Source organism: Triticum urartu, chromosome 5A, assembly GCF_056163025.1.
Source record: "Triticum urartu cultivar PI428250 chromosome 5A, HENAU_Tu73, whole genome shotgun sequence".
Taxonomy (NCBI): Eukaryota; Viridiplantae; Streptophyta; class Magnoliopsida; order Poales; family Poaceae; genus Triticum; species Triticum urartu.
Window position 1 is genome coordinate 329,744,903 of NC_141877.1, and position 70,945 is coordinate 329,815,847.

A 70,945-nucleotide genomic window follows, 5' to 3' on the forward strand; every position below is an offset into this window, starting at 1 on the left:
GATTTCCAATACATAAGCAGCTTTACCGAGGTCTTTCATTGACAAATTCTTATTCAAGTATCCTTTTATGCTATCCAAAAATTCTATATCATTTCCAATCAACAATATGTCATCCACATATAATATTAGAAATGCTAGAGAGCTCCCACTCACTTTCTTGTAAATAAAGGCTTCTCCGAAAGTCTATATAAAACCATATGCTTTGATCACACTATCAAAGCATATAATCCAACTCCGAGATGCTTGCACTAGTCCATAAATGGATCGCTGGAGCTTGCACACTTTGTTAGAACCTTTAGGATCGATAAAACCTTCTGGTTGCATCATATACAACACTTCTTTAAGAAATCCATTAAGGAATGCAGTTTTAACGTCCATTTGCCAGATTTCATAATCATAAAATGCGGCAATTGCTAACATGATTCGGACAGACTTAAGCATCACTACGGGTGAGAAGGTTCCATCGTAGTCAACTCCTTGAACTTGTCGAAAACCTTTCGCAACAAGTCGAGCTTTGTAGACAGTAACATTACCATCAGCGTCAGTCTTCTTCTTGAAAATCCATTTATTTTCTATGGCTTGTCGATCATGGGCAAGTCAACCAAAATCCACACTTTGTTCTCATACATGGATCCCATCTCGGATTTCATGGTCTCAAGCCATTTCGCGGAATCTGGGCTCATCATCGCTTCCTCATAGTTCGTAGGTTCGTCATGGTCTAGTAACATGACTTCCAGAACAGGATTACCGTACCACTCTGGTGCGGAACATACTCTAGTTGACCTACGAGGTTCGGTAGTAACTTGATCTGAAGTTTCATTATCATCATCATTAGCTTCCTCACTAATTGGTGTAGGCATCACGTGAACAGTTTTCTGTCATGAACTACTTTCCAATTCAAGAGAAGGTACAATTACCTCATCAAGTTCTACTTTTCTCCCACTCACTTCTTTCGAGAGAAACTCCTTCTCTAGAAAGGATCCATTCTTAGCAACAAATATCTTGCCTTCGGAACTATGATAGAAGGTTTACCCAATAGTTTCTTTTGGGTATCCTATGAAGATGCACTTCTCCGATTTGGGTTCGAGCTTATCAGGCTGAAGTTTTTCACATAAGTATTGCAACCCCAAACTTTAAGAAATAATAGCTTAGGTTTCTTGCCAAACCATAGTTCATACGGTGTCGTCTCAACGGATTTAGATGGTGCCTATTTAACGTGAATGCAGTTGTCTCTAATGCATAACCCCAAAACGATAGTGGTAAATCGGTACGAGACATCATAGATCGCACCATATCTATAAAGTACGGTTATGGCGTTCGGACACACCATTACGCTGTGGTGTTCCAGGTGGCGTGAGTTGTGAAACTATTCCACATTGTTTTAAATGAAGACCAAACTCGTAACTCAAATATTCGCCTCCGCGATCAGATCATAGAAACTTTATTTTCTTGTTACGATGATTTTCCACTTCACTCTAAAATTATTTAAACTTTTCAAATGTTTCAGACTTGTGTTTCATTAAGTGGATATACCCATATCTTCTCAGATCATCTGTGAAGGTCAGAAAATAAGGATACCCGCCGCGAGCCTCAACACTCATCAGACCGCATACATCGGTATGTATTATTTCCAATAAGTCAGTGGCTCGCTCCATTGTTCCGGAGAACGGAGTTTTAGTCATCCTGCCCATGAGGCATGGTTCACAAGCAAAAAATGATTCATAATCAAGTGATTGCAAAAGTCCATTCGCATGGAGTTTCTTCATGCGCTTTACACCAATATGACCTAAACGACAGTGCCACAAATATCTTGCACTATCATCATCAACTTTGCATCTTTTGGCATCAATATTATGAATATGTGTATCACCACGATCGAGATTCAACAAAAATAGACCACTCATCAAGGGTGCATGACCATAAAAGATATTACTCATATAAATAGAACAACCATTATTCTCTGATTTAAATGAATAACCTTCTCGCACCAAACAAGATCCAGATATAATGTTCATGCTCAACGATGCCACCAAATAACAATTATTCAGGTCTAAAACTAATCCCAAAGGTAGATGTAGAGGTAGCATGCCGACGGCGATCAGATCGACCTTGGAACCATTTCCGACGCGCATCGTCACCTCGTCCTTAGCCAATCGTCGTTTAATCTGTAGCCCCTGTTGGGGAACGTAGCATGCAATTTCAAAAAAATTCCTACGAACACGCAAGATCTATCTAGGAGATGTATAGCAACGTGAGGGGGAGAGTGTGTCCACGTACCCTCGTAGACCGAAAGCGAAAGCATTAGTTTAACACGGTTCATGTAGTTGAACATCTTCTTGATTCAACCCATCAAGTACCGAACGTACGGCACCTCCGAGTTATGCACACGTTCAGCTCGATGACATCCCTCGAACTCTTGATCCAACAAAGTGTCGAGGGGGAGTTTCGTCAGCACGACGGGGCGGTGACGGTGATGGTGAAGTGATCCGCTCAGGGCTTCGCTTAAGCACTACGACAATATGACCGGAGGAGTAAACGGTGGAGGGGGCGCCGCGCACGGCTTGGAACAATTGTGTGTCTAGGAGGCGCCCCCCTCCCACGTATATAAAGGAGGGAGGGGAGAGGAGGCCGGCCAAGGCGCGCCTCCAAGGGGAGGAGTCCTACTAGGACTCCAAGTCCAATTCAGACCCCCTTCCTTTTACCGAAGAGGGAAAGGGGGAAGGAGAAGGAGAAGGAAAGGGGGGCGCCGCCCCCTTCCCCACTCCAATCCAGACCCCTTCCAAGTGGGGGCACACCAGCCCCTTGTGGGATGGTGTGCCTCCCTCCCAAGGCCCATGTGGCCCATTACTTCCCCCGGGGGGTTCCGGTAACACCCCGGTACTCCGATAACTACCCAAAACACTCTGAAACCATTCCGGTGTCTGAATACTATTGTACAATATATCATTCTTTACCTCTCGACCATTTTGAGACTCCTCGTCATGTCTGTGATCTCATCCAGGACTCCGAACAATCTTCGGTCACCAAAACACATAACTCATAATACAAATCGTCATCGAACGTTAAGCGTGCGGACCCTACGGGTTCGAGAACTATGTAGACATGACCGAGACACATCTCCGGTCAATAACCAACAGCGGAACATGGATGCTCATATTGGTTCCTACATATTCTATGAAGATCTTTATCGGTCAAACCGCAATGACAACATACGTCATTCCCTTTGTCGTCGGTATGTTACTTGCCCGAGATTCGATCGTTGGTATTTTCATACCTAGTTCAATCTCGTTACCGACAAGTCTCCTTACTCGTTCTGTAATGCATCATCTCATAACTAACTCATTAGTCACATTGCTTGCAAGGCTTATCATGATGTGCATACCGAGAGGGCCCAGAGATACCTCTCCGATATTCGGAGTGACAAATCCTGATCTCAATCTATGCCAACCGAACAAACACCTTCGGAGACACCTGTAGAGTATCTTTATGATCATCCAGTTACGTTGTGACATTTGATAACACACAAGGCATTCCTCCGGTATTCGGGAGTTGCATAATCTCATAGTCAAAGGAATATGTATAAGTCATGAAGAAAGCAATAGCAATAAAACTTAACGATCATAATGCTAAGCTAACGGATGGGTCTTATCCATCACATCATTCTCCTAATGATGTGATCTCGTTCATCAAATGACAACACATGACTATGGTTAGGAAACTTAATCATCTTTGATTAACGAGCTAGTCTAGTAGAGGCATACTAGGGACACTTTGTTTTGTCTATGTATTCACACATGTATCAAGTTTCCGCTTAATACAATTCTAGCATGAATAATAAACATTTACCATGATATAAGGAAATATAAATAACAACTTTATTATTGCCTCTAGGCATATTTCCTTCAGTCAGTTGGCCTCGACATAAGCATCATCTTGGATGGACTCCAGGATGGCCTATTGCTCCGCCATCTTCGTCACTTGTGTGACCGCGAACTCCGCCATGGCGTCCTCTATGCCTAAGCCCGCAACCGGCGCCAGATCGTCCCCCAGCTCCTCCGCCTCGTCCTTCTCTGGATCCGCCACCTCCTTCGAAACCGACTGTTGCTCCGGCTCCTCCTCCTTCGGCTCCGGCGAGTCCGGAGGCAGACCGGCTGCAGGTGGCGCGCCTCGCCCGGATCTCCTCCGCAATCTGGAACCGACGCTCCGGTGTGAGCATAGCATACGTCGTCTTCTTTTACGGGCCATGGAGAAGTCAGACGGCTTGGGAAGAGCGGGGAAGTGGGAGAGAGGTGGATTGGCTCGGGATGGCGGTGCGAGAGGGAGGAGGTGGATGTGGCTAGGGTTGGGGAACGCTGACCGACTTAAATATCTGGATTTGGCCTCAGGTGGTGAGCCGGAGCGGCGCCACGCGACGTTCACACCCCCACTGGAGGAGACGTCCGTCAGACAGTTGGGTTTCCGAGCGATTCTGTGTGGGACCCCACCATCGGTCCGACGTGGCGGGCGCGTCCGGGTCTCCCCATATTGCCCCATATTTTGGCCGAATATGAGGGGTGTCGGTCAGCCCGGGCATTTGAGACCCGTTTGAGCCGCCCGTCTGGGTCTGTTTTATTTTTTGACCGGCCATTGACTGAGTTGTCCGTCCAGGCGTTTGAGGGGGGTTTGGGGTGTCCGGCTGTAGATCTCTAAGATCAGATTTTTTTTCATATGAATTTAGAGGATTAGAATCCATAGAATTTTTGCTTCTGTGCATTTTTTATTTTTAAGATTAGATGTCAAATAGTTTTTGTACACGTGCGCGCACAGTTTTTATAATGTACTGGACCAATCCTCTTTAATTTGTGTGTGTGTGATGCAATCGAATAAGTTGTATTCTCTTTGTTCATTTTTGTAAGACGTTTTAGACATTTAAGGAAGTAACATAAACTCAGTTATGTAGGGATCATACCAATGTAATTATTTCTTTTCTTTTTGCGGGAAATGTAACCCTAATCATTTTTATTTTTTTTTGCGGGGGTAACCCTAATCATTCGATGGATGAGGATGTCCTGAAGTGAGCGTGCGAGAGAATATGTGTTTGCGGTAATGAACACGAGCTACATATCAATGTTTGGGATTCCAATGTTTGGTAGCCAGGGACACAGGCAGACAAGACAGAGAGAAGGACAGCCATCGAACCGCATGCAGGCCAGCCAGCCAGCCCGGTCGCGCGGCTTCGTGGAGCAGCAATCAGCAATCATACGGGACGTACACACTACCTTTTGAGATTGATTGAGATACGATGAGCAACACTTTTAGCCGTGTGTGTACACAAGCATGCAAAATAAATCACCATAGCATACTCCACATATATGTGCCAGCCAGCCAGCCTACCTAGACACGGTTCTGGCTTAACTCCAGTTGGCATTGGCATTGGCCAAGGAGGTTTTATTCCGGGTGGAGCGGAGCGGAGTGGGGTGGAGTGGAGTACAACTGCACGACGGTTCACGGCTCGGAAGCAACGGGTTCACCAACGGCTGCCAAGTTCACGCACGGTTCACAAGCAACCAAGCACATTTTGATTCCATCGCTTGTATATACTAGTATAGAAAGAACATCGGTTTAGCAAGAAAAACAAATCGTTGCCTCAAAATAAGTACTCTACTCAGATGCGTTTGTTGCATCTAATCTGCCGATTAAAGTAGTACCAGAGAGGTGGCCGTATTAAAAGTGTCACATGTTATGCGTCTCATTGGCGGATCCAGTCAATAAATGATGCATGCATGCATCACCCCATCCAACTCACTCTTTGGTTGCTTCTATCAAACCAAACCAAACCAGCTGCTAAAAAAACAAAGAAAAGAAAAAAGGAAATGCCCAAAGTCTTTGCTTGATCCAGCAAGGCCTTGGTAACGTTAATTAACACTACGTATTGTTTATGTTTTTTACATGACTTGCCTTCACGTCTTCTTTCTTCCTTTCTTTCACTCTACTACCAAATACCAATAGCTGTCTGTTTGAACCACCTCCTGAGTCCTCACCCACTCAATTCACTTGTTTGTCTAATCGTGCAAGTCTTCTCGGTCATTGTTTTTCTATACTTCGCCTGCCAAGTCGTACAAGTTTGCTTTGCAAATCACCCTCTAACTTGCCAGTATTTACATTTTTTTCTTCTCTTGACCATATAACTTCTCAAGACGTTGAATTTCTACCAGGTGGCGATGCTAGCCTTCGACGAGATCAAGCAAAGAGAGAGGGTGTTTTGTGTTGACGTGCCCATTGTAAGTGTGGGCTAAGACCGGGTCAGAATTTCTATCAGGGTTGGCCATGTTCCCTTCAAAACGCGTGCATCTCTGTAAATATGGGGTTTTCACCTCTTTCTTCTTTACGAAAAGGCAGTGTTCCTCGGGGAAAAGAAAAGACGTTGAATTTAATCCCGTGATTTTGGTATCTAAAGCTAGGAACTTGCCTGCATAGGACGTGTCCAGATTCCTCAAGGAAAGGCAGCCAGAGGAGACAACACGTTTGGTCTTAATGAAATAAGCTTAAAATTGCATAAGATACCGACCATGCAAAGGGGACCTAATTAAACCATCACCCTGGTGGCGCACTAACACAGCTGCAAAGCATTTTTCATGCGGAATAACTAGTAACCCAACTAAAAGTGGCAACCTAAGCTACCTAGCTCTAGCTTAGATTGTGGGTGTGCGAATATTGGATTAGTTCTTTTCATATCTAACCAAAGCTTTACTCTTCATCTCTCCGGATATATATGAACAAGTGAAAATAAATAAATAGATGCTCAGTTTTGTCGAGAATTCATGGGGAAAAAAATCCTAAACAATTTTAATTCACCCTTGCCCAATCCTAGCCGACCAAAGCAAAATACACTAATTTTTTGGGAGAGTAGGAATTTTATGAACACATTGGAGATATATTGTGGCTTGCACATCACTAGGCCAACACCCAATTCTGAATGCACGAATGTGAACATATAAATGTCATGCGGTATGAGAATCCCACACGAGTGAAAACCATGTATATGAAGAACGATGAAGTCGCTGACGAGGCATGGAAGATAAAAAAAGAAATGTGTTGGACCTTCCGAGGGAAAAATAACAAGGCTTGATTGAGCTAATCTATGTAATAAGTACTTCATATCTTACTGAGATAAATTCTTAAGTCGCCCGTAACTTTTTCTTTTTTGCACAAGTCCATAATTCTTTTAATATAAATCATTTAGTCTAGGCAGGAACCTACACTTTCCTACATGAATATTATGTTTTTTTTTTGCATTCTCGGTGAGATAATTGACTCCTTGCAACGTATTCAAAAGTTAACGGTAGTATATTTGGAGTCTAATTTAAATCCTACTAAATAATTGGCTAGTCATATGTTTGCACTCTAATTAAATCCCTTCTAAAAACTTGGCTACTCAATAATTTGATTAAATTTTTGCTTGTGAATGAGTTAGCTACTCATCAAACAGTATCACCGTGCCAAAAAAAATTACAACCATCCAAACAAACAGCAATGGCCAACTTTTTTGGGTATGGCGAGTTTTGGCCAGCATCCAAACACCTAAGTTTCGATTGTATTCTGAAAAATAAGCTGTACTAGGGCTGCGACAATTAATTTAGATCAGAATGAATAGTAAATGTATTCCGAAAAATAAGCTGTACTAAAGCTGCGACAATTAATTTAGATCAGAGTGAGTAGTACTCACGCCGTCCGGAAATACTTGTCATCAAAACGGATAAAAAGAATCTATCTAAACGTATTTTAGTTTTAGATACATCTTTTTTCGAATAGAGGGAGTAGATGGGTAAGGTAAGTCGGCACCAGATAAATTGTATGGAAGAAAGTGAGGAGCGTAGGCGAAAACATGACCCCGCCTTTTTGAAACTGCGTGGCGTCGCCTGGCATCTCGCTTCCCTTCTTCTCCCCCCGCTTCCATTTCCACTGTGACTCTCGCCATCAGGACAGGAGCCAGCCAGTCAGTCGGTCGCCCCCTCCCCTCCCCTGTGCCCTGCCCGTAAAAACAATCCTCTCGTCTCCTTCTCCCACACGCGCCCCACGCGTACGCGGACGAGGAAGCGGAGCGCACGCGGAGGCGACGAGCGAATGGCGGCGACCCCCACCCGCCATTAGAAGCCCAGTCCAAGTCCCAGTCCAGTCCAGGCAAAGCGCAAAGCGAGGGGCGGCCGGCAGGGGGCATCTCATTCTCCTCGTGCATCCTCTCCCTCTCTCTAGCCTCTAGTCTCTAGTAGCCCGGCAGGCCTGGTCCCGGCGGGAGGAGAAGATTCGGGCCATCTCCGTCGGGCGCACGAGAAGGGAATGGGCAGCTACGCCTACCGCTACTGCATGTGCTTCACCCGCAAGTTCCGATCCCCGGACGCGCACCCCCCGCCCGACGTCCGCGCGGCGCACGCCGCCGCCGGGGCCGCGCACGGCGACGACGGCCTCCGGCGCTTCCTCGCCGACGTGCAGCGCGAGGACCCCGCCGAGGCCGACCGCGTCCTCGCCGCGCTCTCCGCCGGCGGCGGCGCCGCCGGCGGGATCGCCCGCTTCGTCGGCCGCTCCCCCGCCGCCGCGCTGCCCACGCTCGACGACTTCTTCGGCTTCCTCTTCTCGCCGGACCTCAACCCGCCCATCTCCAACAAGGTTCGTTCGTTCGTTCGTCCGTCCGTCCGTCTGTTGCTTGATTCATTGCTGCTGCGGCTACGAGGAAACAGATTGCACGATCTAGTTGCGGTAAATTGCGGCCGATTTTGGCTGGCTTCGGCCTTCCATCTGCTGCCCTGTCTCGCCGTGCAATGCTAGCGGCGGTCAACGAGATTAATTCAACTCGCCCCTCGTTGGGATGTGAATGTGATCGTGATGCAAGGTGAATGGGCGATGTTGACTCCACATCCGCAGTGGGTGGGTTGACCATCGCTTTCCCATACCACTCGACCGAAAAGGGGGGCTATTTCTAGGTAGTGGAAAACCACCTCCTGCCACAGGAGAGGCCTGGTTTCGCTTCGTCCCCCGCACAACCAGCAAGATTGCTCCATCGTTTCGGGATTGTTCTTGTCGTCTCTTACCCCAAGCAGAAAACTCCAGCAATCGTTTTTTTAGATTTTTTTTTGTTTCATTTCCTTACCTTGTGCAATGTTCTGATCTGGCCCTGCATTTCGTACGATCATTTTGCTTCAATTGTCCTCGCCCACAAGTTGGACCTGAAGGCTCACAGAAATAGATTTTGTTCTAGTACGTACTACTTATGTTATGGTCTAGCCTATTGCAAAAAATGTTTCCAAAAACAAATAAATAGCCTGTTGTACAGAATGTGCGCCTGCTGGCTGCTGCTGCTCATTTGTACCTGCTTTTATTTTTCTGTTGCTCTTACCATACATTACGTCCCATTCTTATTTTAATTCTCTTCCCAGGTTCACCAGGACATGTCGGCCCCGATTTCTCATTACTATGTATTCACCGGTCACAATTCTTACCTCACCGGAAACCAGCTCAACAGTGACTCCAGTGACGTTCCAATCATAGCAGCATTGCAGAATGGCGTGCGAGTGATTGAACTCGACATGTGGCCAAACTCCGCAAAGAACTGTGTTGACATTCTGCATGGAGGGTATGCATTCTGCTTCCTCAACCCATAGATTTTATAAATACTTGCTGTATTTACATTGCAGCACGACACTCCATTATGGTAATTTTGGCGACAGAACAATTATTTTATATCATGATTTCCTTTTTAACAAAAAAATTAATCTGAGCTTAGCTTAGCTCTGTTTCTGGAGTGAATAAATCACACTAGTGAGTACCCTACCGAGAAAGGTCAAATACTACATGGTCCTGATCAGTGTTCAGAGGCACCCTGGTAGATGGTCCTGCTGTACTGCACAGCATTGATTACATCTTCACCTACGAGCCTGTGAGTGTATTTGTTATTCTTAGTGTTTAACAGTGTACATGTTCCACCCTTTCAGGGTACTCGAACTAACAGGGTTGTTGCAATATTAAATAAAAATACTCTGCCAGTGAATCATTTTTGGTACTGCATGGGTAAGATAGAATGTGAGATTACATGCTAGTACATGTTTTCCCATGGTACCAAAACAAAAACAAAAATGTGCTTAATCTTGAACAGTGACATATTTCAGGATATTTGGAACTGGTAGAGTTATGACATGATGTAAATTTTGGTTTCGCTAAATTTCAGTCACTTGTGAATTTCTTTGTTCTCAGTCGATGCCGAGGACCATCGATTGGAAGTTGTGATCCATCCAATATTTCTTTTTTTTAACTCTGAGATTAAACACTACAATCTTTTGTACTAGATGAACAAATTATTACAACAAGGTGAATATTTTTTTAGATCTATATGGATATATTAAAAATTAACTGAGAATAAGTTATAACCTGTTTATTAGCTTCTGAATTCTATCTTTTACTTTCTGCTAGTTAAGTCATAATCCGTTTCTTGAATTTGCAATCATCCTAATTTTTTCACTATGTTCCCTAAGTCTTCTTTTTCGTGTCATTTGAAAGGACATTGACTGCACCAGTAGAAATCATGAGATGTTTAAAGTCCATTAAAGAATACGCTTTCTGCGCTTCGACATATCCTCTTGTAATTACTCTTGAAGATCACCTCACAGCAGATCTCCAAGCCAAAGTAGCCGGGGTAAAGTTTACTTTATATATCTTTTCCTGCATGTATTTTGTTTAAATCCTCAGTTCTGACTCTAATTTATCTTAGATGATCACGGAAACATTTGGAGACCTCCTTTACATCCCTAGTTCAGACACACTAAATGAGTTCCCTTCTCCAGAAGCTCTAATGAGAAGGATAATCATCTCAACTAAACCACCACAAGAATACAGGGAGTTTCTTAAAGCTCAGGGTGATCAGAAAAACAGTGGCAATGCAGATAAATTAGCAGAGGAAGGAAACTTGAGAAGAATAGATTCAAATGCTGATGATTCTGATGGCAAGGTCTGCAATTTTGTCTGCCTTTTGGAGGCATGCACCCGTTAAAAATAAAAGGTTATTATGTACAGAAATTTATTTGTTGCCATAAACAGGATGAACCAGATGACGAAGATGACGAAGAATCTGAGGAAGAGGATCCTAAATTTCAGCCGGATACTGCCTGTGAGTATAGGAAACTAATAACAATCCATGCTGGCAAACCAAAAGGCCGTATGAGGGATGCGCTTAAGGTCGACCCTGACAAAGTCAGACGTCTTTCTTTGAGCGAGACACAGTTAGCTAAAGCAACAGCTTCTCATGGTGCTGATATCATAAGGTAATTGGAATATACAATAGTTGATTAAAGGAAGCTCAGTGCAGAAGAACTTTAGAATTTTTGGGCCGAACAACTGAAATACGACAGGTGTAGTTGGGTTTATGAACCCATATATGTCCAATTATTTTTATTATTGTTATAGTCTTTAGTTTTTAATGCGACAAATGAACTGGTGGCAACAAAAATGCAATGCTAGACTATGACTTGGAAAGATATTACATGAACAGTCATGCTGCTACTCTTACACCATATCATGAATCAAAATGTGCCTAAATCACTGGGGTACTAATGGTAGCAACTGTTACATTCTCACAGCTTAATTTGGTCATACCATACTAATCTCAAGGGGATTTATTGTGAAATACCCTGGTTAATATTTGGAAATGATTGACGTTCCTAGTTGTGGCATTTCAATCAATGTATCTGTGTGCAAACATTACTGTGTCAATTTATTGTTACCTTTTGTTACTCAATATACTTTTCACAAGGGAAGCTGATACATTGCTGGACCATGAACATTTTGAAAACTAATTTAGCTTTGATTCAGGTTTACTCAGAGGAATATATTAAGGATTTATCCGAAGGGTACAAGGATTAATTCTTCTAACTATGATCCAATGAAGGCCTGGACTCATGGTGCGCAGATGGTTGCATTTAACATGCAGGTTGGATTACAATTTCTTACTGTCATGACTCATAAATCATTGTTCGCTCATTTTTGCTTATATTTATTCCTCACATAGTTTAAGTTTGAGCATCTCGCGCATTTGGAGATAACATTTGGTGACCTGTCAAATATAATAATCTGGATCAACAATGACTTGAGAGAATGAGTACGGAGTTCTGACCAACTGTTGTAATACTACGTCTTTGCCAAACCTCACCTACTCTTGTTTCCCACCTATCCTCGGCAACCAACTATTATAAAAGAATGGAAGCACAATTGTTGTTGGACCTATAAACCCTATTATTTTTGCAATAACACCATTCAGACCTCTTTGATCTAAATTTTTAAATGTTTTTCGATTTTTCACAAATCTATCTTTGTTCACATAGCAAGGCAGCAGAACAACTTTACAAAAGCGGTCTGTAACACTTGAAAAGAGTATTATACAGATCGACTTAGTGTTGAAGGTGAAGTTAAGCTGTTTGGACACACTCTGAATCTGAATTGCTGCAATTGCATCAGTAATTGTCATGGACTTGTAATAGTTAATGACACTTAACCATTCAGCTTTCTTCCTTGTTTTGATTGGCCTTTGAAATTTCAGGGGCATGACAAATCGCTAAGATTAATGCAAGGATTTTTCAGAGCCAACGGTGGGTGCGGATACGTGAAAAAGCCCGACTTCTTGCTAAAGACAGGCCCAAATGGTGAAGTGTTTGATCCCAAAGCGAGCCTGCCGGTGAAGAAAACTCTCAAGGTCCTCCCACATATACGTATTTCTGAAAACTGAGAATCAGCCTTATGTAGAGAGCACAGAAGCTGCAGCCTAACTAACACATGTTGTAATGCCTGAGCAGGTCAAAGTATATATGGGGGACGGGTGGCGCATGGACTTCAGTAAGACTCATTTCGACGCCTTCTCCCCACCCGATTTCTACGCCAGGGTACGTATCTCATCTCGTCGTGCTCACCCAGCTGGACTGGCAATGTTGAAAGTGTGGTTATGATATGAATGAGACACGTATTACCATGCAAAAAAAAATGTTGAAAATGAGGTTGTTCAAAAAAATTTGTTGTGTTGAGAATGTATGTGGGTGGCAATGTTGAACAAACAGGTGGGGATCGCGGGGGTGCGGGCGGACTGCGTGATGAAGAAGACCCGGACGATCGAGGACCAGTGGGTGCCGGTGTGGGACGAGGAGTTCACGTTCCCGCTGACGGTGCCGGAGCTGGCCCTGCTGCGGGTGGAGGTCCAGGAGTATGACATGTCGGAGAAACACGACTTCGGCGGGCAGACGTGCCTGCCGGTGATGGAGCTGAAGCAGGGCATCCGCGCCGTGCCCCTCCATGACCGCAAGGGCAACAGGTACAAGTCCGTCAGGCTCCTCATGCGCTTCGAGCTCGTCTAGCCAAACGGTCGGCATCTCTTGTGGAGGTCATATTATGTGGTGGTAGGAGTAGTCATATTGTCGGAATGATGATAATAATAATGGTAATGTTCTTTGTGTAGTAGCAAGTCAGGGAGTTGTGTTAAAATGTTATCTGCTGTGCTAGTTACTGCTGCAGCGGGGAGGAAAAGTGCAGTGCAGTATATACTGGGGTGGGGCGAGTAAGATTTTTGTGACAGGAATAAATGTTTCATTTTGGAGCTGCTGATGAACTCTAGCTAGTCTCTCTGGCATGGTTTTGGTTTGGTTTGGTTTGGGAGAAGTTGGGCCGTTGGGGTGGCCGATCTCGGATGTGACACGTGGGATCGTCAGTCTTATCCATCTTTGCTGATAGAACCAAGGGCGGGGCCCGCTGAACAGGAGGAGCTGTTGGATCTTGGTTATCCTTTTCCTTTCCATCCATTGGTGGTATGGGAAAAGCCATGTGCATATTGCTGCAAAATCCTCAAGATCGAACAAGATCACTACTTGTGTGCACTTCCATGCGACCCCTAAACAAAAATGCTACTCCCTCCGTACAGAAATATAATTAGGTTTGCTAAAACACATCTGAATGTGCTCTAAGTATTTGCGTATCTAAGCCATACGTCATTGATTTTACTCTAAAATTCGTGCAAGCATTTTTTTCTTTTTTCATTCTAATTTAATTGAGTCACTTATTTAGATGTGCAATAATCAAGGCACATCTAGATGTGTCCTAAACAGACCCAAATATAATACCTTTTTGACACTGTCATGATGTTAAACAACGTCTTAGATTTTGATAGTCATGCACGGTAATTACTGTACCATGTCAAAAAACATGAGATGAAATATGCAGTGAATGTTCAGCGGCTGTGGCAGTGGCATGACACACAATTCAGAGTGGCCAGTGGCCACACGAGCACCAGCAGCACGAATAAAGCTGGGCAGCAAAAATAGGCCCAAAAATGGAGAGAAAAACAGGCCATCACATGTCATTTCCCAGGAAAAACTGGAATTTTTCTCTCTTAAAAAAAGGCCATTTTCCCTTCCCTGTCGTTTTGGGTTCCTGCTCGCGGCTCGCCGCTTCTCCACCTCCCGTGTCCCCCTCCTCCTCCCGGCCACCCCTCCCCTCCCCTCCTCCCCTCATCGAAACAAACAACGCAAGCTCAGGCCGTTCATCTCCTCCGCCGCAGCTCGCCGGAAGGGAACAGAAGGGGACCGCCATTCCTTCACCTCCGCGGGCGAGAGAGGCCCGCCTCCGGTTGACCAACATGCGGCCGCTCGCCGGGATCCACCGCGCCACCTAGTGCAGCCGCCGCCGCCCGCCCCGTCACGATGGCGTCCGACCAGCACCCCCTCGACTCCTTCCTCGCCGCCGCCCGCGGCGCCCTCGCCCACCTCCACCTCCCCGGATCCGATTCCAAGCAGCAGCATCAGCAGGAGGAGCAGCGCCAGCCTGACTGCCTCCTCCACCTCCACGTCGTCCTCGCCAACTTCCTCCACAAGCCCCTCCGGTCATTCTCGAGATGCTTCGGCAACGACCACAGCAAGCCCAGGAGAGGCCGGAGCAAACAGGCCCCGCCGCCGCTCCTCGGCGCCGGGAAAAGGCAGCCGCAGCCGCAGCAGCAGCTGGAGCTCCTGCTCTGCATTGCGTTCGACGCCCTGGCGCACAACCTGCAGGCGCTGGAGGGCGCGTGCAGGCAGAAGGGCGAGGAGTTGGGCAGCGCCGCTCTGCAAATCGACCAGTTTCAGGTCGTCAGGAAGGTCATCGTTGGTAAGAAGGCTGATTTCGACGGCTTCCTCTCCAACCTGGGGTTCGCCAGGCTGGGGGCGCCGGCGGCGAGCTATGCCGATGACTCCCAGGCCTCAGCGCCATCGGCTGCTGGCCAGGAGGTCCGTACAAGCGTAATTGGGGAGAGGGAAGGGGTTGACAGTGGTGGTGATGCTGCACAGCCGCCACAGAAGTTTGCCGGCCGGTTGCTCAACATCCCATTGTCGAATGTGGAGCGGCTCCGGTCAACTCTGTCCACGGTTTCACTGACGGAGCTGATTGAGTTGGTTCCACAGCTGGTTGGCAGATTGTCGACTTCAGTCGATAGCCATCCAGACAAGAAGAAACTTTTCTCCGTGCAAGACTTCTTCCGGTATGCAGAAATCGAAGGTATAGTAACACCGTTTTCCAACGCGAGGGATTCCTCGCATTATACTTTGCTTATTTGGTGTATATAGGCTGATGATTTGCAATTGTCAGAAACTCATCATGTTTCTTGTCAACTAAAGAAATATGTTATCTATAGGGTGCCAAACAGAGAATTGCCGAATGAAACAACTGTAGGATAACTGTTGAAATGTACTATACCTCCGTATCAAAATATAAAACGTTTTTGTAGGCTGGCTAAACTAGCCTACAAAAACGTCTGGTAATACATTGTTTATTTCTGTCAGTCTGAACTGCATAGTTGTCTTATTCACATAGATGACCTTCCAATATGCAGATTGAGGGTCTGTGCTAATAGTGTAGTGAGCTTTACTCGCGTATTACGTAGAAAAGTGTCTTTTAGGCCTGTGAGCTTTACTTGCGCCCTCGTTGAACACTGGCGAAGGTGATAGTTCCATCATATTGCTTTACAATTTTAATAAACGCTACTTGGACTATGCACTACAATCCTTTAGAACAAGACTTCTCCTGGGTAATCTAATGTCTGCGAGGGTATTGTATCATCTATGTCAATACATCTAGCTCCAGAGATTGGTTTGATGCTGTCACATATTGCTGAAATCTTTTAGAAAAATAATGCTGCTGAAATCTTACTAGTGGAAACGTTCATTTGTTATTCTTTTCAAAATGAATAGCGGTAACTCTTGCCATGTTTCACCTAAGTTATATTGTGCACCTATTGTTGCTGCAGGGAAGCGATTCTTTGAGGAATTGGATAGGGATGGTGATGGCCAAGTCACCCTAGAAGATCTTGAAGTTGCAATGAGAAAGAGGCGATTGCCGCGGAGGTACGCTCGGGATTTGTTACGGCGTACCAGAAATAACAGGTTTTCAAAGTCGATTGGGTGGAAACAATTTCTATCCTTGATGGAGCAGAAGGAGGCAACAATACTCCGGGCATACACCACATTGTGTTTGAGCAAGTCTGGGACGCTTCACAAGAATCAAATCGTTGAATCTTTAAAAGGGGCAGGCCTCCCGGCCAATGAAGATAATGCTGCTGCCATGCTGCGCTATCTAAATGCAGATTCAGAAGGATCAATCTCATACAGCCATTTTCGCAGTTTCATGCTTCTACTTCCTTCAGAGCGCCTTGAAGATGATCCTCGGTATGTCTAGCGTGATACTACATCCGAGTTGACTTGAGTGAACAACCAACTAGGCATGGCAATAGTTGCCCCTTCTTGACTACTCCCTCCGTCCCATAATATAAGATTGTTTTTGACACTACACTAGTGCCAAAAACGCTCTTATATTATGGGATGGAGGGAGTATCTTTTAGCAGTGTTCCTACTCAGATTGCCATTGACTTGTTTCTTCACTTACAAATGCATTCAGGAACATTTGGTTTGAAGCAGCTACATTGGTTGCTGTTCCCCCACCTGTAGAAATATCTGCCGGAAATGTTTTGAAGTCGGCTTTAGCTGGAGGTCTTGCTAGTGCCCTTTCTACCTCTATGTTGCACCCTATTGATACAATGAAGGTACAGCAACATGCTTCCATTCACCTTTCAGTTAAAACAAGTTTGATCTCCAAAGCATTCATTCAGCAATGCCTTCACTAGATATTTTTAGAGATGGATATCTTTATGACCAAAGTGACTGAAGCCAAATAAGTTAACATCAGATAATGTTGAACAACATATGCACCTTGTAGGCTCCATGTCAGAGAATTAACCATAAAGCTTTAAAGTCAAATCCTAGGACTCTTGACCATATGCAACTAAAAAGTTAAAGGAAGCACATCTAGCACAGCTAGGTCTATCGCGAGCTATCACTGCATAGTATGACAACTCATTATCTGCTACTCCCTCCGTCCGAAAATACTTGTCATCAAAATGGATAAAAAGGGATGTATCTAGAACTAAAATACGTGTAGATACATCCCATTTTATTCATTTTGATGACAAGTATTTTCGGACGGAGGGAGTATAAGCTTACTCACCATATCCTGTGTTAGCCTAGGCTGGCTGAAATTTAATGATCTCGTTGAGAGAATTTGCAGTCCCATGGAGGTTTCTCATTCAAGTTTGTCTTCTCATATTATCAGACACGTGTCCAAGCATCTACGCTCTCATTTCCAGAGCTAATTGCAAAGCTTCCACAAATTGGGATTCAAGGACTGTATCGAGGTTCTATCCCTGCAATTCTCGGACAGTTTTCAAGGTCAGTTCTTTTCTAAATTTTTGCAAGCTTTCTTGTGAAGGCTGCATATTCATACGATGCCATTTGCAGCCATGGTTTGAGGACAGGAATTTTTGAAGCAAGTAAGCTCATATTAGTAAGAGTGGCTCCAACACTTCCGGAGATTCAGGTACACTCTTTACTGTTCATGGTCCATATTTACCTTTTCTATTATCTATAATTCAAAGTGTTGAAATGTTGTATAATCGACTCACTGTCTCATTGGCATTGAGTCTGGACCTGCCTTGTCAGCGTCAGAACAGAAAGTTTTTAGCTGTAGCATTAATTCTTTGGCTTGTATCTTACCTCCCGTGCTAATTAGAAACCTGACCTGCCTAAGCCATCATGTATAGAACCACATTCTTTTTCCCTTGATAGCATTCTGATATAGTTACAGAAGTTATTCTGCTTGGCTTACACCTGAAGTATTGGCGAAAAGAAAGAGTACTTGAATAATTGTTTTGCCTTATATCTGCTCCTCTCGCAGGTGCAATCGTTGGCTTCCTTCTGCAGCACAATCCTGGGAACCGCAGTCCGTATTCCTTGTGAGGTTCTTAAGCAACGGTTGCAGGCTGGAATCTTCGACAATGTAGGGGAGGCCATTGTTGGTACCATGCAAAAAGATGGCCTAAAGGGTTTCTTCCGTGGCACTGGGGCCACTCTTTGTCGTGAGGTTCCTTTCTATGTTGCCGGAATGTGTCTTTACGGTGAAGCTAAAAAGGTAAATTGAATTCTTACATTCTTTTTTCTTTCACCATACCTTCAAATTTAGTCATATATGTTAGTTGTCCAAAGCTGAAATGTAATTTTACATCATGCTTAGTAACTTTTGCTATTAATGGTCTAAAATTTATCTGTTTCATTTGCAATCTCATGTTAGTTTTCCAAAATTAAATGTATCTAACCAATCATCATGCCCATGGATTTGTAGGCGGCACAGCATGTCTTGAGCAGAGAGTTGGAACCATGGGAAACTATAGCAGTTGGAGCATTGTCTGGAGGGCTTGCAGCAGTTGTCACCACTCCCTTCGACGTGATGAAGACCCGGATGATGACCGCCCCACCAGGCACGCCAGTCTCCATGCAGTTGATAGTCTTCTCCATCCTCCGAAACGAGGGACCCCTCGGGCTCTTCAAGGGTGCGATCCCACGCTTCTTCTGGATCGCTCCTCTCGGAGCAATGAACTTTGCAGGCTACGAGCTCGCCAAGAAGGCCATGATCGAAGCTGAGAAGGAGACCGCCGACTCTTTACAAGAGAAGAAGAACATGGTGGATTCGAGAGGATGACAGACACGCAAAACCTGGGTCGGGTTGGCTGGTTACCTCCTCTATCTATGATGTAAAGAGAGAACTGGAGACATGCAACAGAAGTTTTTGTGCCCTTGTTGCAAAGGAACAGGACAGATATTACACACAGCCTTCTTACCAAATGATGTTAGGTTGTATCCTTTCCCCTCTTGAGGAAAACTTTTTTTGATTTTCCATCTCCATAGGCCTTTACAACACTGTATGTATAGTACTCTAGACGGCAGGAACTACAGGAGTTGGCATGCTGCTCTTTCTTCCTGCGGAGCTTACTTTCACCTGTGCTTTTCTTGTCCCGGGCTATGATTTGTTTCTTGTTTGAGGATTAAGATGAAATAAAGAGAAGAAGAAACAACAAAAGATACTGGAGCAAGCTCTGTTCTGAGCATGTGCATACTATCCAAGAGTATGCATAAAAGAAAATATCACTGACGGGATAGTACCATCAGGTAGTTAGATACTAAACGCAAACGCAAATAGAATGGTAGGAGATTCTGCTTAACTAATAGTAACATCAGTTGTAGCTGCAGAAGTACTGGACTAGTTGTAGTTGTAGAAATTTCGAGCCCCTCCACCGCCAGGACGAGGAAGATGCCCAGGATTGTTGTTGTAGTCATAAAAATTCTGGGCTCCTCCACCACCATGGTGGTGACCAGCGTTCTGCCGGTCATAGTGTTGGCCTTCTCTAGCATAGTAATCATCCTCATCGTCATCGTAGTCATAGTCATCATCCTCATCGTCATCGTAGTCATCGTCATCGTCCTCTTCCATGCCATCACGGATAATATTATCTTCATCCCACAGCGGGCACGAGCAGGTCGCTTTCTTGTCTTTCCATTCTTTCCCACAGGTGTAGCAGAATTCATAGCCGCACCTGGAAGAATTAAGCAAGAACAAGATGCACAAAAAGGTCAAACATCTGAGGCTGTGAGCATTAGGGCATGAAAAACACATCAGCAGGGAATTGATTGACATGAAAAATCATAAGAATAGACCATTCATAGTAACATCGGTAAAGATAGATATGCAAACAGCACAACCAGAATTAGATACTTACACACAGGTCATATGGTAGCAGCCCTCTGAGAGTTCAATCATGTGCTTGCATTTGACACATTGGCGCCACAGCTGCTGCCGTGCAAGGTTCTGTAACTTCGCATCATCTGGACGAGCTTGGGGGTACCTACTCTTGTAGTCGTAACAAGACATCCTGTCATGCCATGGGACCTTACAGCTGATGCAGAATGAGCCTCTGCATTTGACACACTTTCTCAATGTGGCAGCATCAGCAATGGTGTATTTTGAGGAAGATTCTTGCAATGGGTGTTTGATTTCACTCAAGGACATCAAGGCTGAACACTTGGGGTACGGGCAGTAAATCTTTTGAGTAGCAGGGATCTGTCCTTCCCTGATGCGTTGCACCATGATATCTAACAGTCGAGGCGATAGGAATATCTTTGAGCCCTCCACGGTTAGCTTTGTAGTGCAACCATCTTGTGGGCAAGCTGGGAGAGTTCCATGGAGTAGCTTAACTTTCACATGCTCCTTCATGCAGCAGAAACAAAAGCGATGTGCACAGCCTTCGACCACATGAATTTTAGAAACATCGGTGTCTTCCAGGCAGATGGCGCAGGTCTCTCTTTTCTCCTTGCTAGCATTCACAGCAACAGCTTTGGCAATCTGAGAGAGTATCGAATCTGTTGCTAATTTCATCACGTAATCAAGTTTGCCTCGTTCCACAAGTGAAATTTCACATTGTTTGAATTTCTTTGCTACTGACAGAACCTGATCTATCATTTCTGCAAGCTTCGCCTGTTTCGGGCGCCAAATTCCACGCACCTACAATCCCAAAATTAGGAAATAAGCATAAGAGTACAGGACATCACAATAAGAGCACTGATAAAGAATTCAATCATGTGACCACTGAACTTACATGAAACACAATTCATGTCTAATATAATGTCTTAAAACTAACTAAGCTGCTCTGAACCAACTACACTCACCTTGGGGATGTTTGAATTAAAGAGTTCAAGAACATTTTCTGTATCAAACATGAACCCAGGACCAGAAAAATATTTTCAGCTGAAACCGATAACTTTAAATGAATAACTAATGCAGAAAATCCTCCTATGCTTTTCTAACATCATAATCAGAAAGCAGAGCAGATAGAGAAACACAAAACATGTACAGCAAATAATTAGGAATATCCAAACGGCACATAGCTGTAAGTTTGTGTTTAAGCTACATTTAGCTTAAGACAGTGATCTCATTTCACCGAAGAGATTCATTAACTGTATATCCCTGTTGTAAAAACACTATATATCCGATTTATGGTAAAATGGAAATGGATTATGACCCCTATTCAAACCAATTATCTAAAGATGTGATTATCCAGTTATGTGATGATAGAGCCATCAGTTTATGGATTGTCATAACTCTAGACTTTTCTTCTGTAACATATGTAACCTCCAAAATCTCGAGTTTGCAATCCGTTAGTTCCCAGTACGACCATACAATGAAACAGCCACTGAAACTGTCAAGCATTGTAAACATGAGGAAACAACATTAGAGTACCAAAATATATACTACAATGAGATCAATTCCGCGATGTGACAAGAAGATTTTCTATTAACCTGCATATGCAAATCTGAGGACTTCGAGTAACAACTAAGCAGTAATAAAACAGATGATAAAAGCGGAGTGATTTAGAGGTTGCATCATGGCATACATGGTTATGGAGTGCCTTGTAATCGTTGACAATCCTGATGCTCTGGATCCCTAACGCGAGCGCCGCCTGGAGGCCTTCGGTGAGCGCCATTGCCTCGAGCATCATGCGACCGCCCACAAACCCTTCCACCGGCTTCTGTATCCTGAGCACCACCTTTCCCTGGGAGTCGCACAGCGCCACGGCGAGCACCGCGACGCGGGGGTCCCAGTCCCGCGATCCCACCACCTCCTTGCTCGCCATGCCCTTGAACATGACGCGGAAGAGGGGCTTGGTCGAGTCCAGGGGCCGCTCGATGTTGTCCCCGTCGTGGGCCCACTGGTCCTCCGGCACGGCGGCGAGCTCGCGCGCGAAAATGGCGTCGTGGGCGGCGACGCAGGCGGATGCGGCGGCCCTGGCGTGGTAGGCGCGGCAGGCCTCGGCGTAGCGGTGGTCCTCCTCGGCGCGCGCGAGGTCGGCGGCGTGGACCGCCAGGGCGTATGAGGCGTCCGAGGGCTCCGGCGGCGCGGGGGCGGGCTGGGACCGGGACGAGGAGGAGGAGGCGGCGGCGGCGGCGAAGGGGGCTTTGCCTTTGGAAGAGGAGGGATTGCTGGAGAGGGCGTCGAGGCGGAGAGATGCCTGGATGGCCTCGGCGAGCTGGAGCTGGTACGCGAGGTCGAGGTCGGAGACGGAGACGGCGGCGGAGGAGGCGAGGGCGGTCTGCTCGCGGAGCGCGGCGAGGTCGTCGCGGGCGGCCATGATCGGCAGGCACCCGGTCGGCGGCGGTGCGACACAGACAAGAGGAAGGGGGGCCTTGGAGTTTGGAAACAGAACGGGAGTATTTTGCGCCGATATTTGCGACGTCTTCCGCTGGAAGACACCTGCCAACTCCACCGCGCGACCTTAAATCCATATGCGTTTTATCCGGATTCTGTTCGTTTGAATAGAAATTTAGGGTATCTCCAGCCACGCCCCAGGAAAGCCTTCCAAGATGTTATTTTGCGCCGGCATCGAAAAATCGGCTCAGTCGCATCCTCAGGAGCCCGATTTTCGTCGACTTGAGCCGAAAACAGCGCCGGCGGAACCAGGCTGAACCCGACGCGCTGGGGAGCGTCCGAGGGCGCCGGGGTGAACTGTTTTGGCGCGAAACAGCCGCGGGCCCGCCGCGTCAGCGATTCTACCCTCTTCTCGCCCCTTCGTCGTTCTCATCGCCTCGTTTCCCGCGGTGAAACAATGCCAAAGCTGCCGCGCCGGTCAGCCCGCGTCATTGATGCCTCACGGGCGGCGCAGTGAAAACCGGATGACGCACGTCCCTCGCCCTCCCTCGCCCGCCACGTGTACTCACGGCGGCTCGCGCACGGGCGACGCCTCGGCCTATATAAGACACGCCCCAGCGCACTCGGCGACTCGCACTCTCTCGCCGTCGTCGTTCCTCCCTCTCCTCTCTCTCGCCGTCTACAGTTCATCACACCCATGGCCGAGCGCTTCCCAGGCGACGGCGCGGCGGCGAACGGCTTCGGCCGCCGCCATCTTCACGAGAACGAGGCTCGCCTCCTTTTCGAGGCCGAGTACCCGGTCCCGCCGGACATGCGGGTGCCCGGGGCGTGGAGGATCAGCGCCGGCGGCGTGCCGGTGCCCCCGATACCCACCGGCGCGGCGCGACGTGCGGAGATCGCACGCATCCGCTCGTCCCTGCCGCGTGCGGCGAGGGAGGGGCCACGGTACGTCCCCGACAGCCGGCTCTGGGAGCCTTATTTCCGCCGCCGTCACGCTGAGCAGCTCGAGGCCACCAACGGCGTCGAGCCCTCCGGCAGGCTCAACGCCGTCGGCCGGCGTCGGTGGTGGGGCATGCCCGGGCGCACGTTGGAGGCCGTCCTCGAGTACATCGAGGGCGGCAACACGCCGCGCCTCGAGTACCCCGCTCCCCCGTCCTTCACACGCCGCCGGGGAAGCTCCTGGACCCCGAGGCGCATGGAGACCGGGGGGTCCTCCTCCTCGTCCGGCGGCTCCCCCTGCCTCCACCTCCGCCCCGTCAAGCCGGAGCCCCAGGGCACGCTTGTCAGCGCGCGCACCCGCCGCTCCGGCGTCCGCATCGGCGACAACGCCTCCCCCACCGGCCGCTTCATCCTCGTCGAGCCCAAGTAGGAGCCCGGCCTCCCCGTGGAGTACGAGGAGGTAGCCCGGCGTGGCTTCTCCGACGAAGACGCCCTGCGGTGGGCGCGTGACGACTACCTCCGCGACGAGATGGTCCGGCAGCGCCGGGCCCTGGAGGAGATCGCCGCCCGCAAGCGTGGGCGCGAGGACGAGCACGGCGTCGTGGTCCTCGACAGCGACGACGACGATAATGCCCCCGGACCGTCCAACCCGCCGCGCCAACCGGGGGAGGGATGCAGCAGGGACGGCGGAGGCGTCGGCGGGGGCGACGACGACGGCGGCGGCGGTGACTACACGCGGTTCTACCGCCTCCTCGGCATGTAGAACCGCGTGGGCGGGCGGCGAGGCGGGAGGCGAGGGAGACGGCGGGGGTACCCCGCGGTAGTTTCTCCTTTTTTTGTAAAATATGTTTAAATTTGAACGAACTCGAACGTGTTTGCGTTGTGTTTGCGCCGAATTTAAACATTTTAAAAACCCGTGGGGCCGCGACTGGGGGGCATCACGCCCCCAGTGCGCGGTTTAGCGCCGGTGCGCCCCCAGGGGGCGATTTTTTGCCCCTCCTGGGGGGCCAACGGCTGGAGATGCCCTTAGAATCATGTCCAGGCATGTTCTAGGATGCGGTGGCCGTGCGCCCAGTGCGCGGCCGCATCCATTTGCTCTATCATATCCGTGTCTATTTAAAAAAACCAAAAGCAACGTTTCAAATGCCAAGCCCTAGTTCAGGCCAGCGCCCCGGTTCATCACGCGGGCAACAGAGCCAGCGGCCGGCAACACAACCAGCCTCCAAAATAAATAGTTGTCCTCGCCACAACACAGCCGGCCATCAAATGAATGTTTTCTCGCCGGCACACAGCCAGCGGCCCAGCGGGCGGGCGGCACCCATGCCAGCCTAAAAAAAACGGCCACGGCCAATCGGACGGCCTAGTTCAGGCCTTCAACGTCGAGCATCTCCTTTTGCTTGGCCTCGAATCATGGACGGGGGAGAGAGGGGGTGGGCGGGAGGGACGTGGGAGGGTTTGTGGAAAATGGCGCCAAATGGGGCGTGAGGGGGTTTTGGTTTCTCCCACCGACAGGCGGGCCAGGGGAGAACAAGCGCGCGCGTCCCGCCCGTCCGTGCGCTGCCCGTTTCACCCCAAAACCGACGCAAACTTAGGCCGCGGATGGGTCAAAAGCGGACACAAAGCAGACAAATGTCCGTTTGCGGTCGCGCTCTGAGCCGTCTGGTTTGTCCGTTTTACCCCAAACGGACGAGGGCGGACAGGATAGGGTCTCACGTGGAGTTGGCCTCAGTGCTCGACTTTCAATTCACTCAGCTATTCACGCATGCCCCTTGTAACATTTGCATCTTGCCCCTCAAAAGAAGCATGTTCTCTCCATTTCTTACACCAGCATGTACTTTGTAAATATAAAAGTTCCCATCTGCAGAAACATCATGCCACCATACAACTTATCAAACCGCAAGCCACTTGTTTTTGCTTTTAATTCATTTACAAAGTACTACTCTCAAGCTAGTTGTTGTCATTCTTAAAACTGAACAAGCCACCTACATATCAAGTCCTCGTATTTTTTTTCACTCTTAATTACATCACTGCTAATTGGTGTCATTTGTTTACCATACTAGTATAATTTATTTTTCTTGCGGGGATTCTAAAACTAGAGAGTGGCACCGGTATGTACCGTTGTACACTTGGGAAAGTCCTATCCTTCCTCCAGTAGCAGCTCGAGTTGTGCCAAGGGGATGTGTGCGCCGCAGGCTCTACAAACGACGGTACGGTGAGGACCAGATGAACACGGGCGTGCGCATGGGGTGCTCGTCTAACTAATTGTTCTAAACTAAATTACCCTTACAAAAAATTTAAATACTACTCCTTCCGTTCCTAAATATAAGTCTTTTTAGAGATTTTAAATAAAGTACTACAAACGGATGTATATAGACATATTTTAAAGTGTAGATTCGCTCATTTTGCTTCGTATATAGTCATTTGTTGAAATCTTTAGAAAGACCTATATTTAGGAACGGAGGGTGTACTACGCACTCACCCATGCAACTAGTAAACTACTCCCTCTGTCTAGGTGTGTAAGTCATTTTAGGTTGCGCACCGCAACCAAGGTGAAGAGAAAAACAAGAAAACTTAATGTTTATTTGCTAATTAATACCATTGCATGCAACTAACTGACCACTGCATATCATGTTTGATAGTCTCAAGTCATTAAAAGCATACACACCCCACACCTTTTATTGGTTGATTCCTTTATTTATGTCAAAAAACAAGAAACAACGTGACAGTTAATGCAACACGTCTATGTGTTTTGAGACTATTTGATTTTTGTAAGGTGACTTATTCTCATGATCATCCTCTTGGTGAGGCTTTACACAATATGTGCTCCCTCCGTCTCATGATCATCCTTTTGGTGTTTTAACTGTGACATTAGGGGAATCGTTTGTGTTAGCAGTTGGCATGAGTAATGTAGTATTACAGGCAATATGTGCCTTAGATTTAGGAGTAACACCCTGTTGAGTTTAGCACATCAGAACTATAATTTTTGTTACATAAATGTGCAATTTCCTGGCCAGCGTTGCATTGTGTTTTGTCAATCTAAAAGATTGTACAGTTGTGGTTTGCTTTACTAGACAACAATATGCTTTCTAAAGGCGTTACTATTGTTGTGAATCTCCTTTGTTTTGCCAAGTTTTAGTCCTTATATTTGAGTTGAATAAAACCATCACGATCTATCTTTTATAAAAATATGATACACCTAGGTGTACTCTTAAAAAAATATTACGATTAGTTTTACTTGTACGATTTACTTAGCTTCACTTAATATCTATTGTTGCATCTTGATGTGCAGGGATGTATGTGGCAAAATAATCAAGGATGTCTGTTCCATTGTATAGCGAGTATTTGATGCATTTTGAGACTTCAATATTTAGTTGTAAGCACCTAGTCAGTCAACATGTAGGTGACTAGACTACTGTAGTCCATGCGGGTGTTTAGCAAGATCCATCATGCATGCTGGTGTGAGAAACCGATAACACATGCTTCTTCTGAGAGGCAAGATGCAAATGTTACAAGGGGCATGCGTGAATAGCTGAGTGAATTGATCAAGTCCATTCCCTATAGATCCAACGCACCATGCAGTCCAGTAGCACCGTATCACCCAATAGATGAGAGCATCGGATATTTTCTCATGTGTGAGCATTCAATTTTGAATGAGACCAAGACGAGCCTACTATATTTGCAGGTTCACACTTCATTCCAAGATATATACAAATGATTTTCTGTCAACAAAAAGAAACCAGTTCAATACCAATTCAGTATCATTAAATATATCATCTCCGTAAAAAACAAAATCTATCATAAAAGATATTTTTTATTCTCTCTAATTCGTATTAATTGTCGTTGCTTTAGTACATCGCCATCGGAGAAGTATTGTTTTTATTTCATATTGTGGTCAAACAACAACAAAATTTTACTTCTAAATACACCTTATATTTTTTAGCGGAGGAGCATGATAACCTTCTAGCCTCACGTGTTTTTTAAATCTCGTATTCACATGCTAAAATGACGAAGGTCAGAGATAGATCCATACATTATATTGGTGTATGTCCCTCTCTTCTATAATATATGATACTCACGTCTTATGTGTATTCTAGAAAAACTAATGTGTATGTAACTATGTATAAATATGAGTATCTCAATCTTCCTCAACTCCGCCGTCCCACCAAAAGATGGTTCTTGACTCTTATCTTGTTTATAATAAATATTCGTAAAAACAAAAGAAAGAAGTATTTGCCTATAGAATCGGGTTTGAAATTTGTAGAAACCACACGACTATATGGCAGGCAGGCAAGATTTTGTGCGTTGTATTGAATTAAACATTCTTAGCCGCTTGTGCATGCCATGTTATTTCTTTTGAGTTTAGGTCTTGCGACCTTACCCTCGGCGGAGTGTTTCACGCGTTAGCTGGGCCACTGATCCACGTAGACCCCCAACTCTTATGTCACCTTAGACGATTTTGTCGGGTAAACTGATTGGAGTGATGATTGAGAAGGAACTACACATTTGAAAACACTGTGTCTTTGCTGAAATAAATGTTCCATTTTGTTTGCTACATCAGTTCCATACGACAAGCTTAGGTTCAGTCGAGTTAGTGGTTAAATAGAGGAAGAAATATGGCAGCGAATGAAATAACGTTCATGGAAGGAGTTGAGGCAAAACCTTCAGGTCTTTTTCAGATCTTTATTGCCTACACTCATACCAGACAAACAATGGATTTAGACGCCTCCTCATTCAAGTGATACTCAACAAAAGTAAGAAATGTTTGACCATGATCCTCATCTCAATATAGAAAGAAAATCAGTCTTCCTCATACCCCCCCCCCCCTTCATTCACAAAGTTGTGTTAGGCATATAGCTAGTGCTTGTGGTGAACTTCACTTCAACCTAGTAAAACTCTGACTGAAAAGAGAAAAACTTGACACGCCATAGTGACAAGCGGGATGAGCGTCGAAAAAGTGTTGCTTAGCTCAGTGAAACGAAACAAGAAAAGAGACCAGACCTTCAAAGTGCCCCACCACCAGGTTTGGTGTTGTGTCGATGCCCCCGACACCTTCCTCCAGCTCGGGGCTAGAGGTAATTTGGTTGATCCATGCAATGTTTGTTGAATCTGTTAAAATTGCACTTCCACTGATGCAGTGGTTAAATGGAGTTAGCAAAAAGATGAGACAAAGCCACACAAGTTTTTGTTGGAAATATGCCCTAGAGGCAATAATAAAATGGTTATTATTATATTTCCTTGTTCATGATAATTGTCTATTGTTCATGCTATAATTGTATTATCCAGAAATCGTAATACATGTGTGAATACATAGACCACAACATGTCCCTAGTGAGCCTCTAGTTGACTAGCTCGTTGATCAATAGATGGTTACGGTTTCCTGACCATGGACATTGGATGTCATTGATAACGAGATCACATCATTAGGAGAATGATGTGATGGACAAGACCCAATCCTAAGCATAGCGCAAGATCGTGTAGTTCGTCTGCTAAAGCTTTTCTAATGTCAAGTATCTTTTCCTTAGACCATGAGATTGTGCAACTCCCGGATACTGTAGGAATACTTTGGGTGTGCCAAACGTCACAACGTAACTGGGTGACTATAAAGGTGCACTACGGGTATCTCTGAAAGTGTCTGTTGGGTTGGCACGAATCGAGACTGGGATTTGTCACTCCATATGACGGAGAGGTATCTCGGGGCCCACTCGGTAAGACATCATCGTAATGAGCTCAATGTGACTAAGGGTTGGTCACGGGATGATGTGTTACGCAACGAGTAAAGTGACTTGCCGGTAACGAGATTGAATGAGGTATTGGGATACTGACGATCGAATTTCGGACAAGTAACGTACCGATTGACAAAGGGAATTGTATACGGGATTGCTTGAATCCTGACATCGTGGTTCATCCGATGAGATCATCGTGGAACATGTGGGAGCCAACATGGGTATCCAGATCCCGTTGTTGGTTATTGGCCGGAGAGTTGTCTCGATCATGTCTGCATGGTTCCCGATCCCGTAGGGTCTACACACTTAAGGTTCGATGACGCTAGGGTTATTAGGAAGATTTGTATGTGATTACCGAATGTTGTTCAGAGTCCCGGATGAGATCCTGGACGTCACGAGGAGTTCCGGAATAGTCCGGAGGTGAAGATTTATATATGGGAAGTCATCATACGGTCACCGGAAATATTCAGGGGTATACCGGTATTGTACCGGGACCACCGGAGGGGTTCCGGGGGTCCACCTGCCCCGGAGGGCCTTATGGGCTATAGGTGGAAGGGAACCAACCCCTAGTGGGCTGGGCGCCATTCCCCCGTAGGGCCCATGCGCCTAGGGTTTGGGGGGAACCCTAAAGGGGGGCGCCCCCCTTGCTTGGGGGGCAAGCCCCCTCCGCCTTGGCCGCCGCCCCCCTCTAGATCTCATCTAGAGGGGCCGACCCCTTCCCCCTTCTCCCTATAAATAGAGGGGCGAGGGGAGGGCTGCAACACCACATCCAAGGCGCAACCCCTCCCCTCCCCAACACCTCTCCTCCTTCGCGTGAGCTTGGCGAAGCCCTGCCGGAGAACTGCCACTCCATCACCACCACGCTGTCGTGCTGCTGTTGGATCCTTCTTCCTCAACCTCTCCCTCCTCCTTGCTGGTTCAAGGCGCGGGAGACGTCACCGGGCTGCACGTGTGTTGAACGCGGAGGCACCGTTGTTCGGTGCTTAGATCGGATTCGGCCGCGATCTGAACCGCTACGTGTATGACTCCTCCAACCGTGTTCTTGCAATGCTTCCGACTCGCGATTTTCAAGGGTATGAAGATGCACTCCCCTCTCGTTGCTAGTTACTCCATAGATTGATCTTGGTGATGCGTAGAAATTTTTTAATTTCTGCAACGATCCCCAACAGTTTTCTTTTCCATGTATACAACAACAAAGCATTTAGTCTCAAACAAGCTGAGGTAGGCTAGAGCTGAAACCCATCAGATCTTGCAACCAACTCATGGTTCAGGCACATGAATAGCTAGCTTCCACGCATCATTGTCCATGGCTAGTTCTTTGGTGATATTCCAGCCCTTCAGATCTCTCGTTATAGACTCTTCCCATGTCAAGTTTGATCTACCCCAACTTCTCTTGACATTATCAGAATGCTTTAGCTGTCCACTATGCACTGGAGCTTCTGGAGGCTTGCATTGAATATGTGTAACGCCCTCGATGCGGCTATAGCTCCCACGTGTTGAGGCACGACTTAGAGACATAACCGCATTGAAAGCAATGTCGCAAGTCAGGCAATCATTACAACATCCCATGTAATATATAATAAAAGGGGGAGATACATAGTTGGCTTACACTCGCCACGTCACATCAAAGTACATAAATAACATACATCATCCAAACACTCATGGCCCGACTACGGCGCCAAAATAGAAAAGAACCCAACATGCGACAAGGCCCTGAATCGAACCCCAACTAGGCACCACTACTGATCATCGGGAAAGGAAACATAATAACGCTGAGAGTCCTCGTCGAACTCCCACTTGAGCTCGTACTCGTCGCCTGGAGTGGAATCACCTGGACCTGCATCTGGAGTTATAGTATCTGTGAGCCACAGGGACTCAGCAATCTCGCACCCTCGCGATCAAGATTATTTAAGCTTATAGGAAGGGGTGAGGCAAAAATATGTGGAGCTGCAGCAAGCGACTAGCATATATGGTGGCTAACTTATACGCAAAAGAGAGCGAGAAGAGGAGGCAAAGCACGAGCGAGAATCTAGAGGAACAACCTGCGCAAGCATAACTCCAACACCGTGTCCACTTCCCGGACTCCGCCGAGAAGAGGCCATCTCGGTAACACACTCAGTTGATTCATTTTAATTAATTAAGGTTCAAGTTATCTACAACCGGACATTAACAAATTCCCATCTGCCCATAACCGCGGGCACGGCTTTCGAAAGTTCAATCCCTGCAGGGGAGTCCCAACTTAGCCCATGACAAGCTCTCACGGTCAACGAAGGAATAGACCTCCTCCCAAGACGTTTCGATCAGACTCGGTATCTCGGTAACTCAAGACACTTCGACAGGTTAAAACAAGACCAGCAACACTGCCCGAATGTGCCGACAAATCCCGATAGGAGCTGCACATATCTCTTTCTCAGGGCACACTCAGATGAGCAAGACGACGGGTAGGCCAGCCCAGAGTTGCCCCTGGTAGCCCCGGACATCGCTCGGTTGGACCAACACTCAGAGGAGCACTGGCCCGGGGGGGGGGGGGGTAAAATAAGATGACCCTTGAGTCTGCAGAACCCAAGGGAAAGAAAAGGCTAGGTGGCAAATGGTAAAACCAAGGTTGGGCATTGCTGGACAAGCTTTAATCAAGGCGAAATATCAAGGGGTTCCCATTATAACCCAACCGCGTAAGGAACGCAACAATCCGGGAACATAACACCGATATGACGGAAACTATGACGGCAAGAGTGGAACAAAACACTAGGCGAGAGGCCGAGCCTTCCACCCTTTACCAAGTATATAGTTGCATTAAGATAACATAGCAATATAGTGATATCCCAACAAGTAAATAAATGTCCCAACAAGGAACGACTCCAATCTTCACCTGCAACTAGCAACGCTATAAGAGGGGCTGAGCAAAGCGGTAGCATAGCCAAACAATGGTTTGCTAGGACAAGGTGGGTTAGAGGTTTGACATGGCAATTGGGAGGCTGACAAGCAAAAGGTATACATCATAGCATTGGCATAGCAAGAGCGAGCAAACTAGCATAGCAAAGATAGTAGTGATTTCGAGGGTATGATCATCTTGCCTGCACAGTTGTCAGAGTTGACTGGATCCTCACAAGCGAACTCAACGGGCTCCTCGGTAGCGAACTCGTCTCCCGGCTCTACCCAAACAAGACAAACAAACAACAAGGATACAATCAACCACATGCAAGACTAAGCAATATGATGAAATGAAGATATGCTATGCGGGATGCGATGCGGGATGCAAAATGCAAGATATGACAGGAAATGCATGAACCTGGCCTCAAATTGGAATTCCAAGGGTGCCACTGGAAATATGAGATGAAATCGCTTGAAAACGATATAAAGAACGCCGGAATCGGAGTTACGGTTTGGAAATGGCAAGTGTTTTAAGATATGACACCGGTCTGCAATTTACAGCAAGTAGGCATCTAAATGCAATGAGATGAATATGCTACAGCCACCAAACATGAAAACAAAATACATGGCAGGGATGCACACAAGATGCTTAACAAAAGACTAGCACTGAGCTACGGCCAATTCATCCATTATGAGGTTCAAACAAGCATGGCAAAAACGCAAATGCAAAACAGATTCCAGACTTAGTGAAATTAACACTTGTCTGAAATTTCAGATCACGAAGCCCTCTTCGGAGCAGCAAAACAACATGATACATGACCTGATTAGGGTAATTAAGAACATGGAATGGAGCTACTCAACAAGCTTAACAAAAGTCCCAAAGTGACCTGGGGCCAAAAGGGATCACAAAATATACCAACGGGCACACGAACATGGCTAAAACACAATCAGTTTTCAGACTTGGTGAAAACTGAGACATGCTGAAATATAACTCACGAAGGCATGTAAACGAGCTCGATGCACTCACTACGGTGCAAGTCATGGAAAGACAAGCATACATCCATTAATAAGGCACAAAATGCTAGCTAGACATGGCAAGAACAATGGCATAGCATACACGGATCAACTACAACAACGCCGGCAAAATCGCAAACGAGTTGACGATCTGCCCAGATTCACCACGAAGCAAAAGTAGAGCTCGATTGACTCAAGCTAGGGTGCTTCATAATTGCAAAAAAAGACATGGATGGATAGAGCACAATATGATTAACAAAACTCCTTTACTGATCATTCTCAAAAGAGGCACGGATCACTAGAAAACAAGCTGAACATATGACATCATGAACTAAAATAATCCCAGACTTAGTGAAAACTACTAAGTCCCTGAAAACAGATTTCCCGGGTGCCTCACTTTGCAAGCTTGCACAAGTCACCACACACATCCTAAAAATGCATGGGTTTCACCTCTAGAAAGAAGACAAAATCCTTAACAAAACATATGAAGGACTCACAGGCATAGCATGCACACAATAATCATGGCAAAAATGACAAAAGTCTAAGACGAACTAGCAGATCTGACAATTAACTCACGAAGCCCTCTTCTAACAGCATTTTGGGCATCAAGATGAGCTCAAATGAAAATGGTGCAATGAAATGAAATGATGTACTCGTCGAGACGAACATTTTGATATATTATATGCCCAAATCGGAGCTACGGATGCAGGATACGGACGGTCAAAGTAGGCATAAAAATCAGGGGAGAGGGAGAAAAAGTCAACCGTGCGAGATCTAGGGTTTACTGTAGCAGCCGGGTGCACGCGAACCGAGGCGGCAGATCTCGCCGGAATCGCTGCCGGAGAGGAGGGAGGTGGCCGGATCCGGAGCGGGGCTCGCCGGAGGGGACCTCGGGGCCGCGGGAGGCGCCGGCGACGAGGAGTTGGGGTGGCGCCGTGGTGCGGCGGGGCGGCGGCGATCTTCGAGGTGGCCGGCGTCGGCTCTCCTCTCGCCGGCGACGAGGAACGGGGCGGCCGGCGCCGGACTCGGCTGCGGGCGGCGGCCGGTCGCGGAGGGGGCGAAGGCGGCGCGGGCGGCGGCGATCTTCGGGCCTCAGGGGCCGGGAACGGGCCTTCAGGCCCGGCGGCACCCGGCTGGTGGCGGCGCCACGTGTCGATGCGTGGGAGGCTGGAGGCGGCGGGGCGGACACGTCCGGCCCGAATCGGACGTGCCCGTCGGCGGGAGGAGCGGCGGATCTGGAGATTAGGGTTTCGGAGAGGGAGAGAGATCCGAATTTCGGGGGGGCGGGGGGGTCTATTTATAGACATAGGAGGAGCTAGGAGAGTCCAAATGAGGTGCGGTTTTCGGCCACGCGATCGTGATCGAACGCTTTAGGACATGGAGCAGGGTTTGGTGGGTTTTGGGCCAAATTGGAGGGGTGTTGGGCTGCAACACACACGAGGCCTTTTCGGTCCCTCGGTTAACCGTTGGAGTATCAAACGAAGTCCAAATGATACGAAACTTGACAGGCGGTCTACCGGTAGTAAACTAAGGCCGCTTGGCAAGTCTCGGTCCAATCCGGAAATGTTTAATCCCCAAACACGAAAGAAAGCTAGAAATGACCACCGGAGGAGAATGAAGCGCCGGAATGCAAAACGGACAACGGGGAAAATGCTCGAATGCATGAGACGAACAAGTATGCAAATGTAATGCACATGATGACATGATATGAGATGCATGAAAAACGAAAACAACACACGGAGACAAAACCCGAACCCAAGGAAATAAATATAACTTAACGCCGGAAACGGCAAGAGTTGGAGTACAAATTGGGAAAGTTACATCCGGGGTGTTACAATATGCCAAAATCATCTCAGGCGATGTTGGATAACCTTCTCTTCAATCAATGCTACCCAAACTCTATCCCGTATATCATCATTTCGGACCCTATCCTTACTTGTATGGCCACACATCCATCTCAACATGTGCATCTCTGCTACACCTAACTGTTGAACATGTCGTCTTTTAGTCGGCCAATACTCAGCGCCATACAACATTATGAGTCGAATCGCCGTCCTATAGAAGCTGCCTTTTAGGCTCACATCTTTATCGATATCACCATCAGTCTACAACATTGACCCTAAATATCGAGAGGTGTCCTTCTGAGCTACCACCCGCCCATCAAGGCTTATCTCACCTTAGAGGTCCGCAAAACTGCGTATTAGCAATGGGGCCGCTTTGAGCTCGGGTGAGGAGGTGATCCGTCATTCTTTTTTCCTTTCGTGGCTGTTGTGGTGGTGCCAGAGGCAGGTAACTGGCGTTGGTGTCAAGCTCAGAGGATTCTTCGGTCTTGATTGTAATTTTCTTTCTTGGCTGGTGTTTCTTTGTGCAAAGACTAGTGTTCTCTTGTGTTTTTTAGGTTTGCCAGGTCGGTGTTTACATGGTTTGTACCAAGATCTTTATGATATAAATGAGACACATATTACCATGAAAAAGAATGTCTACAGTACTATTGTTAGCAGTAGGCGGCGATCTGGTGCCATATGGAAAAATATGATCAAACAATGCTATCTGTTGTAGAGGTGACTACTGCCAGGGTCTCTTTTATACAGTTTCTGACAAAGAAATATATTCATCAAGCTTAACTGGGACAATATTCACAGGCTCGGACATAAATTAGGCCTTAAACCGAACATAATATTCATCAAGTTCTGCTAAGTGGATACATTCATACGATAGCAAGCAATATCAGTCGGTTCATACTAACAGCAAAGGAGACCCTGCTCATCTATATAGCTGACAAGGTACTCCAATTATATATGCATAGCTGCAAAATAACTTGATACTGGAATTCTGGACCGTGGACAAGTGATGTTAATGGTAGAACAGGTCATGGTGATGGCCCATCCATCACCGAAACCCCTGGTTATAGTGAGCATCTTCTTGAACATAGTAATCGTCCTCATCATCATCGTATTCATCTTCATCTTCCTGAATGTTTTCACGGACAACATTGCCCCTAATATCATTACGAATTAGATTGTGTTCATCCCACAGCGGGCAGGAACAGGTCGGTTTCTTGTCCCTCCATTCTTTCCCACAGGTGTAGCAGAATTCATAGCCGCACCTGCAAGCAATCAAGAACAAGATGCATGGAAGAACGTACAGATTGACATATTATTAGTAACAAAATAATATGAGAACGGCGTAAATACTTACACACAAGTCATATGGTAGCAACCCTCCGCGAGTTCAATCATGTGCTGGCATTTGACACACTTCTGCCATAGCCGGTGCTCTGCAAGGTTCTCTAACTTCGCATCTTCTGAATTAGCATGGGGGTGCATCATCTTATAGTCATGGCAAGTCATCCTGTCATGCCACGGAACCTTACAGCTGATGCAGAATGAGCCTCTGCATTTGACACACTTTCTCAATGTGGCCGCATCAGCAACAGTGTACTTTGAGCAAGATGCTTGCATCGGGTGTATCACTTCACTCAACGACATTAAGGCTGAGCACTTGGGGTATGGACAGTAAATCTTTTGAGTGGGAGGGATTTGTGCTTCCCTGATACGTTGCACCATGATCCCTAAGAGTCGCGGTGATAGGAATACCTTTGAACCCTCGACAGTCAGCTGTTTAGTGCAACCATCTTGGGGGCAAGCTGGGAGCATTCCATGGAGTAGCTTAACTTTCACATGCTCCTTCATGCAGGAGAAGCAAAAGCGATGTGCACAACCTTCGACTGCATGAATTTTAGAAACATCAGTGTCTTCAAGGCAGATTGCGCAATTCTCTCTCATCTCCATGCCAGCATGCACAGTGATAGCTTTGGCAAGCTGAGACTCTACAGATTCTTTGGCTAGTTTCATCACATATTCAAGTTGCCTTCGTTCGACAAATAATACTTCACATTGCTTAAATTTCTTTCGCACTGACAGGACCTGATCTATCATATCTGCAAGCTTCTTCTGTGTTGGCCGCCAAATTCCAAGCAACTGCAATCCCAATGATAAGAAAATAAACATAGGTCTAGTTCCCAGCCGTGTATAGTATGTACCATCATAAGATAAGACCAATGCTAAAGAATTCAATCACTTACCATCGAATCTACACTCACTGCCATACAACAAGTAACTCGACATGTATGCAAATTGTGAAAATGCACATATGTCTACATTGAACTAGAGAAAAGGCTGACACTGAAGGAGACATACCACTATACTGAAATAAAGTTCCCTTTGCTACAGATGTTCCATTTTAACTTGACTGGACACTATTGGGATACTACACTCTACACCGGAATCTTACTTGGTTAGTAAAATACAATGAGATCAACCAGAAGTCTAAACTTTGCTCGAAGAGTTAAAATAATACTTCTGCATTGAGCATGAACCCTACAGTAGCCACTATCAAATATTGAATGAGGACAATCGATGCAGAAAATCTCCACTAGCAATCTGAAGCATTACGGAAAAAACTGATGGATTATTTGATCATACTCCTGTTTTTCCTCACAATACAGTAAGCCAGTACAGCACATAGCGAATTAGTACAATAAATAACGAGGAACATTGAAATGGTACATTTAGCTAGAGATGGGATTATGTGGCAATAAAATCATCAGTACATAATACATCTAGCAGTCAAGCGTTTGTTCAACATTGTATCTAAACTCCAAAATCTCACCATCCACAATCATGTATTCTATTCCCCTCCTCTCACATGATAATCCCAATAAAGATACCGCAATTAAACAGAAACTAACGATGTCAAGCATCCTAAGCATGAACAACAACGCCAAATACATATAACCAGATCAATTTAAGAAGATTCTCTATTGACCTGCTCATGCATCTCCCAGCCCTCCAATTCAGCATCTACTAATTTACTAAGCATTTGAAAAATACACGACTAAATACGCAAAGATTTAGAAGTTGTATCATGACATACATGGTTGTACAGCACCCTGTAATCGGTGACAATCTTGATGCTTTGGATCCCCAATCCAAGAGCCGCCTCGAGGCCTTCGGTGAGCGCCATTACCTCGAGCGTCATGTGCCCACCCACAGATGCTTCCACCGGCTTCTGTATCCTGAGCACCACATTTCCCTGGTGGTCGCAGACGGCCACGGCGAGCACCGCGACGCCCGGGTCCCGGTCCCGCGGCCCCACCACCCCCTTGCTCGACAAGCCCTTGAAGAAGACGCGGAAGAGGGGTTTGGTCGGGTCGAGGGGGCGCTCGATGTTGTCGCCATCACGAGCCCATTGGTCCTCTGGGACGGAGGCGAGCTCGCGCGCGAAGAGGGCGTCGTGGGCGGCGATGCGGACGGTGGCGGCCGCTTGGGCGTGGGCCTCGCGGAGGCGCTGGGCGTCGAGGCGGTCCTCCTCGGCGCGAGCGAGGTCAGCGGCGTGGACCTCTAGGGCGTATGCAACGTCCGATGACTCGAGCACAGGGGCGGACTGAAATGGGGAGGATGCGGCGGACGCTGCGGCGGCAGAGCTGGAAGAGGAGGGGTTACTGTTGGCGCGAAGAGATGCTTGGATCGCCTCGGCGACCTGGAGTTGGAAGGCGAAGTCGAGGTCGGAGGCCGAGACGGCGGCGGAGGAGGCCAGGGCTGCCTGCTCGTGGAGGGCCGCCAGGTCATCGTCGCCGGCCATGGTCGGTCGGAACCCTGGACCCTGGTCAGTTGCGGGGGGAGAAAGCGAGGGTTTAGGGGTTTGCCGAGAAGCGTTGAGACGATTTTCTTCTTTGCTAAATTTCAGTCGACTGATTTTCAACCGGCAATCATCTATCTGTATTGAAAAAGGCCAATAATAGACGCTGGCATGCCAGTTGAAATTTTGGCCGGTCATACTGTAGCCACTCGATTAACAATGTAAGATGATAGCCATTGGATAGGTGGTCCACCTGAAAAAAAAGTCAAACACGCATTCCCAACATTTCCTTTCCGCTTGCAAATAAATCATTGCCCAGCGCGCTCATGGCCGGCGACACCCTTCCTCGCTGAAAACTGCCACCGCTCGTCACTCGCTGAGCCGCCGCATCAGTAGCTTGCCCCCGCCGCCTTTGGTTGCAGCACCGACGCCTTGGTTCCAGCTCGTCGTCATGACGGTTGCAACATCGACTGCTCCGGTTTCAGCTCATCGTGTGTCGATGGTAGCATCTGCTGCCTTCGGTTCCAGCTTGCCACTGTGCCGGTTCCAGCACCGGGCGCTCCTCCCAGATGCAACTCGCCGCCATCCTCGTAGCATTCATCCTTGCCGGTCCATCAAGAAAGCGGCGGTCCATCAAGAAAGCGGCTGCCCTTGTAGCAAAATGTCGTCGTCTTGTAGCACGCCGATGCCTCTATCGTTGCAGCACCTAGCAGCCACCATCGTAGCACATCCGTCGCTACACCATCGTGTCGCGGGCCGCAACTCTCAACGTCGCCGCTTGCACCATTGGCCTGCCAATTCAAGCTTTTTCTCACAGCGGTTGAACAGGTTGAAGCATTTCACCGTGCCGATTGAAGCTTTTTTCATCTACGATCGAAGCTTGATTTGTAAATGGCATCAACTTTTTTTGTCTTGCAGTGCCCGGCTAAAACTTTGTATATCTTTCAGCTGTAGCTTTTTTTCACCTAGGGTTGAAGCCTTTTTCATAGTGGTTGCAGCTTTTCAGTTTGATATTGGCTGGTTGAAGCTTCCCTGTTGATGGTTGAAGCTTTTTCGATCTAGGCTTGAAGGTTTTTTTTGTCAATGGTTGCAACACTCGTATCAGTGGTTTCAACATCTCCGATGCCCCTCTATTTTCATTCATCAGTTCCAACTTTTGGATTCATCGATTGCAGCTCTGCTCATTCAGATGCAGCATTTTTGTAGCAGGAGTAGTACTCAATGCAGAGGGGAGGTAGAAGGAAGGCTAGAGATAAGGCGAAAGATAATTAAGGGGAGAAAAAAGGAGAGCCGTCGTGCAGGGCCCACCACGTACGCAAGTCTCGATGGGAGCAATCTTGCATGGGCCTGCGAAGTCAGTGTGGCACCCGACACGTGTGGTGCGCTTGCGTGTGCATGTACTCACTGTGCGCTTGAGAGTTGTTGGAAATATGAGCAATTTATCATAAGATTTTATTAATAGAAATAGTAGAAAAACATGACTATCATAGTAGAGATGAAACAAGTCATTGAACATATAAACCCAGCTACGTTACCCGCCATTCTAGCGCCCCTGAGCGATTTTCACCACGCGAGCCGTTCGATCGTGTTACTATCGTACGATTTTTGCTGCTGGCGATCGCTGGACCGTCAATTCTTTTGCACCTTTGTGCTCGTTTCAAAGGTGGATGACTGATGGGCCTCGTTAAGTGTAGGTCCAGAGAATGATGTGAATTTGCTCTGGTTTTACGTAGCTGAATTATGAGATGTCCGGGCTGCGCGGTGAAAACCTAATCCCCAATCCCAGCCCGTCCTCGAGCCCCACATTCCCTCCCCTCCCCTTTCGCGTCGTCGCCGCCGCCTTTCCCTGCTCTCCAGTCTCCGCCACCACCACGCCCCTTGCTTCCCCTTCGCTTTTATCCTCCTCTCGATCCGGCGCTGGCACACACGGTGGTTATGGACGGGCCGTTGGTTGCCTTCATGGGAGAGTGCAGCGTTGAGGTCTTCAGCGTGGGTGTGGAGGAGCGGGAAGAGGTGAGGAGGATGACAACGTGGGAAAAAAGCAGCCAGATCAAAGCTCCCGTCGCCGCTCGCGTTGCCAAGGAGTGGAGGGCCGCAGTTGGCCGCATCACAGACAAGCGAGGACAAGGACAACGCCTAGATTCGGCGATGGCATCATCCATCATGAGAGGCCTGGGCCTCCTCCACGGACAAGGCGGCGGCGGACAACGCCTGGATTCGGCGATGGCATCATCCATCATGAGAGGCCTGGGCCTCCTCCACGGACAAGGCGGCGGCGGACAACGCCTGGATTCGGCGATGGCATCATCCATCATGAGAGGCCTGGGCCTCCTCCACGGACAAGGCGGCGGACAACGCATGGATTCGGCGATGGCATCATCCATCATGAGAGGCCTGGGCCTCCTCCACGGACAAGGCGGCGGCGGACAACGCCTGGTTTCAGCGATGGCATCATCCATCATGAGAGGCCTGGGCCTCCTCCACGGACAAGGCGGCGGCGATCTGAGCACCAGTTCAAGGTGAGGCACCTCCTCTAGCCACATCCAGTTTCTCCTGTGAGTTTGTTTTAAAATAATGAGTTCTTGTTATGGATTTGAGTTTTTTCTTTGTAGTACTCTGTCGGCTGTGGCTGGAACACCTGACATCACTGGCATCAAAACGCCATTGCCAAATGCCTCTGAAATTAATTATAAGCAAGAGTGGTACGGCTTGCACAATGTGGCATTTTAGCCGATAAAAGTTATTCGTGTTTTAGACACAAAAGAAAAAGATTGAGGCTGAAGCACCAACCACAAGCGGTGCCACAAAAACATGGACAGGGTAACACTCGAGCGCATGCCGCGCCCAACTAGAGAAGAGCGGCAAAAGAGACAAACAAACTTGAGGGCAAAATCCATTAACTACTATATATACCGGAATCATCACAAACGGTCAGCACAATATTATATATACTGTTTTCCCCTAAGGAAGAACTTGTTCATATCTGTAGCAGCAGCAAACACGGAGTGGTTAATGGAGAAGAGTAGCTTCGCCACTAATAATTTTGATTTTTCAGAAGAATGAGGAGAAGCTAAACTTTCAGTGAATGCGTGTTAACACTTTCAGTTTTCTGAAGAAAAGCTTCAGGCTTCTGCAGTTTTCATTCTTCACGGCGCAGAGATTACAGAGGTATTGAAATATGATGCTTATATGAAATGTTTGGGGGTTTATAGTTATCACTGCTGGTTTAGGATTTCCATAGTTGAGATTTTTAGCTAATTGCTCTGCTGTTTGGTAGCGGGGAGAGCCGCCTGAGAGTATAAATAATATTATGCTTATACTTGTGGTGTGCTGCTTTTTGGATGATGATAGTAACATGAGTGTTATCTTAATTATTTGCAGGTCAGATGATGTGTGCAAGGAAGGAAAGATGCAGACAAGCAACGCCGAAGACGTCTTCAAAGCGCTTGATGAGATTGAGTTCGCAGAGTTGGTAGAGCCCCTGAGGACTGCATTGGATGGTCTGTGTTGTTGTCTACTTGTCTCCTCAATTCTTTCACAGTCCGATGTTCTTTGAGTTTAGATGTTGCATGAATAAATAATCTATGTGGCAATGCAAGTGAATGGTGCAGTGGCTCAATGCTTTAGATTGTTGGTGAGAATCTGGGAGCATACATAAATAGATGTTGTTAACAACAATGGAATTTATAAAATGGGAGTATAAATAAATAGAAGTTGTTAAATCAATTGATTTTTATTGACTCTATCTCTATATCCTTATGTACGAGGGATTGCATGAATTTGGGATTCCTTTGTATGTAGTGGGTAGCTTTTGTATTTAGGAAAAATCGTTACAGAAATATATTCAGCTTTATTCAATTGCACTTAGCCCTTTCTGCAATCTTCAGAAGCAAAGGCAGCCTGGAGCAAAACAGAGGAAACTAGATACAGAGCCAATGCTGCAGAGCAAAATGATCGAGCAAACGAAGCCAACGCGGATGACGATTAACTGCTCTAACCTTGTGGTAAGTTAAATCTGAGTCACATTAATGGGTGAACTTTCTCGTAATTCTTTTTCCTGGAACTATAAGACATGGCTGAAGATGCCATTTGGTAATTTTTTATGCTGAACCATGATGCTAGGCTGAATAATTTACTATCTTTTGTTCGCATGAGCTCACATTTTGGTAGTTGCAAAACCTAAACCACAATGCTTTCTTGCCGCTGTTGTAGTCTCTAATTAATGGAATTGTGAGAGACTGTAGTTAATTTAAGTTTATTCTGTTTCATTAAAACAGGCGTTGATAGCTGCATAAGTTTAACCATGATGCTTTATTTTTTTAGGGAAAACCATAATACTTTCTTGCTGCTGCTGTAGTCTCTATGCGATTCTGAGACAATTTAGTTAAGCTAATCTCATCGGTTTGCACTCTCAAAAATCACAGGAGCCATACAGAAAAAAGTAGGGTACTATTAGAAATTGGCCGTGTGATTTTCATATTCAGAGAATAACACATGTGTTGATTAAACTGAAAATGTATGTTGATGCATGGAAAATGTATATGGTGCATTTCATTTCTGCTCATCCTGATCTAACCAAACTGACCCCATGGATTTGAGATTGCCGTGCCTATCAGGTTTGGACATGTTCTTATTTGTACTGCTACTAAATCACAAAACTAATAAACTGTATAAATAAAATAGCTCCCCACCTTTCCAACAACTTATTTTATTTTTAGAGTGAGCAAGGACATGTTATCATACTCCGTTTCTTGTGAGCAGTACGTCAGTTTAGATTGACGTATACTCTTTGGTGCCGTGCCTATCAGGTTTGGACATGTTCTTATTTGCACTAAATCACAAAACTAAACTGTATAAATAAAATAGCCCCCCTCCTTTCCAACAACTTATTTTATTTTTAGAGTGAGCAACGACGTGTTATCATACTCTGTTTCTTGTGAGCAGTACGTCAGTTTAGATTGACGTATACTCTTTGGTATATAGCATTTTTGCCTACCTCTTACCTATTTCACATAGAATAGATGATTTGCTTTGGCGAGGGATTAGATAAGGCCTATGAGTCCTAGGTAAGCGTGATGAGCATGTCCTGCACTTTTATTTACTATTAAGCACCAACTGAATTTCTGATAATGACGTTTCAGGAATGACACAATCAATCCAACTGTTACCTTTGGGGTGCTTTTTGGATGGACTAATCTGAAGATGTTGGCTAGCTTGTACCGCCATCATATAATCTAGAAGCAGGGGCAAGGATTATAGGGAAAATAAAGGTACAATGCTCCCAGTATATTTTACTTTTTGGCAAAGTTTTGGTGCTTGCGCAAGAAAGTAACACCATCATTATAGGCTCATTTTATTTTATCTTAGTTCATGCACTAATGCATAAATCTTTTGGTATTGCCCTTATTATTTAGTCTAGAGCTATGCAATGACAACCATGGCTTTAGTGTTCAGGTGAGTTCCATTTATAGAGTGAAGAACCCTTGGCATCTTATCTAAATTCGTTGATCCTAGATATTGTGTATACCCAGTTAAGTACCTTATACCAGTACCTTAATTAGCCTCTTCTGACTATTGATTGTTTGAACTGTTGTAGTAGGACTCAGACTTTCAATGTTATTAGGCTTGTGGACATGTTTTTATTTTAGATTGTACAGTATTGGGTTCATTTGGCTTCTGGTTGCTGCTGCACAAAAAGTACACTAAACTCAGATGATGCATGAAAAAAACTACAGACCTAACATAGTTTTTGTATTCTGATTTTTTTGTGATGCCCTTATGTTAAAATGCTTATTTGTTCTCCAAGTAGGCCAACGACGGCTGCTAGCAATGATGCATACATATCAACAATTCCAAGGAAGTGCATATGTCAGGATGCATAGCATAATATATATGTTCATTGGAAAATACTCTTCAGCATCTGAAACATCTAAAGGCGATCACTCAACTACGTATTATATACAATATACCCCGCTCGATGGTTGGAGCAGTCCCAGCCACTAATTAGTACTCCAACGTTGCATCACTCATCTAAGTATCAACACTACTCTTGAGACTTGCCTATTAACATAGTAGTGCTAGGTCCTCGTTGTTCGTTCTTACTCTCTGTTTTACGAGTCTTTGGTTTCTCTTTATTCACATTTCGTTTTCTATTTTCATTATCACTCTGTATTAATTCGGTATCTTGGTTTATCTTTATTTAGTCTCCACCCTCTTTCTCCCATACTCCCTCTGTACGAAAAAGCTTGTCCCTCAAATGAATGTATCTAGCATCAAATTAGTGCTAGATACATCCATTTGAGAGACAAGCTTGAGACAAACTTTTTCGAACGGAGGGAGTACCTCTTTTTTCATTTGTATGTCTAAGGTAAGAATGAGAGGCTAGATAAACAAACAGGAAAATGCCCACTTCATTCAGGGGATGCATTCCGTCATTGTCCATCAACAAGTTCAACTCCGACGTTGGTTCACCGATGTGGGCCGATGCACCACATCAGCAACGTCAATGACGAAACCATGAGGATGTAATCAATAATGTTGCTTCTGGTATAGTTATTTAGTGAAGTTATAAGCTTCTCCTTTTGGAGTTTACTTCTACGAGTGATCAGTCCCTGCATCTTGTTCTATTTTTCAGAAAATGAAGATGTACTTTGCCATGCCACTACTCTCGGCAAAATAGTAGATCATGGTGCCCCTTGTGCTACAGTGGAATTGAATCACAACAATTCTACAGATTCATCAAACACCGAAGGAGGTTAGTTTTTACCTGAGCAGCAACGACGACCGCCGTGGGTTTGCTGGAGCCTCCCTTGCCGTGGAAAGTAACTAGCTTCAGGGAGTGCCAGGCTGCCACACAGCCAGAACAAATGCCACCTTCGGCAGGGAGCGACAACAACAACTATGAGGATTTGGCTCACCGATACGAGTGGCAGCGGCGCCATCTGCCGATTTCGCAACTTCAAGCTATAGCGGGAGTTGCCGAACCGCCGAGATGCAGTTGGAGCTGTCGGACCACCAGATGCAGTTGGAGCTGCTGCGCCTCCGAGCTGCCGAACCACCGAGATGCAGTTGGAGCTACCGGACCACCAGATGTAGTTGGAGCTGCTGCGCCTCTGAGCTGCCGAACCACCGAGATGCAGTTGGAGCTGCCGGACCACCAGATGCAGTTGGAGTTGCTGCGCCTCTGAGCTGCCGAACCACCGAGATGCAGTTGGAGATGCCGGACCACCAAATGCAGTTGGAGCTGCTGCGCCTCCGAGCTGCCGAACCACCGAGATGCAGTTGGAGCCGCAGCGCCTCTAAGCTGCAGCCGAAGCCACTCCCCCGCCAAGCTGCAGCATGATCCGCCGCGAAGAAGGAGCCCAGCGTGAGCCGCCTCTAGCAGGTGCTTTCTCGAGTACAGTGGGGAGAGGAAGAGGATGAACTGGTCGATGGAAAAGGACAACAATCTACCACATGGTTATCTCTGGCGTTATATGTCATATGTGCAACCCGTGTATATAGGTGTCCAGACTCCAGAGTGTGTGGCTCTTGTCACAATGGCACGGTTGTAATATTATCTTTGATGCTAACTTGTACTTTATGTAATTGGTATAATCTGTATTGTTTTGTCAGATTTATTCCCACTTATCTTAATATAAGAGAATCTACAACCATAAGTATCAAAATCCTTTCCCAAACGTGCGGATGTCTCCAGATGTGTCTGCAGATAGTGAACAAACAAAAAAATGTTTCCGCAATCCAATATCTCATTTGCAAATCATCAAATTCATACGATTACATGTAAGATAAAACTATTCTAAATTTCCACCGGTGACCATCCTTAATGTTTCGGCAGTGTCCATGTCCGACGGTTGGTTGTGCCCCTCGAAGTGGAAGTACGGTAAACGGCGAGGTAGAGCAGGACATCAGACACACAATAGCTCAGGGGACTTGAGGCGCTGACGTATCCCATGAACTACTCTTGTCAAAGCGTGGAGTCTGCATGTTGCCGATGGATGTGAGATCGACGATGGATCCGCCGTGGTGTCCCGCGCCCGCTGCCTCGCATGGTCGGCACACAACGCCATGTTTGCATTGGATGTGAGGCATATGTGCACCTCGGGCCATGAAGAATAGTAGCTATGAAGACTTGCCTCGAAGAAATCGTTCTAAACATCCCGTGATACATTTGTCTAATGTAGCTCTGTCTATCTACATGCCTTGCTCATAACATTGTAAATGATAGTTCGTAAACTTCTTAGAAAACATGTACCATCAGCAACCATCTATCTATCATCAATCAGTATTTATTTCCATATGGTTTCTTATGTGTCTACATATTTTGATGCACATTCTTTCAATAATTGGCTTGCTCTCGGCCTTTGTGCCATGGGCGCAATGGGTCATCTAGTGTAATCTAAAGATGAGACAGCAAATGGCATGTGCACATATGAACTAGAAGAGAACATGTGTAGAACAGAGGCTAGAACCAGAAACGCTAGAGCAAGAAACCGAGGCAAGATATTAAACAAAGAGAACATGAAGACATACGGAACAACGGCAGAAGCACTGGTCTTGGGGTCGGTGTCCACGCCAGCCATGTCGTCGAAGAGGTTGTCGACGTCGGGGAAGAAGGTGTCGTCGAGGAAGTAGTCGTCGGAGTCCGGGGCGTCCGTGATGAAGAAGTCAGTAGTCGCGCAGAGCACTCCCCAAGAACCTTATCACCCTTCTCCCGTACAGGACTCAAAGCGGTGGGGTTTCGGAGGCCTACTGTCCCGACCTGCGGTGAATACCGCAAGCCAGGATGGGGAAGATCGTAGCAGTAGCTCAGTGCTCAGGAACGGTGGCGAGAGGAAGATGATGTTCTGATATGTCTCTATGGAGAGGAGCGACCTCCCTTTTATAGGCATAGAAGAAGCAAGCGAACAGGCAGCGACGGGAGATGAAATGAAGAGAGGAAGACGAAGTGAACAGCCAGCAGCCGAAGGGGTGCGTTGTTCACATTCAGTCTCCACTATAGCAAAAATATATTCACCTTCCGTGTGACCTTTCGTATACCAGTCATGCGTGACAAAAATTTAGACATCGGCTCGGCTCATTCCCAAAACCCACTGTGCGGCGTGGCGTGGCGAGGCGGGCGGCGGCGGAGGAGCGCGTGTGGATATTTCTCTTGTTCTCATGCTCATTCATGTGGGGAAACAACCTCCCTTATAAGGAGGTATGAAAGGATCGAGAATAGGGGTCTAGAGGAGGGCGATTAGACCCTTCAACAAGTAAAATTGGCAATTTTTAAGTTCTTCAAGTTTAGATGGATTTTTAGCACAAGTTTAAGCATTCATAATACATTTCAAGCAAGCATGACAAAAGTATAAGCATCGAAAAGAGTAAAGCATGCTAATTGCAAGAAAGTAAAAGGGATGTGATTGGAGTGTGCAATCGCAATGAAGACACATAGATTTTTGGCGTGGTTCCGATAGGTCGTGCTATCGTACATCCACGTTGATGGAGACTTCAACCCACGAAGGGTAACGGTTGCGCGAGTCCACGGAGGGCTCCACCCACGAAGGGTCCACGAAGAAGCAACCTTGTCTATCCCACCATGGCCATCGCCCATGAAGGGCTTGCCTCACTCGGGTAGTGTCGGTGTCAAAACCGGCGGATCTCGGGTAGGGGGTCCCGAACTGTGCGTCTAGGATCGATGGTAATAGGAGACGGGGGACACGATGTTTACCCAGGTTCGGTCCCTCTCTATGGAGGTAATACCCCACCTCATGCTTGATTGATCTTGATGAATATGAGTATTACAAGAGTTGATCTACCACGAGATCGTAATGGCTAAACCCTAGAAGTCTAGCCTATGTGGGTATGGTAATGAGTGTATGTATCCGGCCTTTCTGGACTATCCCCTTCGGTTTATATAGACACCGAGGGGATCTAGGGTTTACATGGAGTCAGTTACATAAAAAGGAATCTTTGGTCACCAAGCTTGCCTTCCATGCCAAGTATAGTCCAATCCAGACATGGTGTAGCCTTCGGCCTTCTTGTCTTCACAGCCCATCAGTCCGGCCCATGGATAACAGGCTGGACGCCCAAGGACCCCTTAGTCCAAGACTCCTTCAGTAGCCCCTGAACCTGGCTTTCAATGACGAGGAGTCCGGCGTGCTGATTGTCTTCGGCATTGTGAGGCGGGTTTCCCTTTCTCCGAACTCCAAGATAGTCTTCGGATGCAATGATCGTATCCTGACCTGTTACGCACACCATATGATGAAGCTATGTACCTAGGGTAGGGGCATGGACCCGTCCTAAGTACCCTACCCAAGGACATCCCTAGAAGAAGTCATCTTTCAATCGACTTGGAGGTATCCCACTTGACGGAATCAAGACACTCGACCACGAAGCAATCACTCGACCAAGATCCAACCACTCGACTGCCAAGAGATCTAAAGTCACCCTGCACGCAAACGATCGGTCATTAAGTAGCTTTTATGGTCATCATAGCACTTTATTAGGGGCGTTACCAGTAACCCCCAGTCTTAATGTACTTTAAACCTTGCATTACTGAGGGCTGGAGGGGCCTGGCGAACTCTATATAAGCCACCCCCTCATTAGTATCAAGGGTTGGCACCCCTGTTATTCATACACACATAATTCAGTCGACCGCCTCCGGGCACCGAGACGTAGGGCTGTTACTTCCTCCGAGAAGGGCCTGAACTCGTAATCCTCGTGTGCTTACAACTCCTCCATAGCTAAGATCTAGCCTCTCCATACATACCCCCCTACATCACTGTCAGAGTTAGAACCACGACAGTTGGCGCCCACCGTGGGGCTAGGAGTCTTAGCGCCTAGTTTGAGAAGTTGCGATTTTTTCCGATCTCCTTGATCATGGTTTCGAGCGGAGCTTTGGTGGAGGGCCGCGAGATCCGTCTCGGTGCGCTCACGTTCATCGCCGACGACTCCGCTTGGCTTCAGGAGGCTCCACTCGACGTTGACGCGCTCCCCGTCCGCGGGGCGACGCACTTTCGCGCATGCGTCCGTGGTGTCCTCCTGCGGCAGCCGTCGACCCAGTATCGGTCGGCTCCCGTGGCATCTCCCCGCCCTGTTTCTCACCGGCGCAAGCGCTCCGGTCGGTCGAGGCTTCAGAGGTGGGTGAGGCATGCGGTGGCCCGCCAGTCGGCCACCCCACAAGTCGCGGCAATCGAGCCCGACGAATCCCTCTACGGCCTGTTCGACCTATCGATTGGCTCCGCAGAGACCGCATCCGAATGCGACAGCAGTGACCCAGCTGCAGAGGTTCTGGTGATCGATGGGCCACACAGTCCTCCCGGTTTCCCCCGCGCTGACGGAGGCGCGGATGGGGGCGACCCGTCGCGTCCTCACGAGGAGTATCTCCCCGAGCCTCTCACGTCGTTGCAGCGGGAGGAACTTCGCTGCCGGAACATGGATGCACTCCACACTCCTATCGTTGGAGAAACCCCCGAGGCCCGAGCCTTGGAGGACGTGCGCTTGGCTAACTTGGCCGAGCGCACTCGACTGGAGAATCTCCAACGAATACTTGACGGGCGAGCGCGTCAACGGGCTCCAGAATCCAGTCGACGTCAACTCTTTCTGCCCCCGCAGGTATATCATACTCCGATTCAGAATTTGGCGGCTGCGGCCCGTATAGCAGAGTCGATTCAGCCCTCCCAGTCAGAGGCTGGCAGAGGCTTGTTGCAAATCAGAGCGTTGCTCCGGGCAGCGGGAGACCAGAATTCCGCTGTTTCTCAGTCGCGGAACAGGATCCATAGTCGATCCGTTGTAGCGGATACAGTCCAGTCGGCTCTCAGCCCAAGATCGCCTCCGAGGCGTGAGGGACGTGGAGACCGGCGTGATCAGTACAGAAGGAATGAGCAGTATGATCACCGATTCGATCGTGATGATCGACGTCGAGTGCCAACCCCTCCCTCGAGGAGTGGATCATATGTGCCTCGACAGCAGGTGGACAGACGCCCTCATAGTGTTGGGCGGAGAATTCCAGTCGACCCCAGGGAACCAGGCTTTGATGCGAGATCCATTCTCGTTCAAGGTTTGGTTGAGAGGAATAGAGCTCACCGAGAAGGCCACGACAGAGATGCGCCTACCAGTAGCAGAGTGCATGTTTCAGGGCCGGAGTGTTTCATTCGAGCCATCAGAGCCGCTGTAATTCCTCCCAACTTCAGGTTGGCGACTGGAGTTAGTAAGTTCACTGGTGAGTCTAAGCCCGATACTTGGCTCGAAGATTACCGAGTGGCTGTCCAGATTGGCGGTGGGAACGATGAGGTAGCCCATGAATCACCTGCCTCTCATGTTAGAAGGCTCGGCCAGAGCGTGGCTGAATCAGTTAGCACCCAACAGCATTTACACTTGGGAGGATCTTGTTGGAAATATGCCCTAGAGGCAATAATAAAAGCATTATTATTATATTCCCTTGTTCATGATAATTGTCTTTATTCATGCTATAATTGTGTTATCCGGAAATCGTAATACATGTGTGAATAACAGACACCAACATGTCTAGTAAGCCTCTAGTTGACTAGCTCGTTGATCAACAGATAGTCATGGTTTCCTGACTATGGACATTAGATGTCATTGAAAACGAGATCACATCATTAGGAGAATGATGTGATGGACAAGACCCAATCCTAAACATAGCACAAGATCGTATAGTTCGTTTGCTAGAGTTTTCCAATGTCAAGTATCTTTTCCTTAGACCATGAGATCGTGTAACTCCCGGATACCGTAGGAGTGCTTTGGGTATACCAAACGTCACAACGTAACTGGGTGACTATAAAGGTCTACTACGGGTATCTCCGAAAGTGTCTGTTGGGTTGACATGGATCAAGACTGGGATTTGTCACTCCGTATGACAGAGAGGTATCACTGGGCCCACTCGGTAATGCATCATCATAATGAGCTCAAAGTGACCAAGTGTCTGGTCACGGGATCATGCATTACGGTACGAGTAAAGTGACTTGCCGGTAACGAGATTGAACGAGGTATTGGGATACCGACGATCGAATATCGGGTAAGTAACATATCGATTGACAAAGGGAATTGCATACGGGGTTGATTGAATCCTCGACATCGTGGTTCATCTGATGAGATCATCGTGGAGCATGTGGGAGCCAACATGGGTATCCAGATCCCGCTGTTGGTTATTGACCGGAGAGTCGTCTCGGTCATGTCTGCTTGTCTCCCGAACCCGTAGGGTCTACACACTTAAGGTTCGGTGACGCTAGGGTTGTGAAGATATGTATATGCAGTAACCCGAATGTTGATCGGAGTCCCGGATGAGATCCCGGACGTCACGAGGAGTTCCGGAATGGTCCGGAGGTAAAGAATTATATATAGGAAGTGCTGTTTCGGCCATCGGGACAAGTTTCGGGGTCACCGGTATTGTACCGGGACCACCGGAAGGGTCCCGGGGGTCCACCGGGTGGGGCCACCTATCCCGGGGGGCCCCATGGGCTGAAGTGGGAGGGAACCCAGCCCATAGAGGGCTGGGGTGCCACCCCCTAGGGCCCATGCGGCTAGGGTTGAGGGGAAACCCTAGAGGGGGCGCCCCCCTTGCTTGGGGGGCAAGCCCCCCACCCTAGGCCGCCGCCCCCCCTAGTAGATGCCATCTACCAGGGCCGGCGCCCCCCTTGGCACCCCTATATATAGTTGAGGAGAGGGGAGGACTTCATACCTCAGCCTTGGCGCCTCCCTCTCTCCCCGTTACGTCTCTCTCTCGTAGTATAGGCGAAGCCCTGCTACTGTGACGCCCTGCATCCACCACCACGCCGTCGTGCTGCTGGATCTTCATCAACCTCTCCTCCCCCTTGCTGGATCAAGAAGGAGGAGACGTCTCCCGTCCCGTACGTGTGTTGAACGCGGAGGTGCCGTCCGTTCGGCGCTTGGTCATCGGTGATTTGGATCACGTCGTGTACGACTACATCATCACCGTTCTTTGAACGCTTCCGCAAGCGATCTACAAAGGTATGTAGATGCATATGATGACTCGTTGCTAGATGAACTCCTAGATGATCTTGGTGAAACGAGTAGGAAAAATTTTGTTTTCTGCAACGTTCCCCAACAGTGGCATCATGAGCTAGGTCTATGCGTAGTTCTTCTTGCGCGAGTAGAACACAATTTGTTGTGGGCGTAGATTTGTCAACTTTCTTGCCGCCACTAGTCTTATCTTGCTTCAGCGGTATTGTGGGATGAAGCGGCCCGGACCAACCTTACACGTACGCTTACGTGAGACCGGTTCCACCGACTAACATGCACTAGTTGCATAAGGTGGCTGGCGGGTGTCTGTCTCTCCCACTTTAGTTGGAGCGGATTCGATGAACAGGGTCCTTATGAAGGGTAAATAGAAGTTGACAAATCACGTTGTGGCTTTAACGTAGGTAAGAAGACGTTCTTGCTAGAACCCTAATTCAGCCACGTAAAACTTGCAACAACAATTAGAGGACGTCTAACTTGTTTTTGCAGCAAGTGGTTTGTGATATGATATGGCCAAAGTTGTGATGAATGATGAATGATCTATATGTGATGTATGAGATGTTCATGCTATTGTAATAGGAATCACGACTTGCATGTCGATGAGTATGACAACCGGCAGGAGCCATAGGAGTTGTCTTTATTCTTTTATATGACCTGCGTGTCATTAAGAAACGCCATGTAAATTACTTTACTTTATTGCTAAACGCGTTAGCCATAGTAGTAGAAGTAATAGTTGGCGAGCAACTTCATGGAGACACGATGATGGAGATCATGATGATGGAGATCATGGTGTCAAGCCGGTGACAAGATGATCACGGAGCCCCAAGATGGAGATCAGAGGAGCTATGTGATATTGGCCATATCATGTCACGTTTATTATTTGATTGCATGTGATGTTTATCATGTTTTGCATCTTGTTTACTTAGAACGACGGTAGTAAATAAGATGATCCCTCATAACAATTTCAAGAAGTGTTCTCCCCTAACTGTGCACCGTTGCTAAAGTTCGTCGTTTCGAAGCACGCCTTGATGATCGGGTGTGATAGATCCTTACGTTCACATACAACGGGTGTAAGACAGTTTTACACATGCAAAACACTTAGGGTTAACTTGACAAGCCTAGCATGTACAGACATGGCCTCGGAACACAGAAGACCGAAAGGTCGAGCATGAGTCATATAGAAGATACGATCAACATGAAGATGTTCACCGACGTTGACTAGTCCGTCTCACGTGATGATCGGACACGGTCTAGTTAACTCGGATCATGTAATACTTAGATGACTAGAGGGATGTCTAATCTAAGTGGGAGTTCATTAATAATTTGATTAGATGAACTTAATTATCATGAACTTAGTCTAAAATCTTTGCAATATGTCTTGTAGATCAAATGGCCAACGTAGTCCTCAACTTCAACGCGTTCCTAGAGAAAACCAAGCTGAAAGACGATGGCAGCAACTATACGGACTGGGTCCGGAACCTGAGGATCATCCTCATAGCTGCCAAGAAAGATTATGTCCTACAAGCACCGCTAGGTGAAGCTCCCGTCCCACAAAACCAAGACGTTATGAACGCTTGGCAGACACGTGTTGACGACTACTCCCTCGTTCAGTGCGGCATGCTTTACAGCTTAGAGCCGGGGCTCCAAAAGCGTTTTGAGAGACATGGAGCATATGAGATGTTTGAAGAGCTGAAAATGGTTTTTCAAGCTCATGCCCGGATCGAGAGATATGAAGTCTCCGATAAGTTCTTCAGCTGTAAGATGGAGGAAAATAGTTCTGTCAGTGAGCACATACTCACTATGTCTGGGTTACATAACCGCTTGTCTCAGCTGGGAGTTAATCTCCCGGATGATGCGGTCATTGACAGAATCCTCCAGTCGCTTCCACCAAGCTACAAGAGCTTTGTGATGAACTTCAACATGCAGGGGATGCAAAAGACCATTCCTGAGTTGTTCTCAATGCTGAAATCAGCGGAGGTAGAAGTCAAGAAGGAACATCAAGTGTTGATGGTCAATAAAACCACTAAGTTCAAGAAGGGCAAGGGTAAAAAGAACTTCAAGAAGGACGGCAAGGAAGTTGCCGCGCCTGGCAAGCAAGCTGCCGGGAAGAAGCCAAAGAATGGACCCAAGCCTGAGACGGAGTGCTTTTATTGCAAAGGGAAGGGTCACTAGAAGCGGAACTGCCCCAAATACTTAGCGGACAAGAAGGCCGGCAACACCAAAGGTATATTTGATATACATGTAATTGATGTGTACCTTACCAGTACTCGTAGTGACTCCTGGGTATTTGATACCGGTGCCGTTGCTCATATTTGTAACTCACAGCAGGAGCTACGGAATAAACGGAGACTGGCGAAGGACGAGGTGACGATGCGCGTCGGGAATGGTTCCAAGGTTGATGTGATCGCCGTCGGCACGCTGCCTCTACATTTACCTACGGGATTAGTTTTAAACCTCAATAACTATTATTTAGTGCCAGCTTTGAGCATGAACACTGTATCGGGATCTCGTTTAATTCGAGATGGCTACTCATTTAAATCTGAGAATAATGGTTGTTCCATTTATATGAGAGATATGTTTTATGGTCATGCTCCTATGGTGAATGGTTTATTCTTAATGAATCTCGAGCGTATTGCTACACATATTCATAGTGTGAGTACTAAAAGATGTAAGGTTGATAATGATAGTCCCACATACTTGTGGCACTGCTACCTTGGTCACATAGGTGTCAAACGCATGAAGAAGCTCCATGCAGATGGACTTTTAGAGTCTCTTGATTATGAATCATTTGACACGTGCGAACCATGCCTCATGGGTAAAATGACCAAGACTCCATTCTCAGGAACAATGGAGTGAGCAACCAACTTATTGGAAATCATACATACTGATGTGTGCGGTCCAATGAGTGTTGAGGCTCGCGGTGGCTATCGTTATGTTCTCACCCTCACTGATGACTTGAGTAGATATGGGTATGTCTACTTAATGAAACACAAGTCTGAAACCTTTGAAAAGTTCAAGGAATTTCAGAATGAGGTTGAGAATCAACGTGACAGGAAAATCAAGTTTCTACGATTAGATCGTGGAGGAGAATACTTGAGTCATGAATTTGGTACACACTTAAGAAAATGTGGAATAGTTTCACAACTCACGCCGCCTGGAACACCTCAGCGTAATGGTGTGTCCGAATGTCGTAATCGCACTCTATTAGATATGGTGCGATCTATGATGTCTCTTACCGATTTACCGCTATCCTTTTGGGGCTATGCTTTAGAGACTGCCGCATTCACTTTAAATAGGGCTCCGTCGAAATCCGTTGAGACGACACCATATGAATTGTGGTTTGGGAAGAAACCTAAGCTGTCGTTTTTGAAAGTTTGGGGATGCGATGCTTATGTCAAGAAACTTCAACCTGAAAAGCTCGAACCCAAGTCGGAAAAATGCGTCTTCATAGGATACCCTAAAGAAACTGTTGGGTATACCTTCTACCTCAGATCCGAAGGCAAGATCTTTGTTGCCAAGAATGGGTCCTTTCTAGAGAAAGAGTTTCTCTCGAGAGAAGTAAGTGGGAGGAAAGTAGAGCTTGATGAAGTATTACCTCTTGAACCGGTAAATGGCGCAACTCAAGAAAATGTTCCTGAGGTGCCAGCACCGACTAGAGAGGAGGTTAATGTTGATGATCAAGATACTTCTGATCAAGCCCCTACTGAGATTCGAAGGTCCACAAGGACACGTTCCGCACCAGAGTGGTACGGCAACCCTGTCTTGGAAATCATGTTGTTAGACAACGGTGAACCTTCGAACTATGAAGAAGCGATGGCGGGCCCGGATTCCGAAAAATGGCTAGAAGCCATGAAATCCGAGATAGGATCCATGTATGAAAATGAAGTATGGACTTTGACTGACTTGCCCGTTGAACGGCAAGCCATAGAAAATAAATGGATCTTTAAGAAGAAGACAGACGCGGATGGTAATGTGACCATCTATAAAGCTCGGCTTGTCGCTAAGGGTTATCGACAAGTTCAAGGGGTTGACTACGATGAGACTTTCTCACCGGTAGCGAAGCTAAAGTCCGTCCGAATCATGTTAGCAATTGCCGCATTCTACGATTATGAAATATGGCAAATGGACGTCAAAACGGCATTCCTTAATGGTTTCCTTAAGGAAGAATTGTATATGATGCAGCCGGAAGGTTTTGTCGATCCTAAGAATGCTGACAAGGTGTGCAAGCTCCAACGCTCGATTCATGGGCTGGTGCAAGCATCTCGGAGTTGGAACATTCGCTTTGATGAGATGATCAAAGCGTTTGGGTTTACACAGACTTATGGAGAAGCCTGCGTTTACAAGAAAGTGAGTGGGAGCTCTGTAGCATTTCTCATATTATATGTAGATGACATACTTTTGATGGGAAATGATATAGAACTCTTGGACAGCATCAAGGCCTACTTGAATAAGAGTTTTTCAATGAAGGACCTTGGAGAAGCTGCTTATATATTAGGCATCAAAATCTATAGAGATAGATCGAGACGCCTCATAGGTCTTTCACAAAGCACATACCTTGATAAGATATTGAAGAAGTTCAATATGGATCATTCTAAGAAGGGGTTCTTACCTGTGTTACAAGGTGTGAAATTGAGCTCAGCTCAATGTCCGACCACGGCAGAAGAGATAGAAGAGATGAGTGTCATCCCCTATGCCTCGGCCATAGGGTCTATTATGTATGCCATGCTGTGTACCAGACCTGATGTAAACCTTGCCGTAAGTTTGGTAGGAAGGTACCAAAGTAATCCCGGCAAGGAACACTGGACAGCGGTCAAGAATATCCTGAAGTACCTGAAAAGGACTAAGGAAATGTTTCTCGTTTATGGAGGTGACGAAGAGCTCGTCGTAAAGGGTTATGTCGACGCTAGCTTCGACACAGATCTGGATGACTCTAAGTCACAGACCGGATACGTGTATATTTTGAATGGTGGGGCAGTAAGCTAGTGCAGTTGCAAGCAAAGCGTCGTGGCGGGATCTACATGTGAAGCGGAGTACATGGCAGCCTCGGAGGCAGCACATGAAGCAATATGGGTGAAGGAGTTCATCACCGACCTAGGAGTCATACCCAATGCGTCGGGGCCGATCAAGCTCTTCTGTGACAACACTGGAGCCATTGCTCTTGCCAAGGAGCCCAGGTTTCACAAGAAGACAAGGCACATCAAGCGTCGCTTCAACTCCATTCATGAAAATGTTCAAGATGGAGACATAGAGATTTGTAAAGTGCACACGGACCTGAATGTGGCAGATCTGTTGACTAAACCTCTCCCTAGGGCAAAACATGATCAACACCAGAATTCCATGGGTGTTCGATTCATCACATTGTAACTAGATTATTGACTCTAGTGCAAGTGGGAGACTGTTGGAAATATGCCCTAGAGGCAATAATAAAAGCATTATTATTATATTTCCTTGTTCATGATAATTGTCTTTATTCATGCTATAATTGTGTTATCCGAAAATCGTAATACATGTGTGAATAACAGACACCAACATGTCCCTAGTAAGCCTCTAGTTGACTAGCTCGTTGATCAACAGATAGTCATGGTTTCCTGACTATGGACATTAGATGTCATTGATAACGAGATCACATCATTAGGAGAATGATGTGATGGACAAGACCCAATCCTAAACATAGCACAAGATCGTATAGTTCGTTTGCTAGAGTTTTCCAATGTCAAGTATCTTTTCCTTAGACCATGAGATCGTGTAACTCCCGGATACCGTAGGAGTGCTTTGGGTATACTAAACGTCACAACGTAACTGGGTGACTATAAAGGTCTACTACGGGTATCTCCGAAAGTGTCTGTTGGGTTGACATGGATCAAGACTGGGATTTGTCACTCCGTATGACGGAGAGGTATCACTGGGCCCACTCGGTAATGCATCATCATAATGAGCTCAAAGTGACCAAGTGTCTGGTCACGGGATCATGCATTACGGTACGAGTAAAGTGACTTGCCGGTAACGAGATTGAACGAGGTATTGGGATACCGACGATCGAATCTCGGGTAAGTAACATATCGATTGACAAAGGGAATTGCATACGGGGTTGATTGAATCCTCGACATCGTGGTTCATCCGATGAGATCATCGTGGAGCATGTGGGAGCCAACATGGGTATCCAGATCCCGCTGTTGGTTATTGACCGGAGAGTCGTCTCGGTCATGTCTGCTTGTCTCCCGAACCCGTAGGGTCTACACACTTAAGGTTCGGTGACGCTAGGGTTGTGAAGATATGTATATGCAGTAACCCGAATGTTGTTCGGAGTCCCGGATGAGATCCCGGACGTCACGAGGAGTTCCGGAATGGTCCGGAGGTAAAGAATTATATATAGGAAGTGCTGTTTCGGCCATCGGGACAAGTTTCGGGGTCACCGGTATTGTACCGGGACCACCGGAAGGGTCCCGGGGGTCCACCGGGTGGGGCCACCTATCCCGGGGGGCCCCATGGGCTGAAGTGGGAGGGAACCCAGCCCATAGTGGGCTGGGGCGCCACCCCCCTAGGGCCCATGCGGCTAGGGTTGAGGGGAAACCCTAGAGGGGGCGCCCCCCTTGCTTGGGGGGCAAGCCCCCCACCCTAGGCAGCCCCCCCCTAGTAGATGCCATCTACTAGGGCCGGCGCCCCCCCTTGGCACCCCTATATATAGTTGAGGAGAGGGGAGGACTTCATACCTCAGCCTTGGTGCCTCCCTCTCTCCCCGTTACGTCTCTCTCTCGTAGTATAGGCGAAGCCCTGCTACTGTGACGCCCTGCATCCACCACCACGCCGTCGTGCTGCTGGATCTTCATCAACCTCTCCTCCCCCTTGCTGGATCAAGAAGGAGGAGACGTCTCCCGTCCCGTACGTGTGTTGAACGCGGAGGTGCCGTCCGTTCGGCGCTTGGTCATCGGTGATATGGATCACGTCGTGTACGACTACATCATCACCGTTCTTTGAACGCTTCCGCACGCGATCTACAAAGGTATGTAGATGCATATGATGACTCGTTGCTAGATGAACTCCTAGATGATCTTGGTGAAACGATTAGGAAAATTTTTGTTTTCTGCAACGTTCCCCAACAGATCTCTCCCGAGTGTTTGTCACCACATTTGAAGGAACATGCAAGCGACCTGCAGGCCTTACGGAATTGCGGTCTTGCATGCAGAAACCGAATGAAACTCTGAGGGATTACATCCAGAGGTGGATCACATTGCATCACACAGTTGAAAATGTACCAGATCATCAAGCAGTTTGTGCCTTTAAAGAAGGCGTTAAGTACAGAGAATTGAATCTGAAGTTCGGTCGAACCGGAGAGATGTCTCTGAATCGGATGATGGAGATTGCCACCAAATACGCTAATGGTGAAGATGAGGATCGACTCCGGAGTGGCAAGCATAAAGAAGTCGCCCAGGAAACCAGAGGAAATTCCAGTCGGAAACAGAAGCGGAAAGCCGAGCCAGCCGCTCCTGGGGAGGCCCTGGCCGTAACCCAGGGAAAATTTAAGGGAAAACCCAAAGGACATTGGAACCCCAAGAAAGTTAAAGACCAAGATGGAAATGATGTTTTGGATCTACCGTGTCACATCCACACCAAGAAAGATGAAGAGGGTAAACTCATTTACCCAAAGCATACCACTCGACAGTGTCCGCTTCTGATCCAGCAGTTTCAAGGCAAGCAGTCCAAAGATAAGGAAAAGGAGTCGGACAAAGTTGAGGACAAGGAAGATAGTGACTATGGGTACCCCCAGGTCAAGTCCACCCTGATGATTTTTGCTGATGTTGAGAGCAAAAGTCGACTGAAGGTTATTAACCATGAGGTAAATATGGTTGCTCCGGCAACACCCAATTATCTGAAGTGGTCCCAGACTGCCATCACATTCGACCAGTCTGATCACCCTACGCACATTGCCACCCCTGGGAGGCAAGCTCTGGTGGTCGACCCAGTTGTCGAAGGCACTCGACTGACCAAAGTCCTGATGGATGGAGGCAGCGGTTTGAACATACTGTACGCAGAAACATTGAAAGGGATGGGCATTCCGATGTCCAGGATCAGCACCAGTAACATGAGTTTCCATGGAGTCATTCCTGGGAAGAAAGCCGAGTCACTCGGCCAAATTGCTCTTGATGTGGTTTTCGGTGATTCCAAGAATTACCGCAAGGAAAAGTTGACATTCGAAGTTGTGGATTTCCAAAGTGCTTATCACGCTATTTTGGGCAGGCCAGCTTATGCACGCTTCATGGCTCGACCATGTTATGTGTATCTCAAATTGAAGATGCCTGGTCCCAAAGGTGTGATCACTGTTACAGGCAATCGGAAGAAAGCAGAAGAGTGTTTTCAGAAAGGCTCAAAGATTGCTGATGCTCAGATGGCGGTGGTCGAGCTGCAAGAGTATCAGAAGACTGCAGATCCGAGTGAGTTGCTACGAGCTAAGAAGCCTGCTTCAGAATCAGCCTTTCAGTCGTCCGGTGAAACGAAGGCAGTTCACATTCACCCGACCGATCCAAACGATGCTCCGACTCACATCTCAACGACGGTCGACTCAAAATAGGAAGAAGCGCTCATCCAGTTCCTCCGTGAGAACTGGGACATCTTCGCATGGAAGCCTGCTGACATGCCTGGAGTTCCAGGGTGCTGGCTGAGCACCGTCTACGAGTCGACCCAAAATTTAAACCTCTGAAAGAACATCTTCGACGGTCCGCCGTCCAGAAGAGGAAGGCCATTGGCGAGTAGGTGGCTCGGCTGTTAGCAGCGGAGTTCATCCAAGAAATTTACCACTCCGAGTGGCTCGCCAATGTTGTCATGGTCCCCAAGAAGGACAAGTCACTTCGCATGTGCATTGATTTCAAGCATATCAATCGGGCCTCCCCGAAAGATCATTTTCCTCTCCCCCGCATCGACCAGATAGTCGACTCGATTGCGGGATGTGAGCGTTTGTCTTTCCTAGACGCCTATTCCGGGTACCATCAGATCCGTCTGTACGGGCCCAACGAGATCAAAACAGCTTTCATCACTCCATTCGGGTGCTTCTGTTATGTCACCATGCCGTTCGGCCTCAAGAATGCCGGAGCCACATTCATGAGGATGATTCAGAAGTGTTTGTTCACTCAAATCAGTCGGAATGTGGAGGCATACATGGATGATATTGTGGTCAAGTCACGGAAGGGTTCCGACCTGCTGACTGACCTTGCTGAAACCTTTGCCAACCTCAGGAGGTATGATATCAAGCTCAATCCGTCAAAGTGCACGTTCGGAGTTCCAGGTGGGAAGTTACTTGGTTTTCTTGTTTCCGAACGGGGAATCGACGCCAATCCTGAAAAAATTGGTACTATACTCCGGATGAAACGTCCTGTGCGTGTGCATGACGTCCAGAAGCTTACAGGATGCTTGGCCGCTTTAAGTCGATTCATCTCTCGCCTCGGTGAAAAGGCATTGCCTCTTTACCGACTGATGAAGAAGCCCGACAAGTTTGAGTGGACTCCAGAAGCTGATGCAGCGTTTACAGAGCTCAAAGCTCTGCTCTCCACCCAGCCGGTGCTTGCTGCCCCAATCGGCAAGGAGCCTTTGCTGATTTACATTGCAGCCATAGGACAAGTTGTCCGTACAGTACTTACGGTCGAGCGGGAAGAAGAAGGAAAGGCCTTCAAAGTTCAGCGCCCAGTATATTATGTTTCTGAAGTTTTGACTCCTTCAAAGCAAAGATATCCTCATTACCAGAAGCTTGTATATGGGATTTATATGACCACGAAGAAGGTTGCACATTACTTCTCTGATCATTCCATTACAGTCGTCAGCGACGCTCCACTATCAGAGATTTTGCACAACAGAGATGCAACTGGTCGAGTGGCCAAATGGGCGATTGAACTTCTTCCCCTAGATATCAAGTTTGAGGCAAAGAAAGCTATCAAGTCCCAAGCAATTGCAGATTTCGTTGCCGAGTGGATCGAACAGCAACTTCCGACTCAAGTTCACTCGGAGCACTGGACCATGTTCTTCGATGGATCTAAGATGCTGAATGGTTCCGGTGCTGGGGTAGTATTGGTTTCCCCCCGAGGAGATAAGCTCAGATAAGTTCTCCAGATTCACTTCGATTCCTCCAATAACGAAGCAGAATATGAAGCACTTTTGTATGGGTTGCGCATGGCCATTTCACTCAGCGTCCGTCGCCTCATGGTCTATGGCGACTCGGATTTGGTGGTTAATCAGGTGATGAAAGAATGGGACGTCAGAAGTCCAGCTATGACTGGTTATTGCAATGCAGTGAGAAAGTTAGAGAAAAAATTTGAGGGGTTAGAGCTTCATCACATCCCCCGACTGAAAAATCAAGCGGCTGATGATTTGGCAAAGATAGGCTCCAAGAGAGAAGCCATCCCTAGCAATGTGTTTTTGGAACACATCCACTCGCCATCAGTCCAAGAAGATCCTTTTACAGATGAAGCCCCGCAGCCAAAGAGTGCCACAGATCCGACTGAAGTTGAAATTCCGGCAGTGGTCGACCTAATCATGGAAGTTTTGGCAATCACCCCTGACTGGATGATACCGTACATCGCGTATATCCTGAGAAAGGAACTCCCGGAGGACGAAGAAGAGGCTCGACAGATCGTCCGTCGATCCAAGGCCTTTACAGTCATAAAGGGATAGTTGTATAGAGAAAGCGCGACTGGAGTCAGTCAGAAGTGTATAACACTAGAAGAAGGTCAGATAATCCTTGATGATATCCACTTGGGGACCTGTGGTCATCATGCGTCCTCTCGGACCATTGTGGCTAAAGCATACCGAGCGGGATTTTACTGGCCAAGAGCGAATGAAATGGCAAAAGAGATAGTCGACAAGTGTGAAGGGTGCCAGTTCTACTCCAACATGTCGCACAAGCCTGCATTAGCCCTGAAGACCATTCCACTCGTCTGGACCTTCGCTGTTTGGGGACTGGACATGGTTGGCCCATTGAGAACAGGCAGGAGCGGTTTCACACATGTGCTTGTGGCAGTCGACAAGTTTACCAAATGGATTGAAGCTAAGCCTATCAAGAATCTTGATGCTTGTACTGCTATCAGTTTCGTCAGAGAGTTAACATTCAGATATGGAATCCCGCGTAGCATCATCACCGACAATGGGTCAAACTTTGATTCAGACAAGTTCAGAGCTTTTTGCGCCTCTCAAGGCACATGAGTCGACTACGCATCGGTCGCCCACCCCCAGTCGAATGGACAAGCAGAAAGGGCAAATGGTCTGATTCTCAAAGGACTAAAGCCTCGGCTGATGCGTGATCTCAAGCACGCAGTAGGCGCTTGGGTCGACGAGCTTCCATCGGTTCTGTGGGGTTGAGTACTACCCCGAATCGGTCGACTGGAAGAACTCCGTTCTTTCTGGTTTATGGAGCGGAAGAAGTCCTGCTGAGTGATCTACTTCACAATGCACCCCGAGTCGAGCTTTATATCGAAGATGAAGCAGAACAAGCCTGGCAAGACGCAGTCGACCTCCTGGAAGAAGAAAGAGAAATGGCTATGATCCGATCGACCATTTATCAGCAAGACTTGCGTCGATTCCATGCCAGAAATGTGAAGAGTCGAGCCTTCCAAGAAGGAGATTTGGTCCTCCGAGTGGATCAACAGAAACCACACAAGCTCGCTCCTACTTGGGAAGGTCCCTTCATCGTCACCAGAGTCCTCCACAATGGAGCGTATCACCTTTACAATGTCGATCGCCAGATCGATGAGCCACGAGCTTGGAATGCAGAACTGCTCCGCCCCTTTCACACTTGAATTCTCACTCGGATGAGATGTAATAAGAAAAACTTCCGTAGTCTATTTATCAAAGACAAGAGTGTTACAAATTTTCCTATAATTGTTGTTGCTTTTGTTTGCGTGTGAAATCCCCCAGTGGGTGGCTTAGCTGCGAATCCGTTTCGCCTAAGTTTGTAAAAAAAAAATCCTACCGAGTGGCGAGCCAGACTCCCACTCGGAGGCTTAGCTGCAGCCCAGTGCTCGCCTAAGTGTTTAAAAATCCTACCGAGTGGTGAGCCATACTCCCACTCGGAGGCTTAGCTGCAGCCCAGTGCTCGTCTAAGTGTTTAAAAATCCTACCGAGTGGAGAGCAAACCTCCCACTCGGAGGCTTAGCTGCAGCCCAGTGCTTGCCTAAGTGTTTAAAAATCCTACCGAGTGGAGAGCAAACCTCCCACTCGGAGGCTTAGCTGCAGCCCAGTGCTCGCCTAAGTGTTTAAAAATCCTACCGAGTGGAGAGCAAACCTCCCACTCAGAGGCTTAGCTGCAGCCCAGTGCTCGCCTAAGTGTTTAAAAATCCTACCGAGTGGAGAGCAAACCTCCCACTCGGAGGCTTAGCTGCAGCCCAGTGCTCGCCTAAGTGTTTAAAAATCCTACCGAGTGGAGAGCAAACCTCCCACTCGGAGGCTTAGCTGCAGCCCAGTGCTCGCCTAAGTGTTTAAAAATCCTACCGAGTGGAGAGCAAACCTCCCACTCGGAGGCTTAGCTACAGCCCAGTGCTCGCCTAAGTGTTTAAAAATCCTACCGAGTGGTGAGCCAGACTCCCACTCGGAGGCTTAGCTGCAGCCCAGTGCTCGCCTAAGTGTTTAAAAATCCTACCGAGTGGAGAGCAAACCTCCCACTCGGAGGCTTAGCTGCAGCCCAGTGCTCGCCTAAGTGTTTAAAAATCCTACCGAGTGGTGAGCCATACTCCCACTCGGAGGCTTAGCTGCAGCCCAGTGCTTGCCTAAGTGTTTAAAAATCCTACCGAGTGGAGAGCCAGACTCCCACTCGGAGGCTTAGCTGCAGCCCAGTGCTCGCCTAAGTGTTTAAAAATCCTACCGAGTGGTGAGCCAGACTCCCACTCGGAGGCTTAGCTGCAGCCCAGTGCTCGCCTAAGTGTTTAAAAATCCTACCGAGTGGAGAGCAAACCTCCCACTCGGAGGCTTAGCTGCAGCCCAGTGCTCGCCTAAGTATTTAAAAATCCTACCGAGTGGTGAGCAGACCTCCCACTCGGGGGGCTTAGCTGCAGTCCAGTACTCGCCTAAGTTTGAAAAAATCCTGCCGAGTGGAGAGCAGACCTCCCACTCGGGGGCTTAGCTGCAGTCCAGTACTCGCCTAAGTTTGAAAAAATCCTACCGAGTGGATAGCAGACCTCCCACTCGGGGGCTTAGCTGCAGTCCAGTACTCGCCTAAGTTTGAAAAAATCCTACCGAGTGGAGAGCAGACCTCCCACTCGGGGGCTTAGCTGAAGTCCAGTACTCGCCTAAGTTTTTAAAATCCTACCGAGTGGAGAGCAGACCTTCCACTCGGAGGCTTAGTTGCAGCCCAGTGCTCGCCTAAGTACGAAACACATCCCAATCCGCAAGGACGACGAGGTGCAAATCGACTTCTACCTTCTCCTTCGGAGTTGCACCACAAATACAAAGTTATTTCGAGTGAAGAACAAGTTCCACTCGATAGATAATTCATGAAGATATTCAACGATAAATCAAGTTCCGAGTAACCAAGATACAATGATGGCGTTTCTAAGACTACGGCTGAATCAAAAACATTCGATAGTAGTCTCGGGGAATACACCTAGTGGGTGCACTCAGCGTGCCCCCACTGGTTCGACCAAAAAAAATCGACTGCCCGCAGTCGACCGTGTACACTTCCATTCGACGTGGCCTGACCAGACCGAGTGAAGAAGTTCAACTAAAGCAACACAATATAAAGACTACAGTCGACTGCCAACAGTCCACCGTAGTCTCGGGGACTACATCCAGTGGGTGCACTTAGCGTGCCCCCACTCGTCAAAAAGATTAATAGACACACCCAGTGGGTGTACATATACAAAGATCTTCGGAAAAGAGATTCTTCAGAGGGGAGAGCCGCCTGAGAGTATAAATAATATTATGCTTATACTTGTGGTGTGCTGCTTTTTGGATGATGATAGTAACATGAGTGTTATCTTAATTATTTGCAGGTCAGATGATGTGTGCAAGGAAGGAAAGATGCAGACAAGCAACGCCGAAGACGTCTTCAAAGCGCTTGATGAGATTGAGTTCCCAGAGTTGGTAGAGCCCCTGAGGACTGCATTGGATGGTCTGTGTTGTTGTCTACTTGTCTCCTCAATTCTTTTACAGTCCGATGTTCTTTGAGTTTAGATGTTGCATGAATAAATAATCTATGTGGCAATGCAAGTGAATGGTGCAGTGGCTCAATGCTTTAGATTGTTGGTGAGAATCTGGGAGCATACATAAATAGATGTTGTTAACAAAAATGGAATTTATAAAATGGGAGTATAAATAAATAGAAGTTGTTAAATCAATTGATTTTTATTGACTCTATCTCTATATCCTTATGTACGAGGGATTACATGAATTTGGGATTCCTTTGTATGTAGTGGGTAGCTTTTGTATTTAGAAAAAATCGTTACAGAAATATATTCAACTTTATTCAATTGCACTTAGCCCTTTCTGCAATCTTCAGAAGCAAAGGCAGCCTGGAGCAAAACAGAGGAAACTAGATACAGAGCCAATGCTGCAGAGCAAAATGATCGAGCAAACGAAGCCAACGCGGATGACGATTAACTGCTCTAACCTTGTGGTAAGTTGAATCTGAGTCACATTAATGGGTGAACTTTCTCGTAATTCTTTTTCCTGGAACTATAAGACATGGCTGAAGATGCCATTTGGTAATTTTGTATACTGAACCATGATGCTAGGCTGAATAATTTACTATCTTTTGTTCGCATGAGCTCACATTTTGGTAGTTGCAAAACCTAAACCACGATGCTTTCTTGCCGCTGTTGTAGTCTCTAATTAATGGAATTGTGAGAGACTGTAGTTAATTTAAGTTTATTCTGTTTCATTAAAACAGGCGTTGATAGCTGCATAAGTTTAACCATGATGCTTTATTTTTTAGGGAAACCATAATACTTTCTTGCTGCTGCTGTAGTCTCTATGCGATTCTAAGACAACTTAGTTAAGCTAATCTCATCGGTTTGCACTCTCAAAAATCATAGGAGCCATACAGAAAAAAGTAGGGTACTATTAGAAATTGGCCGTGTGATTTTCATATTCAGAGAATAACACATGTGTTGATTAAACTGAAAATGTATGTTGATGCATGGAAAATGTATATGGTGCATTTCATTTCTGCTCATCCTGATCTAACCAAACTGACCCCATGGATTTGAGATTGCCGTGCCTATCAGGTTTGGACATGTTCTTATTTGTACTGCTACTAAATCACAAAACTAATAAACTGTATAAATAAAATAGCTCCCCACCTTTCCAACAACTTATTTTATTTTTAGAGTGAGCAAGGACATGTTATCATACTCCGTTTCTTGTGAGCAGTACGTCAGTTTAGATTGACGTATACTCTTTGGTGCCGTGCCTATCAGGTTTGGACATGTTCTTATTTGCACTAAATCACAAAACTAAACTGTATAAATAAAATAGCCCCCCTCCTTTCCAACAACTTATTTTATTTTTAGAGTGAGCAACGACATGTTATCATACTCTGTTTCTTGTGAGCAGTACGTCAGTTTAGATTGACGTATACTCTTTGGTATATAGCATTTTTGCCTACCTCTTACCTATTTCACATAGAATAGATGATTTGCTTTGGCGAGGGATTAGATAAGGCCTATGAGTCCTAGGTAAGCGTGATGAGCATGTCCTGCACTTTTATTTACTATTAAGCACCAACTGAATTTCTGATAATGACGTTTCAGGAATGACACAATCAATCCAACTGTTACCTTTGGGGTGCTTTTTGGATGGACTAATCTGAAGATGTTGGCAAGCTTGCACCGCCATCATATAATCTAGAAGCAAGGGCAAGGATTATAGGGAAAATAAAGGTACAATGCTCCCAGTATATTTTACTTTTTGGCAAAGTTTTGGTGCTTGCGCAAGAAAGTAACACCATCATTATAGGCTCATTTTATTTTATCTTAGTTCATGCACTAATGCATAAATCTTTTGGTATTGCCCTTATTATTTAGTCTAGAGCTATGCAATGACAACCATGGCTTTAGTGTTCAGGTGAGTTCCATTTATAGAGTGAAGAACCCTTGGCATCTTATCTAAATTCGTTGATCCTAGATATTGTGTATACCCAGTTAAGTACCTTATACCAGTACCTTAATTAGCCTCTTCTGACTATTGATTGTTTGAACTGTTGTAGTAGGACTCAGACTTTCAATGTTATTAGGCTTGTGGACATGTTTTTATTTTAGATTGTACAGTATTGGGTTCTTTTGGCTTCTGGTTGCTGCTGCACAAAAAGTACACTAAACTCAGATGATGCATGAAAAAAACTACAGACCTAACATAGTTTTTGTATTCTGATTTTTTTGTGATGCCCTTATGTTAAAATGCTTATTTGTTCTCCAAGTAGGCCAACGACGGCTGCTAGCAATGATACATACATATCAACAATTCCAAGGAAGTGCATATGTCAGGATGCATAGCATAATATATATGTTCATTGGAAAATACTCTTCAGCATCTGAAACATCTAAAGGCGATCACTCAACTACGTATTATATACAATATACCCCGCTCGATGGTTGGAGCAGCCCCAGCCACTAATTAGTACTCCAACGTTGCATCACTCATCTAAGTATCAACACTACTCTTGATACTTGCCTATTAACATAGTAGTGCTAGGTCCTCGTTGTTCGTTCTTACTCTCTGTTTTACGAGTCTTTGGTTTCTCTTTATTCACATTTCGTTTTCTATTTTGATTATCACTCTGTATTAATTCGGTATCTTGGTTTATCTTTATTTAGTCTCCACCCTCTTTCTCCCATACTCCCTCTGTACGAAAATGCTTGTCCCTCAAATGAATGTATCTAGCATCAAATTAGTGCTAGACACATCCATTTGAGAGACAAGCTTGAGACAAACTTTTTCGAACGGAGGGAGTACCTCTTTTTTCATTTGTATGTCTAAGGTAAGAATGAGAGGCTAGATAAACAAACAGGAAAATGCTCACTTCATTCAGGGGATGCATTCCGTCATTTTCCATCAACAAGTTCAACTCCGACGTTGGTTCACCGATGTGGGCCGATGCACCACATCAGCAACGTCAATGACGAAACCATGAGGATGTAATCAATAATGTTGCTTCTGGTATAGTTATTTAGTGAAGTTATAAGCTTCTCCATTTGGAGTTTACTTCTACGAGTGATCAGTCCCTGCATCTTGTTCTATTTTTCAGAAAATGAAGATGTACCTTGCCATGCCACTACTCTCGGCAAAATAGTAGATCATGGTGCCCCTTGTGCTACAGTGGAATTGAATCACAACAATTCTACAGATTCATCAAACACCAAAGGAGGTTAGTTTTTACCTGAGCAGCAACGACGACCGCTGTGGGTTTGCTGGAGCCTCCCTTACCATGGAATGTAACTAGCTTCAGGGAGTGCCAGGCTGCCACACAGCCAGAACAAATGCCACCTTCGGCAGGGAGCGACAACAACAACTATGAGAATTTGGCTCGCCGATACGAGTGGCAGCGGCGCCATCTGCCGATTCCGCAGCTTCAAGCTATAGCGGGAGTTGCCGAACCGCCGAGATGCAGTTGGAGCTGCCGGACCACCAGATGCAGTTGGAGCTGCTGCGCCTCCGAGCTGCCGAACCACCGAGATGCAGTTGGAGCTGCCGGACCACCAGATGCAGTTGGAGCTGCTGCGCCTCCGAGCTTCCGAACCACCGAGATGTAGTTGGAGCCGCAGCGCCTCTAAGCTGCAGCCGGAGCCACTCCCCCGCCAAGCTGCAGCATGATCCGCCGCGAAGAAGGAGCCCAGCGTGAGCCGCCTCTAGCAGGTGCTTTCTCGAGTACAGTGGGGAGAGGAAGAGGATGAACTGGTCGATGGAAAAGGACAACAATCCACCACATGGTTATCTCTGGCGTTATATGTCATATGTGCAACCCGTGTATATAGGTGTCCAGACTCCAGAGTGTGTGGCTCTTGTCACAATGGCATGGTTGTAATATTATCTTTGATGCTAACTTGTACTTTATGTAATTGGTATAATCTGTATTGTTTTGTCAGATTTATTCCCACTTATCTTAATATAAGAGAATCTACAACCATAAGTATCAAAATCCTTTCCCAAACGTGCGGATGTCTCCAGATGTGTCTGCAGATAGTGAACAAACAAAAAAATGTTTTCGCAATCTAATATCTCATTTGCAAATCATCAAATTCATACGATTACAT

General features: G+C 46.8%; 4 protein-coding genes across 4 annotated transcripts; 2 read left to right on the plus strand and 2 right to left on the minus strand.

The window, feature by feature from the left end:
* The first annotated feature begins 7,926 nt into the window (after positions 1–7,926).
* LOC147971275 (phosphoinositide phospholipase C 2-like) lies at positions 7,927–13,620 on the plus strand. The gene is made up of 9 exons (XM_087525986.1): positions 7,927–8,643; positions 9,411–9,607; positions 10,528–10,663; positions 10,739–10,975; positions 11,065–11,288; positions 11,836–11,953; positions 12,560–12,712; positions 12,813–12,899; positions 13,071–13,620. The coding sequence occupies exons 1-9, from the start codon at positions 8,317–8,319 to the stop codon at positions 13,362–13,364; spliced, it is 1,773 nt and encodes a 590-aa protein (XP_087382112.1). The 5' UTR covers positions 7,927–8,316; the 3' UTR covers positions 13,365–13,620.
* An 834-nt stretch (positions 13,621–14,454) lies between these two features.
* On the plus strand, positions 14,455–19,365 carry LOC147971276 (calcium-dependent mitochondrial ATP-magnesium/phosphate carrier protein 1-like). Its single transcript, XM_087525984.1, has 7 exons — positions 14,455–15,528; positions 16,277–16,694; positions 16,924–17,068; positions 17,635–17,750; positions 17,820–17,898; positions 18,256–18,489; positions 18,700–19,365. The coding sequence occupies exons 1-7, from the start codon at positions 14,703–14,705 to the stop codon at positions 19,054–19,056; spliced, it is 2,175 nt and encodes a 724-aa protein (XP_087382110.1). The 5' UTR covers positions 14,455–14,702; the 3' UTR covers positions 19,057–19,365.
* A 74-nt stretch (positions 19,366–19,439) lies between these two features.
* On the minus strand, positions 19,440–22,640 carry LOC147971277 (E3 ubiquitin-protein ligase RSL1-like). Its single transcript, XM_087525985.1, has 3 exons — positions 21,803–22,640; positions 20,132–20,913; positions 19,440–19,948 (listed from the first exon to the last, which is right to left on the minus strand). The coding sequence occupies exons 1-3, from the start codon at positions 22,535–22,537 to the stop codon at positions 19,615–19,617; spliced, it is 1,851 nt and encodes a 616-aa protein (XP_087382111.1). The 5' UTR covers positions 22,538–22,640; the 3' UTR covers positions 19,440–19,614.
* Positions 22,641–35,696: 13,056 nt separating this feature from the next.
* On the minus strand, positions 35,697–38,860 carry LOC125529416 (E3 ubiquitin-protein ligase RSL1). Its single transcript, XM_048693829.2, has 3 exons — positions 38,037–38,860; positions 36,300–37,081; positions 35,697–36,207 (listed from the first exon to the last, which is right to left on the minus strand). The coding sequence occupies exons 1-3, from the start codon at positions 38,742–38,744 to the stop codon at positions 35,991–35,993; spliced, it is 1,707 nt and encodes a 568-aa protein (XP_048549786.1). The 5' UTR covers positions 38,745–38,860; the 3' UTR covers positions 35,697–35,990.
* Between the last annotated feature and the right edge of the window lie 32,085 nt (positions 38,861–70,945).

What these genes read in the sequence shown, in the direction of transcription:
- LOC147971275 (XM_087525986.1), top strand. Translation starts at nt 8,317, where the DNA reads ATGGGCAGCTACGCCTACCGCTACTGCATGTGCTTCACCCGCAAGTTC. An exon ending in ACCCGCCCATCTCCAACAAG is followed by an intron (nt 8,644 to 9,410) that starts GTTCGTTCGTTC and finishes TTCTCTTCCCAG; the next exon opens with GTTCACCAGGACATGTCGGC. An exon ending in TCCAAGCCAAAGTAGCCGGG is followed by an intron (nt 10,664 to 10,738) that starts GTAAAGTTTACT and finishes AATTTATCTTAG; the next exon opens with ATGATCACGGAAACATTTGG.
- LOC147971276 (XM_087525984.1), top strand. Translation starts at nt 14,703, where the DNA reads ATGGCGTCCGACCAGCACCCCCTCGACTCCTTCCTCGCCGCCGCCCGC. An exon ending in ACCCTATTGATACAATGAAG is followed by an intron (nt 17,069 to 17,634) that starts GTACAGCAACAT and finishes TCATATTATCAG; the next exon opens with ACACGTGTCCAAGCATCTAC. An exon ending in CAACACTTCCGGAGATTCAG is followed by an intron (nt 17,899 to 18,255) that starts GTACACTCTTTA and finishes CTCCTCTCGCAG; the next exon opens with GTGCAATCGTTGGCTTCCTT.
- LOC147971277 (XM_087525985.1), bottom strand. Translation starts at nt 22,537, where the DNA reads ATGGCCGCCCGCGACGACCTCGCCGCGCTCCGCGAGCAGACCGCCCTC. An exon ending in ACAAGGCACTCCATAACCAT is followed by an intron (nt 20,914 to 21,802) that starts GTATGCCATGAT and finishes TTGGGATTGTAG; the next exon opens with GTGCGTGGAATTTGGCGCCC. An exon ending in TGCTACCATATGACCTGTGT is followed by an intron (nt 19,949 to 20,131) that starts GTAAGTATCTAA and finishes TAATTCTTCCAG; the next exon opens with GTGCGGCTATGAATTCTGCT.
- LOC125529416 (XM_048693829.2), bottom strand. Translation starts at nt 38,744, where the DNA reads ATGGCCGGCGACGATGACCTGGCGGCCCTCCACGAGCAGGCAGCCCTG. An exon ending in ACAGGGTGCTGTACAACCAT is followed by an intron (nt 37,082 to 38,036) that starts GTATGTCATGAT and finishes TTGGGATTGCAG; the next exon opens with TTGCTTGGAATTTGGCGGCC. An exon ending in TGCTACCATATGACTTGTGT is followed by an intron (nt 36,208 to 36,299) that starts GTAAGTATTTAC and finishes GATTGCTTGCAG; the next exon opens with GTGCGGCTATGAATTCTGCT.